This window comes from Haemaphysalis longicornis, unplaced genomic scaffold (genome assembly GCF_048455015.1).
Source record: "Haemaphysalis longicornis isolate Haplotype H1 unplaced genomic scaffold, Haemaphysalis longicornis Haplotype H1 scaffold_5, whole genome shotgun sequence".
In the NCBI taxonomy this organism is placed as follows: domain Eukaryota; kingdom Metazoa; phylum Arthropoda; class Arachnida; order Ixodida; family Ixodidae; genus Haemaphysalis; species Haemaphysalis longicornis.
In genome coordinates, this window is record NW_027526385.1 from 178,718,175 (window position 1) to 178,790,263 (window position 72,089).

The window sequence follows — 72,089 nt, forward strand, 5'->3', positions numbered from 1 at the left end:
TGCTGCACCAACACCTGAAGCCTGCGATTCACCCAAGGATACTTCTGCTGTTCCCTGTCCTGGGGGCTTGACTTCTGCTTGGATGTGTTCTAAATTTGTATCACCCTATATGGAGAGTGTATGGTATGAGCCTCACGGTTTCAACGCTTGCTCAAACGAAGTAAATAGTGGTGTAGTGCGTGCCATGTAAAGGGAGAGGTGATAACACACAAAGAAAAGCTGGATATAGGGAGGGAAACTTCGATCAGGAAAATATTCAGATGATATGTGTACGTGTATTTTCTTATGCCCTGCTGTGGATGTACAGTCTGTTGGTGGTGATTCCGCCGGTGATTCGTTACTGCTACTATCATTTTGATTGTTGGTGGTACAAGTAGTAGCGTAGTAGTTGTAGTAGTAGTAATAGTAGTAGTACTATTGCAGGGACAATGATTTTTCTCCCCCCAGATAATTTCTGATGTCTAGATATGGCATGTCAAAAAATGCATGTGTGAATGCGAGTCCTTTTGTGCCTTAGCCAGCAACAGCAAAAAAAAAAAAAGAAAATAGAGTGGAAAGAACGCGCGAGTTAGCCTCCTTCCAGAGTCTAGAGAGTGGCGTTGCCGGAGACGCCAGACAATGCACGTCTCCAGTTGTTCATTCCTCCCATCGTCAGTAGCTAGCCTTTCGGCATGACCAGACAGTGCCTTCAGAACAGGGCGGTTTCAAGAAAAGAAAGGCTTGCACGGTCACCTAGCGGCACGTCCACCGTTGCGCGCCACACCGCCGATGGGCGGCCGAGCTAGGCGTCCCTGTAGTTGCCATCGGGACGGGTTTGATGCGACAGGCAGTGTCGCACCGGCGGCGCTGCTCGAATTAACCAGAGGTCCAGGTATCTGAGGAAGCATTCGAGCATGTGCTTACGCACCTTGTCGCCGTTTGCGTGCATAGGGAAGCTGCTCACGAATTCTAATGACACGACAATAGCCTTTTAGTTAATTTTTTCACTACCCGAGCAGAGGTTTCAAACAAAAAGGTTGGCGGCCAAGTAGAGCTTTGACGCCTGAAATAGGCCCTTCTTAATTTCCTGCAGGTTCCCAAGGACGAGGATTTGGAAAATAAAGACAACACAGCGACTAAACCAGGATCGGACGCAGCACCACCTAAGGATGATGCCACGGCCGGCACCAAGGCAACGTCACCATCGTCGGACCGAAAGGGAAACACGAAGCCGTCACCTTCCACGCAGTTCATCAGTGATGGCAACGTTGCCGAAAAGCCGGGGAGGGAGAAGAAAGACCCCGAAGCCGTTGTGAAAGAAGCACCGAGAGCAGCAGACGCTGCTGAGAAGGAGAAGCAGGGGCTGTCGGGTGGCGACGACCCTGGCGAGCTCCAGGCGACGACAGCGACCCCTGCATCTCCCTCGTCCGGTGGGAGGGGGACAGAGGAGCAGGTGTCCAAGGAGCCCACGAAGTCAAAGGGCAAGAAGCGCAAGAAGGGCAGTGCTCCCGGTTCCTCTTGCACCAGCCCATCGCTCGAGAAGCCTGACGTGCAGCAAGAAACGAGTGAGTGTCTGTCTAACTAGACCTTGAGTTTGAGCTGGTTTGTTGCGTGACATATCGGTGAAAACAGCGTAGGGATGGGGACGGAAGGAATGCCGGGCACTGCAGGCGTGTCTAACAACTCGGCATATAGTTACTGCGGTCTGAAATATATAGAAAAACGCTGCATGTGGTTGATTCATCTGTAATAGGTACCAGTAAAGCACGAAATAGAAATGTGCAGCGAAATGTCCAGCTGAGCATGATTTGGGGGGTCAGCGGCTGTCTTGTGGGTGTGCTTGGCGAGTGACGTGCTGCTGGCGGGTCGCTTCGGCAAAGGTGTACTGGCGTCATTTCCGTGACGGATATGACGTCAGTGAAATCTTAGGGTATCGCGGGATAAAACACTTGCGTGTAAAATGAACCCGAAAACAAACAACCCTAGTTATAACGTACTGATGATGATGATTGCTATTGGTTTCTTCTTTGTAGCGTGGTGATGACATGTCGTCTTACAAAAAATGACTAATATACCTATGTTTTATAGTCTTGGTTTAATACTAGCGCTGCTTAGGGCAGGCGCAAAAAACTTATTAGGCACAAAATATTTTTTGTTACACGTGGTAACGGTCTTAGACAATTTTCCCCTCTCTGCTTTTCGTCCACCATCATTCTAATCTTCTTTTTGTCCCCTCGAGAGCCTTGAAGTTAACCCCCTCAAATCCTAGGGCTTCTGGAAGCCGAATAGTTCCCTCATGTAGATTTGGATGGATGCCGTCGCATTCTAACACTATGTGCCGCATAGTTTGCTTCTTTTCCGCAAACCACTCATACCCCATCATTTTGTGAATACTTCCCCACAAAGCTCTTAGTTCGCAAGCAACCTGCTCTATCCTCAAAAAGCAAAGCACTGTCCTGGGAATTATCGTAGGAATTTTCCTTTCTGATGTCCAATGTCTCAACCCTGTACATCTCTGACGACGTTTTAGCTTCCAGTTTTTTCTCTCCATTTATTCGTTTCAATCTACCTTGCCTCTTTTTTGGTTACCTTGGCTGTATTGGATTCTCCACTGTTCTTTCCGTATTTCATCGTTCGCCTTCTAGTCTTCCTTAACCACTGCGTGTCCAGGCTTTTAAAGTATAGGTACCTAAAAACCTTAGCTGCCCACCTTCGTTGATCCATTGCTCTCAACCCCATCTCAAAATATATTTTACTCTGTGCTTCTCGAACTCAAAATGACGCCCAGCCCATATCTCCCTGTACTGTTTCGTTAGTTGTGTTTCCATGCGTGCCTAAGGCCAAACGGCCTACCGTTCTCTGGTTCACTTCAAGGCCTGATAGAACGCCTGATTTTAAGCAGAGCACAGCACTCGCAATTGTGAAACCAGGAACCATTACTCCTTTCCACATTTGTGTCACTACTTCATATTTGGTATACCCCCACAGAGCTCAAAACTTCATTACAGCTGCGTTTCGCTTTCCCTTACCCTTAAGTTGCTCCTGGTGAGTTCTTAAGTAGTTATCCCCTTCGTTTATCCACACTCCCAAATATTTATATTCCTTCACTCTGGGTAATTCGCCTTGCTGGATAGAGACTGCGTCAGTGGTAGCATCATTGAAAACCATTATTCCTGATTTTTCTGCGGCAAAATTTAACCCGAGGTTGGCGGCTTCTTTAGTAGTAAAGGTTGCTTCCCCGCAAGAAAACCATGTGTGCAGGGGTGCACCCTTTACAGGCCGCTTGCTTCGTTGTACTTGCGTCACTTGCGTGGCGGATATGACGTGACCGAAATCTTGGTGTATCCGGGAACAAAACACTTTCGTGTTTAAAAAACACGAACGACGTCACAACCCTAAGATAAAATGAAAATGGTGAATGCGGCAAAGACAACATTATTTAAAAGTGAAAACTGTGCAAAGTTGGGAGGCGTCGCAACAACAGCAAATTAAAATGACCTAAACAGAATTTAGGGAAGCTTGCCCTCATCCGCAAGACTTGAATGGCGAAACTCTTGTAGGTGATCATTGACGGCCGCAAACTTAATCACGGCGCGAAAGACGGGACAGACAGAAAGACCTGTCCAGTGGTTGATCTTTCTGTCTGTCCCGTCCTTCGCGCTGTGATTAAGTATGCACACGTACCAACTCGCCCAACTTGCAACTGTCCGACGGACACAAGGTTGAGTTTTAGCATCGTTGTGGTGTCGTGGTTGACGTCGCCGCCATGGCATTTCAATGACCTTACCTATGTTGAGCAAGGCCACAGTGAGCTTGTCGTTTTGGCAGACGTTTCCGTACGCCACCCTGCAAGCGTGACTTAACATCCCAACGGATGTTTTGCACGCCGAGCCTCTCCAGGGGTGGCTGGCCTCTTCCTCGGCCGTGTGAACTATCCGCGGCCGGGTCATGTGGAGTCAGTGATCACCTACAGCAGCTTCGACATTCAAGTCTCGTCTCTTCTACGGTACAGGGCGCATCCGCACGACAACACGAGGACGAACGAACGAAGGGCGTACGCTATGACGTGTCTTTCTCATTCAGAGCAGGGGCTGCCACGATACGACAATCGCTGGAGTTTGTGCGTGTGCGTGCGTGCGTGTGTGTGCCTGTATGTGTGTGTGTGCGCGCGTATGTGTGCGTGCGTGCGTGTGTGTGTGTGCGTGTGTGTGCAATTTCTTTAGGTCGGTATGCTTAGCTTGATGAATGTGCGCTAGAGGCACGCGTGTACGAGCGCTGGGGATTTTCTTGCTATTTTTAACTGCCGACACCATACACAGACGCTCCGCTTAAGAGCTTCGCTGTTAGGAAAACTGAAAAGAAAGGAAGAAAAAGACCGAAAGGGCATACGTGTGTACAGAAAACTATGTTCGCGACGCTGTAGGTAACACCACTCCGATACTGTTATCACTGCCACGCGCCATGAATGTATTCGAGTTCTTCTGCAACAGTGCCATAGAAGGGAGACTTAACAAAATTTTCAGCATTCTTCGCTATCGTGCGAGTGTTTGCCTTCTGTGCACTTTGGCTATATTTTTGTTTTCTACATCTTTGCCACCTCTCTTAGTTTTCTAACAATTCGAGTGCTGCTTTCTGATCAACGTTGAGCGTAAAAAGAAAACGTTGTAATACCTAGGTTCTGTATTCAACGCCAGATCACTCATCTGCTTGACGAATATTTTATAGCATTCGGGACCAGTACTTTAGCTCATAAATTTGTCAGAAGTCGAGTTTGATTAATTTAAGGTTGCACGGATTCCATGAGAATCCCTGCATTTTTGCATTGCTTTCTTCAAAATCGCCGCACGAACGACCTGTTTGACGTGTGTCGGCTGCCAGGATACTCCAACTTAGACTGGAATTGCAAGCAAAATGGGCACGACAGTAAGTTCAAATTGTGTATATTTTCACTGTATTTTTTTTATCTTTGGAATAAGTTTATTTACTCCCTGAGATGTTCTCCGTATTAAGAGCAGCGTAGTGACATGCTTGGGCGTGTCACCGCCACAATGAGGCCATGAGTTACCATTTTTTTTTGTGCACGTATGGACACTTCCAGGTATGTTCCTCTTGCGAATTTGCGCGGATGTTGTCAGGAAAAAAATGGCGATCAGAGGCGCCATAAACCTTCGATGCTGACTCATCCGCGTTGTTGTCTGCCTGCTTTGAAAGCACAGGTTTCCAGTTTCATCTGAGAATCCTAAAAGCTTGCTGCGAAGATGTCCGTCCTTTACAAATATCCTAACGTTCAGCATCAGCATCAAACCGTCAAACTGCCCACCTGACAGCGTAAACTACCGTATTTTCGCGCGTATAACCCGCACCAAGAATGCGAAAATTTCGGTGGCTAAGCAGGGGTGCGGATAGTATGCGGGTTTTTTCCTATTAGTGCCGCGTCACGGCGATGCGCGTTGTGCCGTGAAGCTCCTACGCAGCAACACTAAGGCTTCCTTGGCAGCGATTGCGCAAGTCATACAAGGACAAGGAAGAAAAAACAAGGGCGAGCGCACTCTAAGAATGGAATTTTATAAGTGAATTATGACTTTCGCCTTGAGGGTCAGCGAATTCTACTTGCTAAATATACGTTTTTTCTGCCTACATAGCATGCGATGTGTTGCTTGAGCAGTAGCTTTGGTGCAGCCTTTCCGGTATCAAATTTGCAGGCAATACGCGAGAATTTTTTTTTCTTTTCCGGCGGGCTCAAAGTGGGGATGCGGATTATACGCAGGGGCGGTTATACGCGCGAAAATACGGCAAGTCCCATGACAATGTGTATGCCCCAATGAAAACTCGTGTCCTTTCCTTCTTTCCGTGTCTTGCCTTGCGAGCGATGTCTCAGGTAAAACTAACTCGCTCTACCTCCCACAACAGGTGTAACGCACACGAAGCGAAAGCACAAGCGAAACCCCGACGTGTCGGCCAAGTCGCCGACTGAGACCTCTGGCAAAGACACGTCGTCCGCAGATGCTGAACAGTCGTCGGCCGCCGCGCTTCCTTCTACGCATGCGTAGCGCCGGCCCTCCACTGCTTCGAAGGGGTCGTGCACGTCCTCTTGCGCAATGGCCGTAAGTGAGACTTTATCGCGGGCCAATGCATCTATCTCTTTTCGGTGTAGAGGTGGCGGTCGGTCACAGTGTAGAGGTTGACTGTGTGGGGGCGAGTGAATCACGGAGTGCTACTCACTGCTGGCATTAACTCTAGGTCGTATTCAGTGAAAAGTTCAGCTGCCAATTTCTTCGCTTGGCAACACTGGAAACGGCCACGGACATGAACGATGCGCCACGGGCATGGCGCGGCTTGATTGATTGATTGATTGATTGTGGGGTTTAACGCGCCGACGCAATGCAGGCGATGAGGCGCGCCGTAGTGGAGGGCTCCGGATTAATTTTGACCACCTGGGGATCTTTAACGTGCGCCGAAATCTCGTACACACGGGCGTTTTTCCTTTTCGCCTCCATCAGAAAAGCGGCCGCCGCGGCCGGGAATCGAACCCGCGACCTCGTGCTCAGCAGCGCAACGCCCTAGCCACTGAGCCACCGCGGCGGGTTGGCGCGGCTTGAGCCACTGCGCCCGCACGCAGAACAAAAAAGAACACCGGCGCGCGTCGCATGCTCCGTTTGAACCCGATTCTCAACGGTGGTGTCAACATAGATGTTATTAATCGCACTCACATTGGAGTCGAGGCACTAGTTCGCGTTGGGTGGGGTTGAGTTTGGAACGCCCAACGCACATCATGTGCTTAGCACGAACAAGTACCGCCATAGCATGTTATTGGGCTAGTTGGTTTATATTCATACTTAAAACTGCGCATTCGGGCGGGACAAGGAAAAGAAGACACAGGACGAGCGCAGACTCACAACTAGTTTATTGAAAAATGGAGCATGCTTATATACCCACACCAGCACATGCGCACACATGTCACCACATTTATCACATGATATAACGGTTTAGAAATTCATATTCATTCCCATACAAAGATATAGATGGTTCACTTACACACTGTTCACCATGCTTTCGAATGAAGAAGGCCGCGATTAATTCCCTTGCCACCTGTTCTCTACCTTTGCTCAGTACTTTCGTCTGAGTCAAAACTGGCTCGCATGGCTTGTTTTCACAAGCCATGCAATGGTGTGGAAGGTGGGACCCCGTTTTAGGGACCCCGTATTATTACGCATATTCAGCTGGTGTTCCCTTAAACGGTCGTTAAGACAGCGGCCCGTTTCTCCGATGTACACCCGCCCGCATGTGAGCGGGATCATGTACACCACGCCGGTTGCGAACTTCACGTATGGAGTCGCATGTCTTTTTAGGCAACCTGGTGTCTGTTCCATTCCTTTCAGAATCTTGGGGCACATGCTAGCCAACTTGTTAGGCGCCTTTTTTTTCTGCGCCTAACAAAGTTGGCTAGCCTACTCCAAAAGCCTACTCCTTCCTCATCGGGAAGGCCAGTAGTGCGTACTGCGACGCCTGCAAGGTTGAACAGACAGTCGAACATATGTTTTGTCATTGGCCCCAGTATTCGTCGGAAAGACGCGTTGTGGCCCCGGGGCTCAGCCGATTGGACAATAAACCATTCTCAGTAGAGACTATTCTAGGACATTTACCACTACAATCGACTTCGCAGAAGGCTACATGAAGGACACAGGCTTAGCTGAAATACTATAGTGCCTCCAAAGGGACTAAAGTGTGTGCACGGCTCCGCTCCTATCCCCTCTTTTTCGCCTAGCTGCCCTCTCTTTCATCCCCTGCGCACCCCTTACCCAGTGTCGAGTAGCAATCCGGGCTAAAGCCTGGATAACCTCTCAGCCTTTCATAACTTGCGACCTGCCCACACGACAGCTCAATTTACTCCACAGTCCACATGCTGAGTGATTGAGTTCAAAGCTTAACCTGCATGTCAGATTCTGAAAGCACTTAGGGCATGTACAACCTTTGTCAAAATTTTCTAGGCCACGTTAGGCCGCGACAAATTCGAAGTACAAGCATAGACCTCGAACGAGGCCAAAACAACTCGCGCTAGAAATCTAGACAAAATACCTTCCTTACTCTCGTAAAATAATTTCGTCACAGTTTCACAGTTTAGGTAAACTCTGTGGAACCTGCCAGTCTTGCTGCTTTTTCCCCACTGATTTCAAATATGGCATTATTTTTTGAGTAAGTCAAATTGTTACCAAGATAATTAGACATAATTGGCCATTTTTGGAGGAACAATAGATAAACAGTGCTAGTCACAGAACTGTAATCAGTATATTTTCCAATACTATGAACCTGGTGAGTGCAATAAGAGAATCGTTTTTTTGATGCACCACTTGGAACTAACTTTACAGCTCATTAAACCTTTGTGGCACCAGTGGCAAGGAACTATTTCGAACACCCATTTCAAGCACTAAGGTTTAATGAGCTGTAACGTTAGTTCCAAGCGGTGCATCAAAAAACCTATTCTCTTATTGCATTCGCCAGTGTTCATAGTATTGGAAAATGTAAGAATTGCAGCAATTGCAGTGCTATGACCAACACAGTTGTGTGTTGTTCCTCCAAAAATGACTAATTATCTATAACTATCTTGGCAAGTAATTGACTTACTGAAAAAATAATGGCATATTTGAAATTAGTGGGGGAAAAGCAGCAAGACTGACAAGTTTCACGGTTTACTTAAAAATTAAAGGAAATTGTTTTAAGAGCCACCCTTTTACTTGGGATTTGCATTCCCGAAACCTCGGGCGTGGCCTAGAAAGTTTTGACGAAGACTATACATTGCCACGTGCTTACAACTTTGATGAGCCCCAGGTATTTTCTCCTGGGATAAATAGTGGTTTCCTTCATTGTGCAGTATGGCGGCTGGCACGAGGATGTCGCACCTCCTTCTAGCTGGGCTACCGGGACGGGCGGCCCCAAGCTTGGCGCTTCGCAGCGGGATACTTGTACGCAGGAATGCTCCCCGTCGGCCCTGAAGAACCCGGATCCGCCGATGCTTCCGGTACCAAACCTGGACATCTTCGCCAGGGAACATTCTACAGGCAACTAAGCCCCTGTGCCCAAAGTCGGGCCACCTGATTGAGATGCCCGCACCAGAGTCCCGTGGATAATGAGATGGTTATTTATTTCGTTCAAATGCACAGTTGGCTACTTCAGCCATAAGAATGCTAATAAAAAATGGTGTTGATATAGTGGTGTCAGATTGTGAAAACAAGTTGTGGAATTTGAATAAATGCCGCCATGAAATGCTGTGTGAAGTGCTGCCAGAATCGGAATCTCTGCGCAGGCGTATTCGGTAGCAAGAGATGTGCACATGTGCGCCGTACATGATCTGCTACTTTCCTGTAGCGTATTTGACCTGGCCGCCTAGACGCACCGTTCCCCGTAAGGTGCTCGGCGAATGCCAACGAACCGATACCCATGTTATATGAACCATACCCCTCATTTTCGATCCTATGTAATGCTTGACGTTTGGAGAGGAAATCTCTGACGTACGCGAAGGCTTTCCGAGTCCGACCACAATCCGTAACACTCCTCTTAAAGCAATTTCTTTTAATTTTAAGTAAACTCTGTGAAACTTGTCAGTCTTGCTGCTTTTGTACCAGTGATTTAAAAAATTTCATTTTTTGAGTAAGTCATTCAGTTCCCTACGTAATCGGAGGTAATTAGTAATTTTTGGAGGAACAATAAACAAAACAGTGTTAGTCATAAAACTGTAATGTTCATATTTTCCAATGCCATGAACCCTGGCGAATGCAATAAGAGAATCGGTTTTTGATGCACCGTTTGGAGGTAATTTTACAGCTTATTAAACTGTGGTGTTTGAAATGGGCATTCGAAATAGTTTCAATTGCCACTCGTGCCACCAAAGTTTAATGAGCTGTAAAATTAGTTACAAGTGGTGCATCAAAAAACCCATTCTCTCATTGCATTCACCACGGTTCATAGCATTTGAAAACATGCGGATTACAGTTTTATGGCTAACACTATTTTGCCTATTGTCCCTAAAAATGACTAATTATCTTGAATTATGTAGGGAACTAATTGACTTACTCAAGAAATAATGGCATTTTTGAAATCAGTGGCAAACAAAAGCAGCAAGACTGGCAAGTTTCACAGTTTAACAAACCATTAAAGGAAGCTGTTTCAAGAGCTGTGTCCCCCTCCAGTTTACCAGTATGCTGCTGTGCTGGATGTTGTCCAATGCTCCCTTTAGATCTAGGGCAAGGATGGCTTTATCATTCCCTTTTTCCCTAATTGTGTCGCTTATTTGAGCCAAGTTTACGTTAAAAGTGGTGTCAGCGTGATTCTAACGAGGCAATCTGTTGAATGAACCAAACTTGTGTTTTGTCTTCATGGCTCCTTTAATGGCACCAGAAAATGTAGCGGAAGAACGACAGAAGAGAGATAGGGGACATGGCTGCCCTTAGCGGCGATGTCAGATTTAAGGACACGGCGAGTTTGTTGATGATGATAATCGGCCCATACCCAACGGGAGATTTAACAGCTTGGAGGAAGAAATGAACGCCTCCACTGCCCGCACACTGCTCCTGCGACCGCTGCGCAACAAGAGAAAAAGAGACGCCATTAAAGAAAGGGGGAAAGCGATTGTGCAGAGAAGCGGGCCGCTACTGGAGGGTAGAGATATGGAAGATGGGACGGAGATGAAAGCTATGCCGGACAGATTTGAGTGGGCTCAAGGTCCGTCAAAGAGGCCCACGGCACTTCCATTTCATCCGAAGGTTGGTCGTGCGCATTGCGTGGCTTGTCCGTTCTTACACCATGGTCGTTAGATAACCGGGGTCAAAAATAAAATCGCGTTGGATAACCGGGGTTCTTAATGCACAATTTCTATGGGAACTTCATCGGGACTCGACTAGTCCATTGTAAAAACCCGGGGTGCCGCAAAACCCGGGGACATATAATCAGGGTTCCACTGTATTTGGTATGGCGACAACCGTCATCTCACATGGCACCCTCCACCAAAAGTGTTACAGTACTACAGTACTAGTGTAATGAGAGTATATAACTAAATGCTGACGCCATTTACATTCGTTCTTTTTTGTAAGACGTTATCATTGATACATTTCTCTTAAAAAGAATGTGAACGGCAGTTTTCTGAACTTTCCCATCAGTTCTAGAAAGGAAACTTAGTCAGTGCAAGGCATGAACAATTAGCCTAATTTTTAAACCATGCTTTTAAGTCTCGGTGGCTCAGTGATGCCGTCCCCACTTGGCAACTCTCAGCTGATGGGTCTCTTTCCCGGTACAACTAACAACCCATAAATCTTATTTTAAATGCAGAGCATTTCAGTAACTCACGATGTCACCCGCGTTGACGTCCGTAGTCGTAGTCCGCACCCCTCCCCCTACACTATATAAAAAAAAATACTATCCGGCGCCTGGTTTCGATCCCTCGACCCTGCGGGCGGAACGCAATGTACATGGTGCTCTACCCACTGCGCCACAAAGCCGACACAGAATGGGAGGCTACGAACGCGCCTTATATCCTTGACTCAGTCAAACTATGTCAAGAAGCTGCTGATACAACGCATTCACTACCACCAACTCCCCAAACACTAAATGTTAACGCAATACACCCACCCCCTATGCGACGCATTTACTCGAGTCCCCCTCGCGGGGAGATGCGCCCAATTTTTTTTTAAAAAGCACTTGCACCCCAAATGACTGTATCCTGCATGCATGCACGTGACTTCCGCACAAGGCATTTTCCTGCCTAGTATAAACGCACAAAGTGGGTTGAGGCCAAAATTGGTGCAAGTGGGTGACAACAAGCATGAAGAGTCAATTAGTCCTCAAACTTCTGAAGTGTCCCAGTGTCATCACCCTCCTGTCAAGGAATGACGAAAACTTGCGCTGTGCATAGTGGAAGGTGTTACGGCCACTAGCCAGTGGGAGGACTTCTTAGTCCAGGAATCCTTGCGCTCTAGCTGCCACACCGCCCTGGAGACCACAGGCTCCTCTGACATTCAATTAAGCCTCGGACTGGTCTGGTCAGCAGGTTCTACCACTACTCTGAGGTAGAATGCATTACCTCCCTGCCTGCAGCACAAAGCTTAACGAGGTCATCGCTCTTTTTAAAAATAAAAAAATGAAGGAAGCTCACACAAACGCACAAGTCTCGAACCATCACAAAGGGTTACGTCCACGACTGCAGCCACTTTGCTGCCGCAACCAACTTTACTCCATCATTGTTGCTACAAGTGTGAGCTCCCTTCATTTTTTTGGAAGGGATAATAATTGGGCCTCACCTTCGAAGGGCATACGCTATGATGTGTCTTTCTCCTTCCGAGCAAGTGTTGCCGCGACTACAGCAAACGTTGGAGTCTTTCTCGTTCCTCTGAGCAAGTGTTTCCACAGTTACGGCGAACGCTGGAGTTTTTTATTTTTCATGGCCAATCTAGGCCAATCTCCCTCAGTGGCTATGCCTGGCTTGACGAATGTGCACAGGGTACGCTGGGCAGTTGTCGCGAGGCACGCACACACGAACGCTAGGCATTTTCTTGGCTGTGTCAACTGCCGGGTGATTGCCGCATGGCCCGCACTTACGTGAACGTGCTTGGCAATTTATTTGTGTTTTATGCTGTGGACACGAAGAATTACGATTGGCTAAACAGCTTTGCTTTGCTCTTAAAAAAATAAGAACATTGCAGGTTAAAAAAAAACATCACTTCTGCCCCCATCAGGTCAGTTAAACAGGGGGGAATATGTCAGAATGCAGCTAGGCTTTGGGTGTGTCGGTGGGGGGCAGCTTCAGCACGACTACGTTATCACGACGCCAGAAGCAGGAGGGTGAAGTTGGCCCAATGGCAAGGAGATAAGAGCGGCTAGCACCTCCTTCCTGCACCTTTGCGGCACGATATCGGTGCAGTGCAGGAAAGCCTGTCATCCCTAGTGGAGGAAGCCGGTGCACGTTTGGAGCAGCCGACCAGAGGCACTCAAAGTGCAATAGTATGACCCACGCTTAGCTGGTTAAAACTTGTAGTTTCTCTTTTTCAACAAGACATAATTTTATGTATGGTCCAAGTTAACTGAAACAAGTGTCTGTTGGTGTTTTCGAACTTTGAAACACTTCAAAAAAATATTCGGAATATTTTATTAGTGCCAGTACCTGATTCAAAGAAACAATGACAACCAGGAGAAACAAGCTTGACAGCGCTCCGTCCCATTGTATTTGTTCCTCCTGGTTGTCATCGTTTCTTCGCGCTGCCTTTCACCATGAGCCCCCTTACCAACTTGCCCAGCTTTCGTTGTTACTCCATCGTGGCAAGGTTTGTTATTAAAGGTAAGCGCTTAGCGACTCCAGTGTTTGTCTCATAGGCGCTGTGCCATTACACTGGCCCCTCAGGTTCAATGAGAAACTCCGCTTCGGAATGGTGCAACGCTGATTCTGAAGCGGAGTTTCGCAATGGGTGTACGTTGAACAGGTGTATATTGAAGAGTAAACTGAACCCCCCCGTGGTGGTGCAGTGGCTAAGGCATTGTGCTGGTGTGCCTAAGGATGTGGTTCCCATCCCAATTGCAGTGGCCACGTTTCACACCCAGCCGATGAAGCGAAAACACTTGCACTTAGATTTCAGTGCATGTTAAGGATCCTCATGTGTCTAACTTACTCCAGAGAACTCTGCTATGCAACACCTCACAGACAAGGTGCAACTTTGGGGTGTTGAAGCTCCCACACTAAAACAAAAGACAGTAGACCGCAGCTACGGTATCCTACCCAATCAACTGTGTGTGCAGCCGAAATAAGTTCAATATAACTGCATGAGGGAGAGTGGTCTTTTAGTGGTCTTGTCAGGATTGAGCACCATGTTTCTCTGCTACTTGATTAATTTTTGACACAAATGTAGTTCTTCACGATCAAATAAGCGAGAAGCTACCATATTTGCTAACCGACAGCTTGTAGCCACTTCAGCTTCTTTGGCTACAAAAATGCATTAGTTTTCATTCTGAAGAAGCTCCCTTCAGTGCCCTTGGCAAAGCACTAAGGCACAGCACAGCAATATTTGTGATGAAAAACTACGTATATTTACACTATAACACAAGAAACCTTGCATGAAATATAAAAACAATGGCGTGTGGTCAGTCATCCGGGACTCTTTGGCAGGTACTCGCTCTCTTGACCCGGTTAAGATATCTCCTGCTGTTCTCGCCACAAACTCCACGCTTCAGAGGCAGGGCCTAATGGCCTCAATATAGCGGGTTTTAAAACCACCACCTGAAAAGAAAGAAGATAAAGAAGAAAGTTAGCACCTGAAAACAAAGAACATAAAGAAGAAAGTTAGGTCCCTAATTTGCTTGAATGAAACAGCTTGCTTTGTTGCAAGTGTCGTTGAAAGACGGCCTTCTGCCACTTACTACACATAACTTGCCTTTCAAACACTAAAACTCTCCCCGTACCCTCTCACTCCTCCCTTGATGAGTGCAAAGATAGCCTGCTCAATTCAATTCAATTTTCCCACATTTGCACTGCTCGCATGGCATCTGTTGGGACAGCAGGTACATTTTTCTTTAATTTTTATTTTTGCTCTACTTGGCGCAGCTCGAGCCAACACCTTTTGCTTTTCTGTTTGCTTTTACCTCGTCTCTCTTCTATACAGCCCCTGTACTGCTGTTTTTTTTTTTTTTTTTCATTCGCTATTGCAAAAACCATTCCAACTGGTATGCTTAATTAAAAGAATTCTACACAGTAAAATCTCCGTAATATGAATTTCACGAGGTCATGTGAAATATGTGTATATTTGTATCATCCAAAATTAATATCAAAAACATACACAAAATGAAAGATAAATAAGTTGATTTGCGGGAGAGAAAATTCCTTATATCCGCCTGCATTTTCTTCTTCCGAGATCTTGAATGATCGACGCGTAAAGGAAGGCGTAAAATTGTGTGCAAGTGGTTTCACGAATGTTTTGCCCACCACTGCATGCCTCAGCATGTCGAGCACCAGGTGCATCTCAGCCGTCGTCGGTGGCCATCATGGCTGCTGCCGTGGTCGTTGACGGAGCTAAACCTAACCCCTTGGCGAGGTCAGTGCATTTGTTTTTTGGGTCTTGGTCCACCTTATGAAGGATATCCAGCTTTTCCATAAGTGTGGTCATGTGGTTATCAGTTGGTGCCAAATTACATCAACATAAAGGCTGCGTCTAATCTCACGGCAGCCGTGAGAATTACCTCCGGGAAATTATCACGGCAGTTTCCATAAAAGCTGGCTGGCCGGTAATTTGCTGAATATTATTATGTCCCAACGTAACGTAACGTAACATAACCTGACCAAACCTTATGTAACCTAGTTGAACGCGTCATAACCTACCCAAATCCTGCCAAACTGCAACAAACCTAATCTAACCCAGCCAAACGACACAGAACACAACCTGTAATGAACATAATTCAACCAATTGTAGAAGTCCTGTGCGTCGATCTCTTGACATAGTAAAAACCAGAGTAAAATAAAAACAGCACTAACAAAATCATGATGACAAAAAATTCCAAAAGCTTAAAAAAAAAAAAACAACGTCGGACTCGAACCTAAGCTTTCTCGTTTAATACCGAGCGCTACAGGGGCAGCTGCAGACAAGGCATTTTAGGGAGATATTTATCAGGTTGAATCTCCGCATAGCGTGCTTAGCCAATGAGAAGTGACTGCCGTGAGAAATTTCTGACGGTAATTCTACCGGTTGACAGGATAATAGACACTACCAAAATTTAGACCACTGCACAGGCCCGGGCAGAGTTGAACCCCGGCCCACGGGCCGGGCAAAGCAACCCGAAGCGTATTATGCAGGCCCGGGTAGGGATCGGGCTTGACGCCATGAGCGCTGGCCGGGATCAGGCTTAAAGTGACGGGCTCTGGCCGTTAATATTTCCAATGTGAAGTGTGACTAAGAGCATTGCAAAGAATGTTCAGAGTTTACTTTCACGTGTTTCTTGATGTTAGTTGTATGTATTGTTTCAAAAACCTCTTTTTTTTGCAGGAACTGACAGTAACTGAACTCTTTATTTTAATGGAATTTTATGCACTGCATCATGATTTCATCTTTCGAGGTATATAACATATCAAGGATACGATACAAGGAACGTGGAAGTAGACAAAAAACAGCGCAAAGAAACGACGCGTAAGACGAGAAAAAGACAAACACGAGCACCCGTGCTTGTCTTTTTCTCGTCTTCCGCGTCGTTTCTTTGCGCTGTTTTTTGCCTTCAGTATGAACCAACTAGCCCGTCTTCACACTTTCGTGGAAGTAGAGAACGGATTAATTCAGACGACCTGCAGTGCTGCACCTATGTCTGTGCACACGTGTGTTTTACACGTCGCACTTAGTGAAATGAGGCTGCCATGGCCGAGACTCAAACTCGCGTGCTAGAGAAGCAGTACTGCTGAGCAACCACTGCACAAGGTTGCTTTTTTCTCAGCATACCAACTTATGCCTGAGACAACCCCGTGATGTTGCAAAAAATCTGGTGAACAAGGCGATGGTGGTTCAGAATTAAAAATACGACCTATCATTACACCAATGTGACGAGAACTGAATACGGTGAAGTAGAAAGTACGTGCACTACTTTACCTTAAATTTTCGCATTTCAATTTCTTAGTGGTGCGCATCACTCTAGATGCTCCATCTGATTTCCTGCTCTGAAGGGCACCCAACCAAATATACCGTATTTACACGATCGCAAGTTGACTCAAATGTAGGTCGACCGCCCCAAAATCGCATCTCTCTCTCTCTCTCTCTCTCTCTCTCTCTCTCTCTCTCTCTCTCTCTCTCTCTCTCTCTCTCTCTCTCTCTCTCTCTCTCAAAAAAAAAAAAGCGGCTGCAGAAAGCAGCCCGTTTAAAGCTGCTGTGAATGAGCACCGAGAGAGTTCTTCGGGCCCAGGGCACTCATGACAGGCGGGAAGATTCAGCACAACACAGAAGTCGCACAAGCACGTGGAAACACGGCTGCCTAGAACATTATACAGTCGAACACGGATATATCGAACTCCAAGGGGATCGTGAAAGAATTCGATATATCGATGATTCGATATATAAAATAGGCCTATCTGAAGATTATCTGACAACCCCGCACATCACTGAGAGTTTTCTGAAGTCGTGGTAAACGGTAATTTACCGCTTTGACCGTCAAAGCACGGAAAATTCGAACCGCAGCATGATGACCACCGCACTTTAATTATCATTGAAATGTCTTTGAGCTTCGCTTCTTTTTTCTTCTGCGTCGTAGAGTTCGCCAAATTGTCTTCAAGATTACAAACACACACAAATGAGAAAATCAACGCTGTACACTGTGCCACAACAGAGGCGAATAACGCTGACGTAACCTTGGCTGCAGTAGGTGGTTGGGAACGTTGTCAGGCACTGCGTGCCGTTATCTTCAGTATCCGAACCGAACACCTCCCCCATCTGGAGGCGTGCAACGAAGTCGCTTTGCACCCGACACGCTCCGGAATAGCCGGGGCGGGTTGTGCTGCATTCGCCTCGTTGATGGGTGCATCGCCCTCAAAACTACTGCGAGGAATTCCGAACGCCTTTTCAACCAACATCTTTTCGCAGCCTGCACCCAACGAATTCCCGCCTTCGTTGCTCCGAAATAAATGCCTTGTACAAAACAAACATACAACGCCGCATCGGTCCCCCTGCACGAGCCACCAAACAGCTCAGTCACAGAAAAAGAGTGCCTCCAGTCAATTTCTTTTGCTCCTTTATGTCCTTTCGCCCCAACCACTATCTGCGTTCTAGCTATCATGGAGCTGCCCCTCGTGCTAGCGTGAAAACAGCTGTTGAAGGCCATTGAAGCGACATAATGCCGCGGACGCCGCCTCTGTCTCACCAAGCCAGGCAGCGCCTGCGATGAGTCAACATTATCATCAACTCCACCCCATCAGAGGACGCAAACTTTCAGGGGAGCCTTCGGCGCGGAATTCGATATATCGAATTTGCCCGTGATCAGGAGTTCGATACACGCGCACAACAGCCCTATACTTTTGCATGGGATTTTCAAGGGGGTGTTTGCACTGTTCGATATAGACAATAATTCGATATATCCGTGTTCGATATATCCGTGTTCAACTGTATCACAAAGAGGAGCTCTTCCGTCAACTACCCATACCCCCGCTACGGCGGCTCTTCCATCAAGTATCAATGCTCCCACAAGAGCCGTACGCTCGTAGTAGATGTTAAAAAAGAAAAGCTTTTGTATAAGCACACGGAATAAGCATGCGCTGTGGGGTGAGTGGGAAACTTTATTTCCAATCATGAGAATACATTCGCTGCGAGAAGACAACCATCGTAGCCACCGACAGCGGCCACTGCCGCGCGATATCAAAACAAACAACATGGCGACTGACAGAAGCGGCCGCTCGCAATGTCCTTTGATTCGTAAGTACGTTACTCGCATTCAAGAAGCCTTTTGTTTGCCTCTAATAAATAAAATAAACTGAATCCCTTGAATTAATGCACAGCACTGACGTAGGCACAATCATACCATGTTCAATACACTTCCGAACGCGCTGGTACAAGGTTAGCCGCTCTAGGTATGGTGGACCAAGTGCACAGATCGGGAACGCCAAATTTCAAACTCGGCCAGTATGTGTGCAATGCTAAACGCTACACTTCAACCGTAACCATAGAAACGAGGGTGCTACGCTTTCCCCAGCTCATAGCACCGCTGATTTCTCATTTCTCTTGCCGTTACAAGCGGCACAAAGTTTTATTTCAATTCTAAGTCGACCCCCAAACATTGGATTGTCAAACTTGAAGAAAGGGGTCGACCCACAATCGTGAAAATACATAATACACAAATTTTCTTCAGCGTTGAGGCCCACGCCTGGTCACGCACACATGGGCTCTCCATACGCTACAAATTAAAAAATAAAAATACTATAAATAATAAAAACACATAAGAGGAACCATGCAAACATAAGTAAACATACCTAATTTACGGCTTTCTGATTTTCAAAGCAACCTTTATTTTTATATTAAGTTGCGTTCTTAATGGAGCCATGAAGAGAAAATACAACTTTGTTTAATTTGAAAGAACTAGGATTCAGTATCTCACTCAGCTCCATCACAGCCGCAAAAGATGTTTTTTTAATGAAAAAAAAAGCAAGAAGTATTTAAAAACTTTCAAATTTTGCGCCACAGCGACGTGTTATGAGCAAGAATGACGTCATAGGGGCCAACAATAAAACATAATTTTCAGTGTGTTAACTGCACGTTAGCATTCAAGTGATGCGGTCAAATGGAACTAGAGGCCCCATTACAGACGTCCAGTCATGTGTCGTCGTGACAGGTCAGTTAGGCGGCCGCCAATCGCACAGACAAGGTTCCGTGACGTCATAGAAAAGTTGCGGGAAATTGGCTAGGGGGTCGCCACTGCTTCACACGTTTTCTTTAATATCTCCGTTATTTGTTCGAAGATTGCGATTATATTGGTATCATTGTTATTGGGACTAAGCAATCTTTCTAGCAAACCCAACTTGTATTTTGTCTTCATGGCTCCTTTCAAGTACATGTTTTTCAGAGTTTGGTTCATGTCCTCTAGGTCTTGCCCCTCAACCTCAACAAAGCAGGGGTGCTCATACTGCCTCAATTCTGAAGGAGAGTTTCACAACTGGTGTACACTGAAGAGCTCTGACACCAACTGCCTGTTAGTTTCCAGGTTTGGGTGAGCACTCGGCTCTTCGAATACAAATCCTTGAATGTAAGCGAAACCACGACTTTTGCATCCCACTTTTAAAAAAATACTACCGGATTAGAATCGAGTAAAAACGGTATCGTTTAGATTGCTTTAGATGTGTGGCATAGCTTTGTAGCCACATTTGCATGTGCATCGTGCAAGAATTGCTGGCTCTGCGTCAATGGTGGAAGAGAGTGTTACCACTACAGTAATTCCTGAGAGTAATTCTTCCCTCCCATACCTTACAAATATTCTAGCCTCTGCACCGCATGGCGTACTTACAGATTACATGAGCACGCGAGTAAAAATTCATCAGCTCCCTGTTCAGCGCTTCTTTAAAAAAGACCAGGGGCAGAATAGTGAGCTGTGTCCATTTCATAAGTATCAGCGTTGTGCCGACGCAGGAAAAGCAACTCTCTGGTGTGGTCCTGCTGATTCCGCTGACTGTTTTGTTTCAGCCATGCACCAGCTTCCAAATATAGTGGAACTCCGATAATACCGTATTTATTCGAATCTAAGCCGATAGTTATTTTTGAAATACTGATATATCAAACTCCAGGGTTGGCTTGGATTCGAGGATTTTGAAATTTGCGCCAGTTTCCAAGTGAAATTGAGGGAAGTGGCGCGCAGCTAGCGCCACCCAGAAAAGAAAGTATTGTAGCCATTACTAGACGAGCCAAGAGCCAGTAGCCCCTTAAGGGGCCATAGCTGGGGGCGATGCCGCCATTTTAAACTGTGCAGATAGTGGCCTGCGTGCAGTGTGGCGTTTGGTTTTGACAGCGCAATGGCACAAAACAAGCGGTGCCATTATAGTGCCGCTTTTAAAAGAAAAGTTGTTTTAGCCGCGGAGTTGTCGTTGAACATTCAAGCCGGGCGGAACTTCGGCGTGGATGAAAAAAATGTCCGTCGTAGGAGGACGCAATGGGAGAGGATATTTGCGTGCGCTGCAACGAGGATGGCATTCAGAGGCTAGCAGCGATGATGACTCAGAATGAGCACCACATCTTCATGTTCAATAAATGTGTTTTCTTTTTGTGAACGCTGACCTCGCCTTTTGTTCGGTCTACATTCGAGGTAAGTTTTTTTTTTTTTTTTTTGTGGCTTCGGACTTTCGGGGGTTGGCTTATAATCGGGGCCGGCCTAGATTCGAATAAATACGGTCTGACTTTCGAGGGACCCTGAGAAAGCGTTATATGACCGGGGTGTCGTATGACTGGAGTTGGGGTAAATGCCGGCCTAGTAGATGGTCTCACGTGATTTACGAACATATAGCTAAAATCCTATGTTAAGAAAAAAAAAAAAAACCTATTTTGTGCCCTTCTACCCACCATGGCTCTGAAATAGCCTGCCAGCGCCACGCCTTGTGCTCGCAAGATAAGGCCGAAATTGGTCGAGAAAATTGAGAGGGGAAAAGGCGACAGTGAAACTGCCAAGGTCAAACGAAACGACAACAGTATGAGACGCTGATGGAAAAAAAAAAGCAGCAAAGAAAGGAGCGGAGTGACAACGCCAATATGAAAGACACCAATTAGCAGAAAGCAGAGAAAGAGGGAGAGAGAGCGTCGTAAACGGAAGAAACTCGGACCGAGCGGGCGAAGAAAGCGGGCGTTCCATCATGGCCGTGGGGTTGCGTTGTATGTGCTTTCACGTTTGTCGGAGACCTGTGCCCTCTGCTGAGAGGCAAAACTCCGCCATGTAAATAGTCTCCTTTCAATAAACACTTTCTCTCATGTTCGGCGGCGGCGGCTCGATGGGTGCTTCAAGTTTACGGTCCGCCAGCCACCTGAACTTCAACTTCTTGCGGTTGGCGCGCAGGAGTACTGATGCCGCGTGGGGCCGTCGCAGGTTAAATCCCACTCACGAGTACCCGCCTGCTTGCTTGCGTCTGTTCAGTAAGTGGTGTGACCCGCATGCGGGCCTTCGCACATCAAGCAGCGTCAAGCCGGGGTTAGGAATAAAGAAGAAGGGTTGAGACGAGGCAGCGAAGCGGTGTGAAAAAAGGGAAAAATGCCGGTTTATCCGCACCAGGGTCCATCGTATGGAGCGGACCGTGTGCACCCAAGCATCATATCATCGGGGTTTCTAATGCATTGTTTCTATGGGGAGTTTGCTTGGACAGCGGTGAACCGTCGTAAGAGGCGAATTGTCGTAAGTCTGAGGGACATATCAGTGGGGTTCCACTGTATAAAAATGGGATACCATAGGGTTTCATAATGTAATATCCTAGAGGGTGATCTGTCGCTGCAATCGCCTGCCATTGTGGGCGCTGCCACAGGAGCTGGCAATGCTCCTCTTGTACGTGGCTTGGCTAGAATCATGGCTTCTTTGCGCTCCTGAAGCCAAAACCAACCAAAATGGGTCACATTTTTCTTTCTAGTTCACACTGCATGAAGCCTCCAAATAACCCCCAACAAAATTTTTGGAGCTGCGCTATTCTATTACTAAAGCAACTTTAAACAATCCTTCACAGTAATACCTTTTTTTCGCAGCCCGAGACAACTTTTCAGCCATGCCAAAGAGAAGTGGGATCTTTTTCCTACCTGGTAGATGACGGCACACTCACTTAAGCAGGGCACACTGGTGCCATATTTACTTCTAGTAAATATTAACGTAAAACTCTACGGCAGCTATGACTAGGAATCACAACCCTGGTCCTCCCCTATGCCTGCACACGCTGCCTGTGGTCTTTGCTGGCGCATTAAAACGAGTGCGTCGCACAGTCTGAACACCAGGGGGAAACGTACCCGGCTTGGTGGACCAGTCGCAGATCACCTGGCAGCCACCACTTTGTCTACGACGTCCTTGAAGGCCAGGGCGGCAGCCGAGTCCGCAAACTGGTCCACGAAGTTGGTCCCCCGTTCCATGCACTCGGCCAGCCTGGGCTCCAGGGGAATGCGGCCTGCAAGCGGAACAGTGCCATTGGTCAGCTTTGTCTCTCAATGAGGCCCACGCAGAGCTTTTCGCGGCTGAAAGCAGCCACAAAGACTACATATAAGTTTGGTTCATTCAAAAGACCACATTGTCCCGATCACAACGTTACCAATACAATCACACGCTTCAAACAAATGATGGAGGTTGTAAGGGTCGTGTGTTCCCGTCATTACTGTCATGATTGCATGCCCAGGCAGGCAACGGGGCAACGGCTTCGCAGGTGCAGAGGGTCCCTCTTGTGTGCCGTGTTTCGGCCCTGAGTGCAAGACGGAGGCAATCGCGCGAGCTGCTGGGAAGGTGACCGCGCTTTGTTGAACGAAGTTGCGCGCGGCGGCCGCAATGCGCCGGCATGTCGAAGCAAGCGCTAGGTTGAGGCGGCGCGTATTGTTGGGCGCGCTTGCACATGAAGCCTACAACAGGCAGCTGCGTGGGCAGCACAGTCGGAAGGAGCGCGCCCTCCTCTCCCGATTACGAGGTTTGCTTTGATTGCAAGGGCGCGCGGTTCGGGCAATCCGGGTGGGCAAATAGCGACCGACGGGCTCGAAGTATCCTCTTTGTAAACAACTGCAAAGAGTGTAAATACAAAAGTTTCCGTTTTGTCTCAACGGGTCGTCGCCTTCATCACTGCCACAGGAACTCCAAGGGTCACCACCGCCCGCCTCGCAAGGAGGCGAATTGGAGGGGAAGGGAACCTTACTGAGGTAATTAGGGATGGGCGAATATTCGGTGTCGTCGAATATTCGATCGAATCGCTCTGTATTTGTTATTCACCTGCACCCGAATGCAAGTATTCGACATTTTTGAGTTATTTGGGGTTCCTGAATAGGCAGCCAAAAGCCAAGCGTCTCGGTCAGGCCTTTCGAGACGTCATCCTAGGCTTGTCACAAGACCTCGCCAATGTGGACGTTTCTATCATCAGTGCCACGTTGTTGCCTTGCCTAGAGGTTCGACAACTTCTCGGCCGCCACCCCACTTTCCATTCAAAGGCTGCACTGAAACGACAGCGCTGGCGACACAGCGGCACCAAGCCGGCACACTTGTACTGCCGATTCGTAGCGGAATTAGCGGAACAATGTTCAAAATGGCAGCCTGTAACTTGCAATTTGGTTGGCTATGGCCACGGATACTAATGGCTACAGTGCTTTTTTTTTAGCTGAGCTTCTTGGTGGTGGTAAAAACTCTGGAACCAACTGCATGCCACTTTTATTTTTTAGTGGCTACTTATTTTTGTATTGGTGTCTTTGCCGTTGCATGGTGGCACGAAAGTACCTTTCGATTCCTGCCACGCAAGCAAGGAGTGAGGCTGTTCTTGACAGTAGGAAATTTTGCCAGCAGCTGGCGGGAGCTCCTTCTCCCGGCGCGTGTCGGGCTCCTAGCATTTCTTCACGAAAACTTGTGAATACAGTAAAGGAAAGCTGTGCATGGAATTTCTGAATAACACTCAACTGGCAATAGTTTCACAAAATGCTGTGCTTACGGCAGTTCTAATTCTTAGTCGGGTCACAATTTGCTCATTTTGTCATTGCAATTTGTGATGTGCACTATTCAAACTACTCGATTCGAAATTATTTGACCACATCACTATTCACTTCGAGCCTCAAATTCACTATTCGCCCATCCCTAGAGATAATAAGGAAAACAGACGAGCCAATGGTGACCCCCCCAGCCACCTTTTGGCAAGATCTCCCAAACATCACAGAATCTAGTTTGGGCAGTCGCCGCCCAAAGCCCCCGCGAAAAAACATGATGGGGCGATTATGGTGGGGCCTTTAGTTCCACTTTATTGTATCCCTTGAACACTAACATGATGGCAATATACTGACAACTATGGCATTATTGACCCCCTTTATTGCGACCCTGTTGCCCGTATTGCACCACTGTAGCTGAGAATTTGGAAGTTTTTCAATATTTCTTTCTTTTTGAAAGCCCGCAAACTGGAAGAGGACTCAGCCACTCGCTTCGCATTCTATGCCGACAATATCGTCGTATGGACTGAAGCAGCGGATTATGACAGCCAAGACGTTATGCAAACCGAACCGCAAGCTGCAGTCTTCAGCCTTGAAACGTCCCTTTTGAACTTCAACAACTTGAATCTTTTCCCAAACAAGACTGAGTTTCTCAGCATTGATGGCAAACGCTCAACAAATCCAGCGCAAGTCATCCTACTCCAAATTGGCCACATAAGTATCGACTTCAAGAATGGTACCATTAGACTGCTGGGCCTACAAGTGAGCAGTTGCAATAGCCCTAATGCGTGGATACGACATCTACGTACCTCATGGAGATCCACCATGCATCTAATATCAAGAATCTCTAGTAAGTATGGCGGTTCTTTGCAAAACTCTTGCCTCATGTTGTAGCGCACCGCAGGATGATGTATGGTTTCCCCGTCTATGAGTTCAAGTCAAGACAAATCCAAGAACTCAGCATTCTGAACGGGACACTAATCAGGACGGTTACTGAACTTCCAAGGCATACAAGAACGGACAGCCTCGAGCAAGCTGTCTCTCTACCACCTGTTACTAACTTGTCGAAGAAACACAACTCCGATTTCTAAACCATCTCGAGCATACTCCTCAGAGACGTGCCATAGAAAGGTGGGATCTTCTAAAAAGTGATTTTGACCCCCGGACTGTCGAGAAAACGCTTCCACCATGGGAGAGACCCTTCCTTGGCATCATTCGTTGGCGTCCCATTTTTCGCCGACACCCCCAGGCCAGGGAAAGATACGTGCAAAAGCTGACACACGACAAGGAAGAAGGCAAAGTTTATCTTTTTACCGATGCTGCCGTTACTGACACTGCTGCAGCCACCGCATGGAAGTGCCCAAAACTTCCTCAGCTGGATGGGTCTCGCACTATTACTAACACGTGTGGACTGACTGACGAAGCGGAATTATTTGGAATATTGGGCGCTCTACAAAGCATTCAGAATCACTCAGAACAACTACAAACAAGGAAATTCAGTCATAACGGACTCTTACGTGGCACTCCGGGAGCTTAGCAAAGCCTCCACGCAAAACTTTACAGCCAATTCCATACTAAAAACGGTACAAGAACTCAGTTTTGAAGGCATAAAAGTCCGCATGGCTTGGGCACCAGCACACACACCAGGAGTGCAGGGTAACCAACTGGTACATAATGCTGCCCGAGAGTGTGTACTTTATGCACCCTTGATCCCCCCCGTCGTCACTGAGTCCGCCGCATCCGCCCAGACAGACGTACCCAGTACCAATTGGCAACAGGAGTATTGACGATTCAAACGACTCAGCAGACAACAATTGGCTGAAGCTTCCCCGCCTGGTTTTTGACACCTTTAAAGACGCTATCGAGACGAGAAGAAGTATTCACCATTAAGGTGTATGCGGATGCGGCTTACACACCAGACATCATTTCTAAATGGACAAGAAATCAGGCTTCAGCATCGAAATGTACCTTCCGTGCGGCTCATACTATCCCCTACCTCTTTCATTTTGGTGGGGCAGAGAGCAACTCCTAGACTCTCAGGCAGCCCCGCATACACTAATAGCACACTTGCAGCTTATTAGAGGCAATCCACGCACCCTTGAAAGGGTAGCAAACTTTGCAGTACAAAATGGTCTGTACAGAGTTGTATAATGGCTGACTGACTCCCACCCTTTTTCAAGTGTTCGTGCACGCGACTGTACTCGTGTGACCTTTCCTGACAGTGCTCCCCATACCAACGACCAGTGCCTATGTGAACACTCAAACCATGACTGCAGCTAACCGGAACAGAAACTCTAAACGATTGCAACGTCATGTGAACATTAGTTGTAATATGGTTCTTCCCCTTTCCTTTTCCCCTAACCCCCACCAGGGCCTCAGGCCTCTTCCTAAATAAAGGTCATTCTTCTTTTTCTTCTTCTTTCGCTTTTTTTTTTCGTTCAGAAACTTCTCTTGTGGCCAGAATAGAGTCGAGTAACTTACCAAAGACTAGTTCTGTCAAATTGGATTAGGCTGTTTTTTGTCTTTACATCCCCCATAAAGCAGTCATGAATACAACCTAAGGCTCTATTCCATTCCAAAGAATGCACATCTAAAAGTAACTTCATCGCTTGTCTGGCAGCAAATGACGCCTTATTCATGGAGAAATTTACCAATTCCAGCAAACACTTCAATTCTCTAGCAGCATTGCAAGAACTGTGACATCAGCCATTACATATGAGAAGCAGGTGCCTAAAATTGAGCTGGTATGTTGACTGTGCGAAGCATCCAATCACTACAATCAAACAGGAACTGGAAGTGAGCTTTCCTCTATACAGGAAGCCATACCAAAACGTGCTTAGTTCCTGTTAGCCTTCCTAGAAGACACAATGCCACTCAGCATCAGCTACTGCCCACTTTTCCTACTGACAGTACCTTTACACGCTGCATTCTGTTACTGTTCATAATAATCGTTTCGTGAAATGTTCGGCAGGACTTGACAAACAGGGTCACGTAAGTGGCAGTGTTGCCTATGCGAGTCGACTGGTGCTTTATCAGGAAATGATCTGCACGCCGATGTTGTTTCACATTGTTGGCGGGTGGCAATGTGTACATGTTAACGTGCTTGTTCAAAACTTCTAATGTCTACCCCGTCATCTCTACTGCTACAAAAGGAATCTGAACTAATTTTAAGAGCATATACCTCATTTTACAACTCTGAATTCCCCGTTTATTCCACACTTGATTTTGTTGGCCTCATCCAATCACACACGCATGCTGTATTGTGTCATAGCTCTAGTGTGAGTCATTAGCCAATGAGTTGCCTGTTTTTCTCATTATACGGCTTATTTTAGCGAAGTATACGTGTAACACGGCAATCTTTCGAATAAACCAAACTTGTTCTTTGTCTTCATGGCTCTTTCGAGGAAGTGGTTCTGAACCATAACTGCATCGGGAACACTACTAGCTGCAGCACCCATTTATAAATAGATCTGGCTTTCGCGCACAGCTCCAAAGCATGGGAGAAAAGTCGCCTTGATGGACGACGATGATACTGTTTAGTCACAATGGATGTCAAACCATGTATGGGCTTTGCTGTACAGCCAAATGAGCTGTATTGTGTTCAGTCAGATCTATAAAGATGCTGGGAGCAGTCCTCACTAGAGACCAGCATGTCACAGCCATGGAAATGTCTTTGTGACTCACCGCCAACTTAAATTTCTGTACTGACTTTCATTTCAGCACCACAAAGAATCCAAAACAGCCAGACTTTCTGCTGGCTAGAGCCTGCACGAAAACTTTGCTTCCTCCAAGGTCTGAAGCGCCAACACGAATCAAAGACAACCTTGACACCAATAAATGTCCCACATCATGGAACAGGTGTAAAAAGGAAAAGGACCACTGTAGCTCACCCAGGAATGGCACGTCGACCATCTTAGCCAGCGCCTCCCCGCCACCACTTGAAAAGATGTTGCTGCACTCCTGGAGGTGGAATGACAACAAAAACACTGGTTCAGACTTGGAGACGCAAAAGTCAGCACTCTTACTGCACTAGGGATCGTCATCCATGCTGCCAGTAAGAGTGTCGATTAAACATCCACTGCGACGCTAAGCCCAAAGCTTTCCATGCTAATTGGAAAAAGAGGGTCCCATTTGATACAAGTCCTGTGAAATTGGCACTATAAATGCGCCCTTCCCTATTTGCACAAAAACCAAGCCCCGCCAACACGGTGTACTTTTATGCGAGAAACACAAACATGTAGTTTCTGCAGTTCATGTTTCTACGCTGCCGGGGCTGAGGTGGGTATGCTGACTCTCCTTTTTGCTTTTGTTTCCTGAGTGATATTTTATTAACGGTATGCACTGAGAATACATCATCAGCCTGTCTATGCCCACTGCAGGGCAAAGGCATCTCCCATAGATCTCCAATTATACCGGACCTGTGCTAACTGTGACCAATTTATCCCCGCAAACTTTCTGCCCATTTAACTTTCTGCCGCCCCCTGCCATGCTTGCCTTCTCTAGGGATACCCCTGCCTTGACAGGCAGTTATCCTTGCCAGTCACAGCAAGGGTAACTGCCTGCTTACCCTCAATTCAACTTTCTAAACTTTATTGCCTCTTGCACCTTCCAAACACTCTGACATACTCCAAGCACGTTTCCTCCATCATTACTCGCAAAACATCTATCGTTTTTGGTTTATATGAAGAGTTGCCTACAACATAGAATCCCCGCAACAGAAACGGAAACTGCAAATAAATGCTTGCTACATTTGAAAGTTTGCCGCGGCTGGTAGGGTCATAAATGGGTTACAGCGTATACAAAGTATGGCAAAATAAAACAACGCTCAAAATAAACTGGAACTTCACACGGCGTGTCCACCACGCAAAGGGACACAAGCAGGAAAAGCGAACAGCAACACCGTGCTCACCGAGCAGTTTGGGCAGATGAAGCCGCTCATGTTCTCCACGATGCCCAGAACAGGCAGCCCCGTCTTGCGGCAGAAGGTCACCTCGCGGAGCACGTCTCCGACAGAGAGGGCCTGCACCACCAAACACACGCATTGACTGGTTCACGCAAGACATGGCGCATATAAGGAGAAGAAAAAGAGGGCGCTTTTAAGGGCCCTTTTAAAGGCACCTGAACTAAAAGAAACACTGGGAGACAAAAACAAAAATATTTCACGGTTAGTTCTGCCTTTTCAGAGCACGGAGTATGTTGATAGTTTATGTGTGCATGCCGACACGCACGCAATCACTACTCGCTTCAATCTGCTTCTGCCTTGAAGGGACACTGAAGTGACTTAGAAACATTGTGACATTACTTGCACAAATTGAAGTCTGGAATACCTAGGTCATGTTTCGACCACTCTCGGTGCGTTTGTGCAACCTTACTTAGTATAAAAATCAATTTGAAAGCTGTGGGCTTACTGGGTCTGGCTACGGGACAACAAACGACCCCGGCTAGCCTCGTTAGAGACGTTGAGCGACGATGTCAGCTCGACGCCCGGAAATGACCCATCCAAAATGCCCCAGAGAGGTACGCGGCGTCCACAAGGGAGACGCCGCGACGGGTTCGACTCACCGACACAGGCGACGACAGGCTCCAAGGGGCCGGGACGAACCAAGGGGGTTTATTGGCCGAGTCGTACAGTGCATAATAACGCCAAGACCGGGTTAAGAACTACACTGTACCGACACGCGTCCGATCGGGGCCAAACAGCGCCCGACCGGCCGGCGCGGCGGGGAGGAGACGAGCCGGCCGGGGGCATGGAGCGCCCCGGTATCCGACTCCCTTCTCCTGGACGTGGGGCGGCGAGGGTGCGATACGATCCGCGGCCCCTCGCGTTCCCTATACCCTATCCTCCATCTCCTCTCTGTGTCCCTGGAGCCAGAGAGGCATCCAGAGAGCTAGCGAGAGAGCCGACCGAGACCCGAGAGCAGAGAGAGTCCTGAGAGAGAGAGAGCGAAACGGGCGCGTCCGGTTTTAAGGCGCGAAGGAGAGGAGGCAGGTTCCCGGGCGAGGAGGAGCGACAGCGGCGGCGGGACAGTCGGTGCCCGCCGGCGCGTCGGCCCGCGAGGTGACGTCACGAGCGCGGGAAAGCGCGCTCGTTCGAACATCGCGCTCGCGGGAGGAGGAAAGGGGATCAAGCGGATCCCCACATCCCCCCCTCCTCAAGACCGAGCCCGGTCTGAAGGACCGGCTCGACCACTGCAGGCACAGCACATACCCTACGAGCTTACAACGGGTCCCCAGCCCAAGAAGTCCGCGAATGTCCGCAGAAAACCGGGCTGGGGACCGAGCCAGGTACGGTGCTGCAAAAGGGAGACGAAAGGCGAAACCCAAAACTACCTGCCGGGAACAGCGATAGGGGCGTGCAAAGGCTCGGGCCGAAAAAGCGGCCGTAACGCCGGTGCCGCGAGAAACTGGGGAGAGCTAACGGCTGCGTAGTGCGTAACAGCGGTCGCACGGAAGGTAGCCGGCATTCCCCGTTTCGCTTCGTCGGCGGCCATCCTCCCCCCCTTCCAAACCGTCGCTATCGGCGACGAAGGCATGGAGGGAAGAATACTGGAACGAAGGGCGTGAGGCCCGCGTCGTTCCCTAGGCCGCCGATTGAGTGGCGTGCCCTCTCCCGCGGTGTCTCTCCAACGTCCGCCATGAGAGAGGGTCTACCTGCCGTGTCACGTGGGCTTATTGGGCCAGTTGGTTGCCATCGCCTGACGTGATGCGCTTCCGCCCGCCACGGAGAAGAGGGGGCAAACTCGCTGCCCAGCCGGGCGTCGCGAAGAAACCTCTCCGTGGCTGCGGCGTTGGCGCTCGCTGGCGCTCGGTAGGGTTGGTCATGGGGCGGAAACGTCGCCCCGCGCCAACGCTCCGCTCGGACGTGAGGACGCATGATCAGGCCCGCGGAAAAAGCCAAACGGGTGAATATCGCGGTCCTTTGTCCTCATCGCGCATGCCTAGCGCTTCCGCAGGGCGAAAATGTCGCCTATCCGCGAAGCAAACAGCGGCAGCCCGAAAGGAACCGACGACTACGGCTACCGGGGTGGAGTCCCCAAGTGTACGCCGCATTTTGCCGTGGTTGCTCCTCTCGATTGGGTGCATGAAGTGGGATAACTTGCGTGATCCGGACTTCGCGCTGTGGCATGCGCGGCACGAGCGAGAAGAGAAAAGCCTCCTCGCTGTGTGCGCGGCCGGACTATTTCGCAGAGTGACTCAACTTCGTAAAAGTCTTACGGTCGCTCGCTTATCCGGCCTGTCGCGAGTCGGGGAAGCCCAACGCGGCCTCCATAGACTGCGGCAAATCGTCACCCTAGATGCGCCTCGCGGGGCATTATCGGGTGAGATTTTATCGGCAGAACTCCCATCCGCTCCTTGCAAGCACGGGTCCGAGGCAAAAAATAAAAAACGCGCTTGCAGCAGCCTGGCTGCATAGCGCACGGGACCTACCGCAACACCAGCGGTCATCAGCCTCCGGCGACAGCGTCGCCCGCTCCCTCTCGGAGCGCGACTCACACAGAGCCAAACGACGTACTATTTACATATTTACAAATCGGACCTTCCTGCTGCGTTCGGAGGAGGTTTGTTCTGCCAAAGGCGATGCCGGCGGACAACATGTGGTCCCCGGGTGCGCCTCTCGTCTGGGGATTGCCATATTCCTGGCTGCGTTCCCTTCGACGATCGCACCGACGAACACATTCGAGCACGTGGTCGTATGTTCCGTCAGGTGCGGCGCGCGTCAGGAACTCCGGGTTGGCGACGGGGGCTAATATCCGCCGCCACGTTCGCGTTTCCCTTCCTTTAGCGCAACGGCAAGAGCGAGGATAGTGGAGATCAACTCGCTACATGCTTGGCCAGGTCGTGGAGCGGCACAACTTCGTAAAGTCTTGCGGCCACTCGCCCCGCCGCCCGCGAGTCACGGAAGTATCGTACACCTTCCTCAAACTGCGGGTGCTCACCACCGTGAAACTCTCAGGGGGAATTTCCTTCGGTGGGATAAACTTCAGCGAGAGACATTGAGCATGTAGCAGATACGAATCCGAGAAATAAAAAAAAACGCGCCTGCAGCAGTACGAGCTGCAAAGCGCTCGAGGCTGACCACAATACCAGCGGTTAGTAGCCTCCGGCGACCGCGTCGCCCGCTCACACAGAGCACGACTCACACAGAGCCAGTTAAAATCATATTTACAACACGGATCGTTCTGATCACCGGGCACCTGCTCGTCTCTGCTGAATGCAATACCGGCTGACAATGGGTCTGCTCGGTATGCGATATCGCCCGGGAATTGCAACGTTTGCACGCTTAATGCATTCCCTTCGGGGCTCGCACCAACTGGCCGACGTTCAGCGCGTGGCTACGGGGTCAGTCGGGCGCTAGGCGCGTTAGGAACATTCAAGCGGCCACGGGGGCTCACGTAATGTGTCCGCCACCACGTGGTGCTACCGCTCCCATTGCGCACGGTGACGTTTTCACGGGCGCAGCTTATACGCCTCGAGCGCGGCCTGTAGGGGCGCCACTGAAATCCCCCTAGCGGCCCGTTTCGAAAGCAGGCGCGGGAGTCCCCGGCCCGTTCCGCCCTGTCGCCGTTGCTTTTTGGCTCGTTCAAGACAGCGATTTACCGTTTGTCCGCGTCCGAAATACCGAATAACGTGGAGCAGGCACTCTGTTTGCAAGCGTAGTGTGTTCACGAGAGTATAAACTTTTATGACGCGTTCTTAGTGAGATCTATATGAGCGCCGGGCGTGTGTCACAGGCCGGCGTCCCGAAGCCAGCATTTGCATGCAGCTGATTGCAATTCCGCTGCCCTGAAGTTTAGTGGCAGCGTCTCCGTATGCGGCCGTATACACACTATGATGTAAATCGACTTTGTGCCCTTACAAAATCCAGCAGAGCACTCATACCTGACAGCACGTAAGTTACGCCTGCCAATGTCACATATCAGATATTGATCAGTACCATGAACAAGCCAATGCGGCATAAATTTCACAAACACTGTACCAAAGAAGTACGATGGATAATGCAAAATTACACCCCGGAGTCAGCACACGACGACAAATATAATGATGGGTCGTCTTGTCCCGATGTGAGCGCTCGCAAAGATTCATCTGTTACATTTATCCTCCACGAGAAGCGCGAAGATGGGCTTATAGAGTAATCCGCGTCCGTGACCAAACTCTTCGAAACATCGTCATATGACACAGGGAGACTGCAGAATCTAGCATAAACCGAAATCAGAGACCCTTATCAGATACGACACTCTTCCAACAAGCCCGTGTGTACGAGATCTCGGCGCACGTTAAGGATCTCCAGGTGGCCAAAATTAATCCGGAGCCCTCCACTACGGCGTGCCTCATCGTCTCCGTTGCTTCAGCGCGTTAAACACTGTAATCAATCAATCAACTCTTCCAACGACATCTCGTATCGCTTGTGAACTGCCTACCCTGTATTCTTCAAAAAATGCGTTCGCCGAGTGATCAGCGGTTCGTTGAAGGCAAAAAACAAACGAAAAGTGAACACGCAGCTTGTGTGTGTGATTACTCAAACGTTAAGTCGTTGATTTCGCTCCGCATTTGTAAACAAGAATAGTTGATCGTCCTCCTCCTCCTCCCCCCCCCCCCCCCCATGTCTAGCGAAATATCAGTGCATTTCGCATCTAGTTGGTCTGGTCAATACTACCTTGCTCAAACAAACGTCTTTAGCATTTCAGAAGCTGCACTGGGTTTTTTTTTTTCATTCCCGTACGACTATTATATTTATTCCTGACTTGCCGACCATTCATTATCCCGTGGTTTCATTAACATATACCTTGGTTCTTACTATAAGGCATGAGTGGGAACATATCTGACAATGCACAGCCTTTTAGTGTACTTAACATTTTCGCGTGGCTTATATTCCCATAAAAGGCACAAGTTTTTGTCAGCTGTTGGATTATCACATCCCCGAAACATATTTTTCTACGACGTACATATTCGAAGCAAAGCCGCATTTGTTGTCTGCGCTGCAAAACGAACCAAACACTTTCATTGCCAATATCAGGACTAAACGAGGCGACAATAAATAGAATTCACTTGTGCAGACGTGTTCGAAGGTGACAGCGGTGATATGCTGCTGCCGTCGCCGACGCCCGAAAGAGCGGCCAAGACGCGCGCAAAACCGCCTCCCCGGGTAGCTCTTGTTGGCGTTAGAGCGCTCTACCAAGACGCAGCTGTTTTTTTAAGTGCCCTAAACATGCAGTTAGCTTACAGACGTCACCATAACAAGTTGTTTAGTGCGCGGAAAGGCAAAGAGATGCGAAAGAGAACCAAAACACTGCATAACCACCTATCAGCCACGCAGCGGTAATCCCGCTAACGCCGCGGAGAAGCGGCGGCAGGCGGCGCAGCGATCGCGAATCTCGAGGCGTATATGGCCAGCACGCGTGGTTCGCGTATCCGCTTAAGCCAGCTGAATTCCACGTGGTCCGTCTCCACTACGAACGAACTTTTGTCGACGAAACGGTCAAACTCGTTCGGAACGTGTGGCCCGATCTCTAAGTAGTCCGTAGCACTACGCGGCGAGCGGGCCGCCGTGCTTTGGAAACACGAGATCGTAAGGCGAGCTATGCCTGGGAAACAGAGTGCTCCCCAGTGGGCCTAGCTGTGGACTCAGCGCACTGCATCTCACGCGCGCCGGGCAAGATCGACAACAAAGCGTCGTACAATGCCTGCGCGGGGATGTGCTATGCGGTCCCGGCCGTGTCGTGGAGGCAAAATGCGCTCTTTTGCGACAGGGCCTTGGCGTCCGCGCGTGCGATGATGCACTCGGTAGGACGAATGCGCGTTATCGTCGTCGGAGCAGGATGCTCCCCGACGAGGCGCAAGGGGCTCCTTGGCGAAACGCAAACTTGGCCACAAAAGCCGTTTGTCGTCTGCACGTGGAGATACATTGGCCGCAGGCTAACGTCGTCCGAGCAAAAGGTGTTCTCGTTTCCGACGTAGCGAGCGTATGGCTCTGCTCCAGGTTCATATCGTACGTCAAGTTCGCAGGCTCGGGATCGCCACTACGTTGAGTCGTACAGAACACAGGAGATGCTGGCGCGGGTCGGGCGATAATCGCCTCGGTTCCCGGGCAGCGGTGAGCGGCGGGAGCACGTGACGACGAAAAGCGTCGTGCTCCCAAAAGCCATGCTGGCGCGGGTTGGGCGATAACTGCCTCGATCCGCGGACAGCGGTGAGCGGTGGGAGCACGTTACGCCGAAGCGTCGTGCTCGGAAGCCGAACCGCTCACCTCACAGTAAATCGCACAGGGACTAAGGCCAAGGGCCTGCTCCGTCGCGCAGTGTCGATACCGTGTTGGGCGCCAATGTGGGCTTACTGGGTCTGGCTACGGGACAACAAACGACCCCGGCTAGCCTCGTTAGAGACGTTGAGCGACGATGTCAGCTCGACGCCCGGAAATGACCCATCCAAAATGCCCCAGAGAGGTACGCGGCGTCCACAAGGGAGACGCCGCGACGGGTTCGACTCACCGACACAGGCGACGACAGGCTCCAAGGGGCCGGGACGAACCAAGGGGGTTTATTGGCCGAGTCGTACAGTGCATAATAACGCCAAGACCGGGTTAAGAACTACACTGTACCGACACGCGTCCGATCGGGGCCAAACAGCGCCCGACCGGCCGGCGCGGCGGGGAGGAGACGAGCCGGCCGGGGGCATGGAGCGCCCCGGTATCCGACTCCCTTCTCCTGGACGTGGGGCGGCGAGGGTGCGATACGATCCGCGGCCCCTCGCGTTCCCTATACCCTATCCTCCATCTCCTCTCTGTGTCCCTGGAGCCAGAGAGGCATCCAGAGAGCTAGCGAGAGAGCCGACCGAGACCCGAGAGCAGAGAGAGTCCTGAGAGAGAGAGAGCGAAACGGGCGCGTCCGGTTTTAAGGCGCGAAGGAGAGGAGGCAGGTTCCCGGGCGAGGAGGAGCGACAGCGGCGGCGGGACAGTCGGTGCCCGCCGGCGCGTCGGCCCGCGAGGTGACGTCACGAGCGCGGGAAAGCGCGCTCGTTCGAACATCGCGCTCGCGGGAGGAGGAAAGGGGATCAAGCGGATCCCCACAAAGCGCTGTCCTCCCTTCAGCACCCTCCTTCCCGATTGCCCATGAAGGTTCCTACGATGCGAACTCGTCTTGCGATGTGATTGGACAATGCCCAAGATTTTAAACGTCATGCATACGCTCTTGCGTTTGTGTCAATGCTATCACTTTCATTAGGAAAAACTTAAGTGCTATTTGCAACAAGTACATGTTGGAATGTAGTTATTGTGATTTATTTTACTTAAGTGCTATTTGCCACAAGTACGCGTTGGAATGTAGTTATTGTGATTTATTTTTGGGACAGTTGTTCCAACCAGTCTTGGTTTTGGTTCTGTGCAACATGTCCATGCGTTTCAACGCTATCAGTAATCGCACGTTACAGATACTTCAGGAATCACTAAGACCTGCCCCGCCATTCACGTGTTTTTGACTGCAGTGATTGTTCGGATAAACCTTCTAGCACTGCCTCTAGTAAGAAAGTATCGTTCCATACAGTGACTGAATGCCAGTGCTCTGTGCTGTCGGAGACACTCAAGTGGGGCGGGCGTGCTTCTCACACATTTTTGGAGCTCAGCTACCTCCTTTCCATAGTACTCGCTGGGTCGTAAAATGCACCTTGACACAAGACACAGTCAGGCAACTCGATAGTAAGAGTAAAAAATATTCAGTATGCCACTGGGCGTACTCTACAGGACCTTTCAATCATTTCACCCACTTCTGTTATTGTTTTTCCAACGACATTGCAAAACGGCTGAACATCAGGTAAGAGCAGACATAGAAGCGCGGGAAGGCTGCTGTGTGCCTTGCAGCAGAAATTTAATAATCAACAGCCGTAGTGTAATAAAATGCAAAGTTAATGGTCTTGCATAACCCTTTCGGAAGCTAAAAACATTTCGAGGAGGGGGGGGGGGGGGTCTGTGGATGCCAGTGATGTAGGTAGCCCAACAATAGATCTGCTAGGTGGAATTGATACCATTGCCATGAGCATTTTGGTTCAATTGATTAACACAATCTGCTGCTGGTATTCACAACTTTCCTCTTAAAAAAAAAAAAAAAAAAAAACAAACCAAAGACAGTACCATGTTTGGTCACACCAGTTAGCCTGACTCACAGCATGATTCATACAACCTCCTCTGCATGCCTTCATGATGTGGTGGTATTGCGTTAACAATGAACTCGCTCACGGGCCTTTTCCCTGTACAACAACACACGAATTTTATTTTTAAAAAGCACTTGCATCGTAAATGTCGGCACACGTGCACAAGAACCTCAGATATGGGTTTCATCGAGGGGTGGGTCATGCCTAAAACAAACTTGCAAAACAGTTGAGACAAAAATCAAGGCAAGCAACAAACTGGAAGTGCATGAGTGTCAATGCCTGTTTGTCAAGAAGGCTGTATATATTGGTGTATAGAAACACAAAGCTTGTGAAATTCATTTTGTTTTTTTTCGCCGTAAAAAAGGGAAAGGGGGGCACATTACAGGTTAAAAAAAATTGATTACCGCATTGTTTAATAAAAAAAACCAAGGGCTCCAAGACTGTACCCAGCTAAGCCTTCTTATCTAGATAATGTTCACCGGGAAAGGTTCAGCCAAATTATCTTATCAGGACGCCAAAACAGAAGCAGGACGGCAGAGTTGGCCCAAAGCACCTTTTGTTTGCCGCTTACCAGCACGTCACCGGATCAGTGCGGGAAAGCCCTTCACCATTAGCGGAGACTGCATGTTTCCAAACTTTACTTCAAAAATTTTTTCAAAATTTTCTAACAGAGCCATTCAAACCAAAGCCAAAGTTTCTGACTGCGTTATCTTCTTCGTTTCGAATATTCGCAATCGTTTCGAACATTTGAATATTCGCATGAATATTCGAATATTTGCACAAGTATTTACAGTCCATTAACAGTGTATCCAAACACTTTTGTAGAGAACAAAAACACACTTCAACAGTCATAGTTCCATTCTTCCCCCCTTCCCATGGTTGCATTGTCTTCAAAGCGTCCAATCACAGCCTGTGTGCACCAGTCACACGTTGCATACACAGCCTTCCCATGTAGTCACACACATTTGGGACGCCCTTTCTACTCCACTTTGCTGTGCAAAGCTCTTCCTGGAAATTTTGAGGGGTGGGCAGTTGGTTATTGGAGAGTAAGAGGGGGGGGGGGAAGAAATTCAATAACATTGTTTGTGCCCTCTTCTTCTTTTTGTCTCGTGCTCTTTTCGCTCTTGCTAGAAATAAAGTTATTAATCGCCCAATTGTCTGTAACGCAGCCGAACCTTGTTATAAGAGACATGGATGTAAGAGGCAGCCAAGTATAAGAGAGACTACTCATCCACATGGGTGGCCGCCCCATCTTCCCCAATACTTTGACCACTTTTATGACACACGTTGGATGTAGAAGATACGCAGTTGTTTATAAAGGAGAAGTTATCCTTGAATTCTGGTAAACAATCTCACTTGTAACGGATATTTTAAGTTTAGATGTGGAGCTAAGTGCAGCAGCGCCCGTTGTGGAAACACAGGGGGACGACAGACGCCTGCAGTCGTTGTTTGTTATAACTTTAACAAATGCAGAGTGGTACATTCAGCTATGAAACGACGATGAGAAGCTCTGTCAATAGAAATGCAGTGTACGCAAGTGCTTAAAGCCTGCCACCAAGCGCACAAGCACGACCGCACATGCGGGGTTCTGCGAGTTTCTGAGCGCATTCTGCGGGGTTCCCAATCAAGAAGCATTGTAGACGTTGAGAACTGCAAGCCTGATGAATAGCCAGAGCACACATCGGAAGAAGCTGTGCGCTCTGGCTATTCATCAGGCTTGTGAACTCGACATCTACAATGCTTTTTCTGCAGACAGTGAAAGAAGATAAAGCTAGAAGAAGGTGTTGTAGAAAACAGTGTAAGTACAGTCATGAAGCAAACAAAGATTCAGAACTACAGTCAAACCTCGATGTAATGAAACCCCCGATGTAATGAACCACATAATTTTTTCTAACCTCAAGTGTTTGCACACCATGCATTTTTAACCACTGCGTAACGAAGTCCCGATTGCCGAAATTTCAATGTAACGAAGTTTCATGGACAATAAGGCACAAAATTTTGGTTGTAGAAGTATAACTGGTGAGGCGCAAGCGCTGGAACGGGGTCTCAATAAACCGCGAACGGCTACACAGGCCGCCCAATGCCGCGAGTCACGGAGTCCGTGAGCGAGCGTAGTGCCTACAAGCTCCTTGCCTACAAACTGTGTAAGGTGCCGCCGCCACTTTGTCCTTCATTCGTGTTCGCTTGTGGTTGTTGTGTTTCATCATTCCAGCAAGAGCGTGGATCGCATTTGTGGATCGCAACGAGCCTTGTGCGCGAGTTTTTTTCACGCCCATGACCGTGATTACGCACCGATGGCGGTTTCTGCCTCAGCTGAAAAAACTACTAGCGCTGCGCACGGCAGTGGGAGCAGCCTGACGACTTGCACCAATGGGGAGGCATGCACCACATGGCGGGAAATTCGAAGCACTTAGGCACGGCCGGCTCGGGGATGCCAGAGACGATTAGGCCTCACACTGCAGACAATATTTGATGGGCCCTTTCCTAAGTGGGGCGTACGATGTTTTGCAGTTCAGTTTTCACCCACATTATCAGCTTCTTTCCCTCATGAACAACGTCGTTTACCCCTCTTATTGCGTTTTAGCGAGCGGTTAGAAGCGGTCGCTGGAGCTACTTGCACCGCGCAGGTAGTCGCCGCAGCTGCGTGTCAGCGCGCCTGTGGCTTGCGTGGTGCGTTTTTGCGTGCAGAAAACGTGCCATAAAGTTCACGCTGACGCCCGTGTAGACGATTAAGCTCCGACGGCGCGTTGCCCTTTTTTTTTTTTAAGCGAAGAGGTCCATTCTGGCAATCGTAAGTAGTTTGAGCTACCTGCACCTGCTTCGCTTCACGGCTGCCACATCGTGCAGGTGGTCCTCGCGGCGATGTCAGTGCGCCAGCCGTGTATGCGTGTCACGTTTTTGCTTGCAGGTACTGCTTTACGTGGCTAATCTTTCATTATAACCGCGAATTTCAATGTAGCGAAATTTCAATGTAACGAAGTGAATTGCGAATTTTACCGACTTCGTTACATCGAGGTTTGACTGTATATCATGAATTCTGGGGCTAAACATACATTGGATAGAACCTTTTGCAGCATGCTATAGCATTCTTTAAAGCTTATTTTAGTCATACTGTGCCCACATTGAACTAGGGGTTGATCAGTTAGTGAAAGCATGGTTCCCTGCTTATAAGAGACGTCTCATATAAGAGACAGAAACTGCTCCCCCGTACGTGCCTCTAGTAAACGGGTTCAACCGTAACTAAATTTTCATTACAAACATTAAACAACTATGCTCAAATGTTAGGTACTGTGGTGCCACAGCGTGGTTAGAGTCGAAGCTCCTCAACAAAACAAGAATGCAACAAGCACAAGTATTGATTTGCACGCAGCTGGCAATCTGAAGTTGCAAAGCGACTATTTAAGACTCCTTTTCAGATGTGCAGGGGCGGCCTTGAGCTGCTGGCCCAGTGGCTGTTTTTTGGTTCCCCAGGCGCGCATTTCCAGTGGGTCAGTTGGAGATGTGAAGGAGGGGAGGGGGGGGGGGGGTGCTATTGTAAGCACTGGGCAGTGGAGTGGAGCAGTGGGTGGCATTTCCACCTCTGCCCACCGTGGGGAGGACTCTGTTCCAGTGGTTTCACCAACAGCTTTGAGACCTGATGTCGTGGGAACGTGGCATATGGTGGTTGCAGAAATGCTGGAGTGGACTGTGAGTCATTCCTTGACCCCTGCTACACAAATAATGGCTCACCGCAAAAGCTGCCTTTTCCTCCTTTATACAGCAATTGCGTGTGCGTGCGTGTGATTTTGTGCCTATGTACAATGCAGAAGCCTCGTGAAAGCTTTGTTACTTGTAGTTAGTCCTAGGAGTACGACAAAAAATTGGCGAAGCTTTGACTAAGTTGGTTAAGGTTTGAACTATAGTGGAGCTGGAGGATTTATTTCTATGTAAGCACTGAATTGGAAACACCATCCTGCACTGCTTTAGGTTTTACCCGCCGCGGTGGCTCAGTGGCTAAGTCGTTGCGCTGCTGAGCACGAGGTCACGGGCTCAATTCCCGGCCACGGCGGCCGCTTTTCTGATAGAGGCGAAAAGCAAAAACGCCCATGTGTACGAGATTTCGGCGCACGTTAAAGAACCCCAGGTGGTCACAGTTAATCCGGAGCCCTCAACTACGGCGCACCTCATCGCCTGCGTTGCGTTGGCGCGTTAAACCCTACAATTAATCAATCAGGTTTGAAACTCTTCATTTACATGTTCCGTCGTCGCTTTCTGCTGTGGTAGTACAGTCAAGTCCACTTGTAACGATACCGTTTATAACAATATATCAGATATAACGATGAACAGCTATGGTACCGTCACCTTTTGTATTCTTCCCATGGTAAAATAAACCGCTTATTACAATGCTCCAGTGCCACGATATCGGTTATAACGATTGAATCTGGTTGTATTGTGCACCAAAAATGCAACAGTGGCGACTCTAATGACGCGGTTGCACAGCCAACTCAGGTAGTGTCTTCGTAGGAGGCCCAATGCGCAACACAGTCCTTCGGGGACTTTGTTTCCACCAAGGACATTTACCTCAGCTAGGTGAAGCACCTATAGATGCTCTTGGAAAAAAATTGTGCTAGCTTTACACGCGGCAAACAAAGGTGACCGACTGTGGCTTCTTTTCCGCAAATTAGCAGTAGTACGACCTTGCTGGCATGCGAATAAAATGTTTTAAGCTCTGTTTCGTCGTTTCATTTTGCAACATGCTTATAACAATTATTGGTTATAACGATGGAATTTCCTTGGCACTTGGATATTGTTATAAGTGGACTAGACTGTAGTAGTAATCGTCCTATCCATCTATATCGTCGTCTGCCTCATGCGTGACTGGCAGGCCCGGATCGCTTTGTCCACACGCCTTCACATTTTTTCCGTGAGTGGAACACGTCAGCACGGACTAGAACCAGCAATAACTGTCTTCGCGAACTGGGCATCTGTAGTGGGAGCTGAGTTGTGCTCCCTTTTTGAGGCATGGACGCGCATGAACTGTTTTCTTGACATTCTTTGTGAGTGCCACACGCAAGCCTGGACAACACCAGGCGCTCCTCTTTAAGGGGGGCAGACTGGTCTTAGAGCTATTTTTTTTATTTACCAGCCAATTTTAATGAAACTGCACTGCATTATAGAGTTTTTTGTGCTGATTTCAAATCTGCCATTAGAGTTTTTGTAAGTTGATTATATTTTGAGTTAATTATGAATTAATTGACATTATTTTGGGTCACAGTTACAAAATAACCACTCCATACATAATGGCAATTACCATGTGGCTAGGCAGACAAATGACTAAAGAATACAACATAGGAAGAACTTTTTTGATTCAGCTATTTTTGGTTGTTTTACACCACAGGGAACTTCGCTTCTCCTGCGCTCTGCCAGAAATGGCTCGCAGGTGGTGCCAATTGAACCCAATAATAATTTTCCAAAGCCTCCATTTGAAAAATTTGTTTCCAACATTGTATTCTCCACACATTTCGGTATCAGAAGCAAAAAGAATTAAAGTTGTACCTGCTCTGGGTACCAAGATATCTGAGGATGAAATGCTAGCTTTGCATTGCAAGAAAAGTGCCATTTCACCATCGAATTCTGCGCTGAGCTGAGCTGTAGAGTGCACTTTAAAATGCTATTATAATATAGTAACAACAAAATATGGTGCCTTTTGGTGAGGAAATTTAGACTGATGGAAAAATGGCCGTGGAGGCCAAAAATGCCATTTTTGAGAAAACGCTTTTTTTGACTGTTTTTCGGCCCCAAAGACCCAACTGCCCCCTTAAACGCGTGCTCGCGAGTGTGGCAAATGCGAGGAGTGACTATGACCCGGAGTTCTTTGATAACGCTGGACACATTACAGCCACCAAAAGCTCCACTGTTAAGAACTGTTTTCGCATGGGAGATGTGGATGGCAGCTCAATGGCAATGACACCAAAGCTGGTGCTATTAACAGCATCAACTAGCACTTTAAACCCAAGAATTTCATTTTTATTTGGCACTTGGTTAGCACATTTAACTTTCTTCCAGCAGTGCTTTAGGGGAGTACCAGTTGGGTTCCAAAGTGAAGTGGTAGCACTGGTTCTACCATTTGGGAAACAACAAAATTATACAATTTTGGTTCCCCACAAGAAATTGCATAATTCGTCTAACTTCACTGTAACACCCCACTCCTGCTTCGGCCCATTTGTGGCCCACAGTATTGCATAACTAATCAAATAAATAAATGAATGAGTGAATGAATAAATACATAAGGTGTTGGCAACACTGCATGCCGAATTGGGCCGCACCATGAATTAGTCATCACAACTTTTGTGATTCTGGCAGCCACCCAGGTAGCAGCAGTACCTAATTCTCTTACTCTGTTCAGGAGCTGTCGGTATGCCACTACTGGTACTGGTATACCCACCTGTGGCGTGGTGACCAGGAGTGCGCCGTCCGGGTTCAGGCCGCGTAGCGCCTCCACCGTGGACATGTGTTCGTCAGACGTCCCAGGAGGTGTGTCCACCACCAGGTAGTCCAACTCACCCCAGCACACATCGGCGAGGAACTGCCGAATCATGGCTGCACACACAGACAGACACAGACAGGACATCGACATCTTCACTTTGAAAGCCCTCCCCTCACAAACGATGCCTCTTAAAGGGACAGATGACCCATTTTTTGTGGAGTATACACTTTCTAATCAAAAGGAAAGCCTATCACCTGAAACACTTAAACAGAAACAGCTTCCCCGATACGGCCCTACAGAGGTTTGAAAGTGGAATTTTTAGAAGTACCAGCCTTGAGTATGCTGCCAGACGGAATGCTGGAAACCGTGACAGCAAGACTTGCGGCAACATATGTTTAACAGGGTTTAAGGCAAAAAAGCGGTGTCTAAAAACTTTTCCTCTGATAAAACAATAAAATACAGTCTTTTCTATTTCTTTCTGCAGTTTTTGAACCACACATTGAAACAAAATGGAGCTGCTTGTGCTACTACTAGTACATGGAGCCACCTTTGAGATATCATAAAGCTTACTGCCAAATTAAAATTCCACCAGTTCATTTAGGGACACCTTGTGGTTATCACTCTATATAAACTACTCTATATAAAACCTCTATGTATACTGCCGGTGTATGTCCCTTTAAATGCCCAGTCCATAGCACAGAGAGTTATGTTCACACCTCAAGAGTTTCATGCGCAGTCTACGCACGTTAATGCGGAAAAAAAAAAAAAACGTCTGCTGTAGCTGAATTACCGTATTTGCACGATTCTAACGCACCACCGATTGTAACGCACAGGTATGTTTACATAGGAAAATTCGGAAAAAATTACTTCCCCCTGATTCTACCGCCACATAAACCTAGAATCAGATTTCGGGAGCACTTTGTGTCCATGGCAAAGCTGCTGGCCTCTTTGGAGCCGATTTAGGTTTTTAGCCTGATTCTAACGCGCACACAAATATGAAAGCTAATTTTAGCCAAAAAGGGTGCTTGTTAGAATCGTGCAAATACGGTATGCAGTATCCGACCCGGGGGGGGAGGGGGTATATGAGCGCAAAAGTGGGTACTCTGACCGATAATGCATATACATACAATAGACACTTTGTTCTTTCTACATGCCTGCAGCACCTCTGCACAGTGTTCGCGCAAGGGCAAAGAACTGCTTATTAACCAGCTACCAAAATCAGTCGTGGCCATCAGAATTAGCAAGGCTCTTTTAAATCCCTCCGTGACGAGGCAGAACTCCCCGAAACCATTCGTCAAACAAATCGGATCGCTGCTTGACGTTCCCCCAAGGCAGCTTCCACATTTTTTTATGATTTTAGTCTGGTCATTAAAAAAACTGTTATGAAATAATCTGATGAAAGACAGCTGTGAAATCGAAAGTTATACCAGTTGGACTGCGCACGGTTACCGGCAGAATGCACACAATGGATGGGAAACAACCCCCCTACTTGAGGCATTTCCTACCTTTTTCACCGAATGGAACGGGAACGATGCATGCGTGGGAATAATAAAGACCGAACTTCACTGAACCTGAGTTCTTTATTGAGGGCAGACTCGACTCCAGGTGCACCACTTTGCACATTCGATAGCGCTGTTCAATCTCACCGGAGTCGTGTTTATTGGCAGCGGCCTGGTTCTTGACAATTGAGAGGACCGTCCACTTAGACAGGCCTCTACTTCTGGCAATGTCAGCCTGTCTTACCCCATGCTGGACAGCGTTAATTACGCTTAATTTATCCGACAGTGAAATCAGCTACCCCTCCGCTCATGCCGCTGGTCACACACACACACACAAAACAAGGCCACTGACACTGGCTTGGCTTGGCTGAGCCATAGCCTGCTGTATAACGACTTCTCGCCTGCTCAGTGCCAGAAATTCCGCCGATATCTCTGGTGGCACCCAAATCCCAGGTTCTGCTGCGATTAGGGCACCGATCCTGGGGTCATGGTACCAGGATTGACTTTCGGAAATTCGGTTCTGTGCATGAAGTCAGAGACCCAAGCAGGCTTGGAGGTAAATCAGAGGGTGGTAGGTAGGCTGGACTAGCAAAGCTATGAATGAAGTGGTACAGGGGGATATGGGCTGGTCGTCCTTTGAGGCAAGGGAGGTGCAAAGCAAGATAAAATTTCAGGAGAGACTACGGGACATGGAGGAGGAAAAATGGGCCGCGAGAGTGTTTGGGTACCTGTATACGAGGAGCATGGACACGTGGTGGAGACGGAGGACCAGACAGCTGACCAAGCAGTACGGAAATTCAGTAGGGGAAAGTGGGGTTTACACAACAGGTAAAAAGCAGGTAAAAGCTGCAGAGATGGCAAATTGGGTGCAGAGAATGGAAGGGGGAAAAAAAACCCTGAAGACTTATAGAACAGCGAAACTATAAATCAGGAAGGAAGGTTTCTATGGCAATACGTGATGCAGTGCATTGCTCTTTGAAGCACGGGCGGGGTGTCTGAGAACACGGGCATACACGGCTAACTGCAGGCAACAGGACGAAACTTGTGTATGATGCGGCAGAGATAGGGAAACCGTACGGCACATTGTCATAGACTGCACAGAGATACCACCTTGGCAGGACGATGGGGAAGGGACGCTGGCGGAGGCTTTGGGATTTGGGGCGAGGGGGAACCTCAACATCAGGGCCATAGAGGTGATGAAGAGGCGGCTGGAGTGGTGGTGGAAGAAAAGTAGGGAAGAGAGTGGAACGTAGAATGAGTAATATACTGAAATAGATAGAATTTAGAACAGAAGGGGGGGGGGGGGGGGGGGGTAAACAACAGGGGTGCAAAGGCAGGAAGGCGGGGAAGAGGGGAGTTGTTTAAAACCGCAGGGGGGGAGGGGGGTAACCAATTAGGTTAGTGAAGGGTGCGGCAAATAAGTAGAACAGGGGTGAGACAGCTGAATCAGATTTGGGAGCAGTTTTTGGAGCACCGAAATCTTAATTTTGGAGCAGAAGAACCTTGGACTGGAGCATAAGAACGATATTTATTGTATCACCTTAGGAGCCTAAAAAAATCATATTTCTGGCAACTCACGACGGAAAAGTGCACTTTTTAATCATTAATCAGTTTTGAATGCACATGACACTGCAGCCTCTCAATAAAGTTTTTTTTTCTACCAGAGTATCACAAGGTACGAACTGCACTACCTTTTTACAAACCATTTTAAATTCTTAGGTTCTATGCATAGATAGGGGAGCGCCGTTGAAAATATCGAATTTAAGAACTAAGCAATTTTAGGGCATTTTATTATCACGTGAACGCGGAAATCGTTATTTTTGTAATTCCATACTCGGCCTTATGCACAATTGTAGAGCCATGGCAAAAGTTGCGCAAAGCGAGGTGACCGTTGTCGCACCCCACCAGCTTTCCCATTTCAAACCCCAAGGTGCACATTCACTACGTTCATACTTTGAGTAAGGTTGGTATGTTTAGCCACCTCCCTCTTGGCATTAAATTTCACTTCAGATAAATGAACCGTTATTACTGGCTTGAAATAATAGCCCGTCCCGCTATCGGACACTGCTTGAACACTTTGCGGTGATGTAGCCTGCGCCGCTGCTTCTGCAGCGTCGATCGTCCCATTCACGCCACTCGCAAGCTCGTTGTGAAAGGCAGCAATAACTCAGTGTTTTATAGCACCGCAATGAGTCCGAAATTTCCCTTCAAGCACGCGCTGGCCTCACACTCAAAGCCGAAACACGATGAATTCGCGGGTGCCACGTTGTTTTTGATGAACTCCCGTCTTTGGAGTCCCGCAACAGATGAAACGACTAAATGTAAACCCAGCTACCCCCATAACCAAAACCACAGCAGAAATCCACGAAGAGCACTCTGCCTAAACCACGAGCAACTTCTTTGCCCAAGTAGTTTCACGCCTCAGTACACAAGTATTTTTTCTACAGGACTTTGCAATGGTTTTCGATGGGAAAACTGTAAAAATGCACAGAACAGAACATGTGCAACCCGACATTGTGACTTTCGAAAAAACCATCTCGGGGACAATTTTACGGCCGTTTTTTATTGAATGATCAATCAATTGAATCTTTACAAACATCATCACCTTGGGGAGGCTGGAAAATAATGCCATCAGCAAGCATTTTGCCTCACTGACACTGACGGGAGCGTTAAAATCCTTGGCTCTCAGACTGTTTTGGAGCAATTTGGCACAATTTTTGCAATTTTCAAGCTTTTGGAGCAACCTGGCGCAGGAAAACAAATTTGTATCAAATCTGTGCAATATGCGCAGCTGTCTCACCCCTGGTAGAATAACACAGGCAAGTCGGTTGGTGACAACCGACGCCCCGATACAAAGGGAGCGCCTCTATCGTCATAATCACCACCATCATCATCATCTCCTGTGTGGCGAGGGCATGGACAATGTTTGTTTTCACACCTGGCAACAGTGGGTGGTTTTAAAAAAGTTGTCAAGGCCCTCTGCAAATGTAAAACACGTGCTGTATAAAGGAGACTCTGGCACTAGCATGTAGAAAGGAAGTAATGAAAACAAGCACTGACGGGCAATTCCTGTTTGGACAAAACACGCATAAAAAGCAACGAGGCCAGAAATAAAACGAACTAGAACTTGAGAGTGGTTACTACAAAACAGGTGGTCTTTCTTGGGCTACGTTGTTCGTTTGCAAATAATTTAACGCGAAAGTTTTTTGTCTGCATGTCACTCGATTCAGCCAGAAATGCTACCGGCGAGTTCACTGGTGGGTTTGCGACCCGCTGGGAATTGGCCGGTTATTTGGTATGTGATTAGTGAGGGAACACTGAGTGTAGTGGGGCGAAGTAGAAAGAGAAGTGAGCTAAGTACATGCTGAATGTTTACTGTAAATTTATATAGGGGCCCTCAAATGCCGAGTATTGCCTTGAGCTAAAGCTTGAAGTCGTCATTCTTTGTTCAGCAGCCAGGCATTGGTGATGCCTGGCTGCTGCACAAGACCTAGCTTATTCTTAAGTCGACAAAGTTTACACGCGGTTACACTTCGAGACTCAGTTAAGCTTTCTGTGTGGTGTGGTCGTTATCCCGCAAAGGGCGCTGAACACTCGGTCATTAAAATATGTACAATGTACGCGTGCCCACCGACTTTGCGGTGAAGCTCCAAAAGTAGCGTAGGGCGCAGCGGGATGAACGTTTGCTCAAAATGTTTCAACTCGTTCAGTGGCCACCGTTTGGCTTGCGTGGTCTGGCGTTCAGGTTGACTAACGGTATCGCTTCTTGGCCTTTTGGCTTCTTTCACTTTGGCATTGATTCTTCTCTTCGCACCGTCAAAATCGCACCACTTGTTGCAACAAGTGATGTAGAGCGAGCCACCCTGCAACGCATTTACAACGCCACGCTTGTACCAGTTGTATCGCTCTTCCAACAGGTGGCGACACGAGTCGCATCTGAGTGCGGCGAGGCAAAGCTATGATAAAGATGCAGTCCCAGCGGGCCCAATGATGTGATTGCCCCGAGAGGTTTTCCTGGGCTTGTTCGCCGGCCCGACCACCAGCATAAAGGGACCCTGCAACACTCTTCGTGCAGTGCAAGTAAACCTGCGCGACGTTTAGATTAGACTTCCAGGAACACCCGAGCCAAATATTACACGTGCACGTGAAGCGGTAAGCGCGCAAATCGCCGTGAAAGACGTGGAAAAACCAACCGTGACCTCTTCAATTCTCCTCATTATGCACCCCTGGCATGGCCTCTGCGACGTCAATCGGGCCATGGCTGTCCTGGCTGTCCTATTGGCTGTCGCTGGTCAACTTCACGGCTAAATTCTGGCATTTCCTGTGACGATCAGCCGTCGTCGGCACTCTGTATGACCCTGTTCTATGTCTGAACCTGTTTGCATGCTTTTGATGTTTCTTTTGTTTTGAGTGCGTGCGGAGTTTGAGTGACGAACTAAATATTCCACTTTCAACGAGCCCACTCGACAACAAACATTTATTGCATCAAAAACGCCCTACCAGCCTGAGCGCTTGCTTGCGAGCAGGCCGCCATGCCTGCTTTTTTGTGGCACCAGACCAGAAATAGACCCGTCTACGTTGCGGGGAAAAGGACGAAACTCCCCGGCATGTGACATATCGAAGGCCACCGAACAAAACGCCACGCACCGCCCCCTTTTCCGGGAGAGAGCGCGCAGCTTTCGTCGCGTTTAGAGTTCCTGTATATCGCGTAGGGGAGCTGTATACAAGAACTCTAGTCGCGTTGTCCGCGGTTGAGTTAAGAGGGAACATTTATGCGCGATTTTTCATCGCGCGTACTTTCGGTGATAGTGAACGGATTTTCATGATTCTTGCGGGAGGAGATTGCTGGGACAATGGACTTTACCCCAAAATACATCCCCTGTAGTCGATGGTAAGTGTTGCAGGGTCCCTTTAACCAGCATCACTGTTAAAAGCCCGACTGAAAAGCCCTGGTCAGGGTGCATGATGCACGTGAGGGGTGACTGACCGTGCTTCTTGGGTCCCCTCCAGATCACCGGGTCATTCTTGTTCGGCAGCAGGAAGCCGATGGACATCACGGCCAGTCGCTGGCTGGCATCCGTGTACACAGGGACCCAGCTGCAGGCAACCGAGGGAGAAAAGGGCAGCCCAGCTATAACTCCCTCGTGATTTTATTCATGTATCTGTAACATACTGCGAGCCCATTGAAGGGCCCAACACACCAAGCTACAACTGGGCTACGAGGCGCACAGGCTCCAGATCAATCTTGAGGCCACCTGAATGACACAGGGTTCGTACGGGCTTCAAAAGCAAAAATTCAAGGGTTTTCAAGGACTTTCAAGGGCCAGAAAACACATTTTCAAGGTCTGCATCTTATGTTTTATCTGGGATTATTTAAAACTTTTTCAACACAATGCAAAGTTATTGCCCCATACCTAATAACATTAATGCACATTTAGATAGGCGCTATGGGTTCATGAATGCTCCCCCCAGCTTTATTTGTAATTTCATAGTTTGTATTTAGAGGTTTTCCTTTTTCTTGGTGTTTTGCTTAGGCTGTTTGATTTCAAAACTTAGTTAATGTTGCCTGCTTCTCCTGCTTTGTCAGCAAGAGTATCAGCTGAAATTAACTCAGCAAGTGTTGCTGCAAGGCAGGATGAACTATGTACACGTCCACCATTTGCACGTAAAAGCAACCCCAGATGGAGCGTATGAGGCACAGCAAACATGCAATGAAAGGCTGTCCACAGACTAGATGGAACGTGCAAGATAGAGAACAGAAGCCGGCTTACACGGGATTGTATCGTGACATGAATGAGTGACAAGGAGTGCTGCTCCCAATGTTGCCTCGTAATAATGAGAATCCACAACTCGTAATTTCACGCAATACACTGCAACCTGATTGTTACAATGTTTCTTTACATTTTTAACACCTAAAATTCACGACAAACACTTTAAATTCTTGTGAAAAATAGGGCCATTGGTTCTCCCCAGAAAAACCAAGGGTTTTCAAGCACCCTTTAAAAATTCCAGGACTTTCCAGGCCTTGAAATTGACACTTCTAAATTCAAGGGTTTTCAAGGTTTTCAAGGACCTGTGCGAACCCTGAATCATCATCATCATCATCATCCTGCTGCGGCTCACCGCAGGACGAAGGCCTCTCGCACTGACCTCCAACCGCTCTTGTCCTGCGCTGCTCGAGCCAACAGTTTATCCCCGGGAGTTCTCATTTCCTCCCCACATCGGATTAATGGCCTTCCCCTTCTCCTAGACCCATCTCTTGGTATCCCCTCTGTCACCCTAATCGTCCATCAGTTGTCGGTTCGTCTCACCCCATGGCCAGCCCAAGTCCATTTCATTTTCTTTTCTCAAACTATGATTCCGTCAACTCGAGTTTGTTCTCCGATCCACGTAGCTCATTTCCTGCCCCCGAGTTTTATTCCTAACATTATTTATTCCATAGCCCTTTGAGCCAACCCGGGTTTGCTTTCTAGTTGTTTAGTAAGGTGCCAAGTTTTAGATGCGACTGCATCTCATTCACTCGCCTTGTCCCTCCATATGGCGTTGTTGTTGTCCGTCCACACCCCTCCCCGGTTCTCCTCGCCGCGTGAGCTGCGCTCTCCGCCGCTTACCCCCTCTTCTCTCCGATAGCGAACACTCTCTCGCGAGGGGCATTGGATTGGATTCGATTGGGTTGGCTTGGCTTGGATTTGGATTGGATTAAAGTGGATTGTGTTGGATTGTGTTGCGTCATAGCCGCGGTCGTTCCAGCACCGGCGTTCCAATTTCGGGCACGTGCATAGACTTGATCTTCGCTACAAATTGCACGGTGGTCCCGTTACTTCACCATCCACTACCCGTACACCTCAGCGACCACAAGGCCATCATCGTTAACGTTACGCCGCGTGTCAAATAAAAAATACATCATACGCGTTGCTCACACGTTTCACGCAATTAGAGAATCAACCCAACGGGAACACCAAGTGATCCCCCAAGATGCGTCGCATCTCCACAGGGTTTCCCTCGCTGGAAGGTGGGGTAATTTTTTTAGCCATGTCATAGCCGGCAGTATGGACTGGTTGTAGATTTTTCTTTTGAGTGACAGAGGTAGCTTACTTTCATTATTTGGGAGTGCTTGCTGAGTGCTCACCAGCCCATACCTATTCGGCACCGCATTTCTTTCTCGTGGTTAGGGTCAGCACTAACCATCTGTCCGAGGTAGTTATATTCTGTTACCTCTTCTAGCGTTTCGTTTTCCTAAGCTGAAGAGGACATTTTTTTAGCCTGCTTATTCCTCATCACTCTGGATTTATTCATATTTACGTTTAGCTACACAGCCGTGCTTTCCGACTGCAGTTCCTCAAGCATTGTTTGCATGCGTTCTGCAGCCTCACTCCACAAGACTGTGTAGTCTGCCAACCTCAAATGGCTAAAGTATCCCCTGTTTATTCTTAATACCATGTTTTTAAGCCTCCAGACATGCTGTGAATAGTTTGGGCGAGATGGTATCTCCCTGTCTTACTCTTCTGGCCATGTAGTTAGGCGAAATGATAACCGATGGACAATTAGGGTGACGGAGTGGACACCGAGAGACAAGTCTAGAGGAAGGAGAAGGCCAATGACTCGACGCAGGGACAAAATAAGGAATTGCGGAGGCAAAGAATGGACTCAAGCAGCACAGGACAGGAGTGGGTGGAGGTCAATGTGAGGGGCCTTCGTCCTGCAGTGGACCTAGTGGGCTGTTGATGATGATAATGAGGGGGATCTTTATATGTGCCGAAATTTCTTAACACACAGGTGTTTTTTCTTTTCACCTCGATCTGCAAAGCAGCCACTGCGGCCAGGATAGAACCTGCAATGTCCTTCGGCTCAGCAGCACAACACCGTAGCCTTTGAGATACCGCAGCGGGTCTGAACAGTCCTAACCACCACCTCCTCTGCAACCCTGGCCAATGCCGAGGGCAGTTCCTTCCTTCCTTCCACTGTCACTGTCTGTTTTCTCTGCAACCCACCTACCAAAGATGTTGCCAGAGGGCTACAAGAGAACTCAGTCTAAGCATGACCCCAAGCTGACAGGCAGTGCTGGAAGGCTGGATGCCTGCGAGCCTGTTTAGGCTCATGAACGTTTATTAGTTCCTCGTACAACCTGTCCTATGGGCAACCCGCACACACTTCAAAATAAATAAAAAATGAGGGAAGCTCACACTAACACGTAAGATTTGAAGGTAGCGAAGCTGTACGCAACCTTCTAAACCATCACGAAGGTTTAAGTCCACCATTGCAGACGATTTGCTCCTTTGCTGCTTGCGCAAGGACCTTTACTCCATCAAGTGTTGCTATAAGTGTGAGCTCCTTTCATTTTTTGAGAGTGATAATTATTCGGCATCACCTTGGAGGGGCGTACGCTATGACCTGTCTTTCTCATTCAGAGCAAGTGTTGCCGCAATTACGGCGAACGCTGGAGGTGTTTTCTTGGGGGGGGGGGGGCCAATCTCGGCCATTGATTGATTGACTGCAGGGTTTAACGTGCCAACGCAATGCATGCAGGCGATGAGGCGTGCCGTAGTGGACGGCTCCAGATTAATTTTGACCACCCAGGGATCTTTTAACGTGTGCCGAAATCTCAAACACATGGCCGTCAATCTTGGCCAACCTCGCAAGTGGGTATGCTTGACTTGCTAAAGTGCACCGATGAGACTGGGCGGTCGCTGCAAGGCCCGCGCTCACGTGCGCAAGCTCAGCAACTTCTCGGTATTTTTAACTGCAGACACAAAAAATTACGATTTGCTAAAGAGCTTCACTCTTAACACGTGACTGCACACGTAAATGAATCTGCTCTCAGGCAACCCAGCCTCCCAGAAAGGCAGCACATTGTTCAGTCGGTAAAGTGGGTACAGTTTCCGTCCCTCCAAATCGCCACTGCAGTAAAGTCAATGCTAGCTGTGGAGCTGCTGCCTCAACAGCGTAGTTAAGGCCGCGGTCTTGGTTGGTGCCAAAAGGTGGTTTGGGAGCTGAACAAGTACAAGCGGGAACCGGACCTCAATTGGGGGGGGGAAGACATGGGCTGAGCTGTCTCCTATGACAACCAACACACCTGAGAGAGTACAGCAGGAAATCCACAGCCATGCTTCCCAATAGGCAGTAAGCCTACTGGAGAATGCCCGCTGACCGAGCCAAATAACCTGGGCTGCCCAAGTGGGCTTTTGCAGGTTCGCCACGAGATTGCAATGGGCTTGCAACCTAAGGCAAACGGGGGAGCTGATGGTACCTTCACCACTATCATCAGCAAGACTGCGACGCTGTGTGCCAAAACAGAGATGATAGGCATGGAAATACGTCTGGGGACGACTGCCAACAGTGAAAGATTAGGAGAAGGAATAAATACGGCCACCATTAGTGATGGCTGGCCATACAAGCAATTGATCTCGGTCAGTTGTATAGACGGTATTCGTTGAAAAGTTTAGCGGTGAATTTCTTCGCTTGGCAACACTGGAAACGGCCACAGACATGGCCGATGCGCCATGGACACGGCGCAGCCTGGGCCACTGCGGCCGCACGCCGAAGAAAAAAAAGACACCGGCGTGTGTCATCTGCTCCGTTCCAATCCGATTCTAAACTGTGGCGCCAACAGAGATGTTATTAATCGCACTCACAGTGAACTCGACGCAATTCTTTGTGTTCGGCGAAGAGTTTGTAACGTGAAACACAGTCATGTGTTTCACAGTCGTGCTTAGCTGGACAAGTGCCGCCATCCCGCGGAGCCCGACGTAACGAGTGACGGCGCACCGTGGCCTCTGCGATCGGCTGCCGGTGGCACGGAGGCCACGGGCGCACTCACGCGGTTGCATGGAGGAGAAGAGGGGTGCCTGATCTGCGGGCCGTGCGCACGTCGCCTAGCAACAGACGCTTGGCCACAGATATGGCGGCGCACACCTGGTTGCCTGCATGCATTCCACGCAATTGAATACCGAGGATAAGGAGTGGAAAGGGGGGCAGAATTGAATGGTGCAAATCAAAGCTCTTCCCACATGTGGGATTTATCCAACATGCCAGCACCAATAATGCCTGCACCTGTGCTTTCTTAAGCTTTATTCCAACATCTACATATTGCCGTCATTGTCAATTCTACTTGTCACCTCCCTCTCAGCGACACTCAGGCGATGAACCATCAGCGATCATCATCAGACCTTATCCTAGGGGATGAAAGGGAAGAAGGCAGGCGAAGCCCAATCGGCAAGCACGGCAGCCGTTCCTCACTTGGCTTCAGCTTTCCGATCAAATAAACATCACCCCATCTGTTCAGATTTCAGTGTTGTCTGTGACAGTACTAGTCGCAACAACATGTATATTAACATACGAACATGTACCCCCCTCTGACCAATCTTCGTAACTCTGGAAAGCACTCTAACAGTATTGCCACTTAGGTGTGAACTGCTACAGAGTTGCCCAGTTCCTCTTTGAAGCAAGGCTAGGAAATGGTATTTGTGAATGATGAAAGCTACTTGCGCTCTCCACTTTGTCAATACTTGGTACACTGGAATGCATCAGTACATGAACGGCCATGGAGCCGGCTCATAGCGTTTTCCTCCCCAGAGGTCCCTTCAGCACGCCAAACAACTTAAACAAGGACTTTATTTTTCTTTCGAAGGGCTATGCTAAGGAAATGTTTCTCCTCTGATGAACGCTGTTTGTCCTGGTCAATTTCTGTGGTACTGAAATTGGCTCTTCAAAAAATTCGAGCCCTGTTACAACAGAACGCCGACTTAGAGGTCCTCAACCCTTTATTTCTTCGTTTATTCTCCATTCCCCCTAAAAAACAATAAAAAGGTGGAGAACAAAACCTGCTCCATCAAGCTATGACAAGTTGAAGCCAATGAAAGTAAAGAAGGCAGGACGGAAGGGCCAAAAGTATTTTTGACTCAAAAACAGACAACCCCTCAGTAGGAACAACAACGAAGGGGGAATGTGAAGCTTTCCAAAGTTATTTACATCACCAAACAACCAAATGCGTGGACCCACACCCCACTACCTTATCATACACACAAAAAACTTCATATCTGGATGGTTTACTTGCTGGCACTGCAATGGTGCTTCCTACTGCTTTACTGACACGGGCACTACAGTTTATTTTGTAGTGCGCACAAACACCATCCGTGAGGCATAGAAATCTTGTTTTATTTTTAGATTAGTATCATGCTACAACAGAAAGCTGACTCAGAGATCCTAATGAACTACAAGAATCGTGACTCACTGCCCTGCAGCACAGTCGCATGTGTGGATTATGACTGCCAGCATGCTGCTTTGAAACATGGTCAATGTATGAAAAGCATTGGCGACAGTACGCACCCCTGCGGGCACTGGTGGATGCTGTGTCCGTCCAAGTTGAGCATCTTGGGGATGCTGGGCCCGCACAGGTCAACGTCTAGGAGCCCCACCTGAACACAGGAGACGAACAATCAATGAATCATTTGATTCTGACATAATATTGGAGGTTTTCTGGAGCAGAAGTGATCGACAGATTACTACCACAGAACAACACAGGGTGGTTGGCCTGCTAGGCCTGATTGGAGGCTGGCTCCATCTTTTGCCCAGTCTGACACTATCTGACAAACTGGTTGATGGAGAGAAGCGGACACTGGCATCTTTACGAGCCTTACAACAGCACAAAACCAAAACAGCCTTCGCAATTGGTAGGAAGTGTGGCAGCAGGCACTTCTGAGCCATTATTGCATGCACAGGGCAGCCCAGTCGTCGCAAACTCAGTTGTCGCCCACTGTGTACCCGCCATACCTTAAGTTCACAATACGCACACTTTCATCGCAGCAATAGTGTTCAATGTACCAGTTGCATCTCCCTTGTTCAAAAAGTGGAGCCGTTACAAGTGTGGCTGAGCTGCCCCCCCCCCAAGGCTTCGCTTCTCTTACAGAGAGACATTACGGCTCACTTGCTACAGCAAAGCTTCAGTACACGGCGCTGCTGCATGCGAAATTGCCGTGCCAGGCATAACCTCTCCCACTCAATTCAAAAAAAGGACATGGGCTGTGTGTATTCTATAAAATATCAGATGAAAGTCCTCGCTCAATGTAATGTGTGACACATTGATTTACGCCTCAAGATTACCAATCCTGAAAAATCATGTCAGCATGCACTGATTATTTGCAGCTGATTGGCCTGGATTCACAAATCCAGTATCTCCACACGAGTCAGACAATTGTCAGACGAGTCAGTTAGACAAGTCAGTATCTCCACACGAGTCAGGCTGCACTACACGCTAGCCCTTTTTTTTTGGGTGTAACCAACGCAATTTGTGAAGCAAGCAGTGATAAAATCTTTCCCGCACAATGTTGAACGCATTAAACATCACTACTACATGCTTGTAAAATTTCCCCCGAGTTTCCAGGTTTGCAGGACGTAAATGGATGTAGAGCGCATTCACTACTGTGCCCATTATATTTAGAGCTCGTCCAATAATCTAAATTATCATAGTCAATGTTGTACTATGCTGACTCTTTACATACAACAAAGAAAGACACACAGCGGACATTTGCAAGACAAGCGCAAACTATCAGCTGGATTAGTCCCACAAGTTCCAGACAATTATATAAAGGTATGGGTGAGGGTGAAAAGACAACACCAAAATACAGTAGAACCTTGTTGAAATGCTTTAAAAAAAAACGCGAGAGAGAAACGTACCATCTAGAAAAACGTACTATCCGGTAAGAAGCATACTACGGGGAATTTTTAGTGTTCACAACTGAGAGCGTACTAACAGGGAAATTGTATGAACCGAGAATGTATCAACGAGGTTCTTTGATTGATTGATTGATTGATTGATTGATTGATTGATTGATTGTAGGGTTTAACGCGCCGACGCAACGCAGGCGATGAGGCGCGCCGTAGTGGAGGGCTCCGGATTAATTTTGACCACCTGGGGATCTTTAACGTGCGCCGAAATCTCGCTCACACGGGCGTTTTTGCTTTTCGCCTCCATCAGAAAAGCGGCCGCCGCGGCCGGAGGTTCTGCTGTAAATCGTGTTCGCACGTGCGGTTCGTTATGCCACGCCGTTTTTGATAGCGTTATGCCTCCAGTGGATAATGCAGAGATTAATAATAGGATGGGTTAGCAACAGAATTTATTTTGTTCTGCTGTTGTCATGCTCACGTTCATATAATCGTGTGTACTTCGTGTGAATAAATCAGTTGGTAGTGTGCGCTTGTCTTCTAAATGTCCCCTCCGTAGTTTTCTTCGTCGCATGTAAAAAGTCAGCGCAATCCAACATGAACAAACACAAGCTACCCCCCCGAATCTTAGCGTACTGCAGTTAATCTCAACACGCAAGTATACCCTAGAATACAAAGTCGTGAATGGAAAAGCAACAGCGCACTTAGATTCGTAACGTCTGGTCGAGACCCCTAAATGCACTGCACCCAGGTCCGGCCTATACCTTCTTTCCCGAGGCGACCAGTGTGAGCGCCAACTCGACGGCCACCGTGCTTTTGCCGACGCCGCCTTTTCCCGACAGCACGAGGATGACGTGCTGTACGCCGGCCAGGATACGAGAGCCATCACCTGTAGGGCACGATCACCGTTCGTCTTGCACCACGCTTTGTTAGAGAGCGAATAGCCCAACAATGGACGAACACAACAGGGCTGACGATATGAAATTTCACTCTTCGATGCAGTTAAATCGACGAACCAAGAGACGGTCAAATGACACGAAACACAACAGTCCTCACAGGAGGGCTCGCGCAAAGACAACATTCATTTATCGCTTTCGTACGTGAAGAGTTACGAATAGGTCGAACCTTCGGTTGTTTTGAACTTATGCAACATGTGCAGTCACGCTAGAAACGGTTTCGGTTTCTGCCGGGTGGTTCTCTGGGTTAACGAATAAATGGCAGAACGTACAATGAGACAATACGTGCGGCACAGCTCAGACAGCGTTTAGAGGGTGCTTGTGATGCTTGTGAGCGATAAGCTAAATACTTCAGGACGGAACGTAAACTTTAACATCAAGTACATCAACTTACCTCCTGCTCCTGCCATGTTTGAGAACGTTATGGCTGTGGATTTGGATTCAAATGTCTCACGACGCGCTCGTGGTGTTCGCCCGCTTTTTGTCCTTTTTGCCGTTAGAAGAAGCAAAACCGTTAGTGTTATTACCTCACTGGCTAAAAATATCAACTTCATTAGCTATAATACCCAAAATGGCGTTAAAAGTACCAATCGTAAGTTTCTAGTATTTGTCGTTTTGTTAAGTTTCAACGCGCGAGTTTTGAATATACCTTTTAGCCACAGAACTCAAGGGCAAGATATTGCCCCATTAGCGCTAATTTATTTTACATGTTTCAGGTACGCGCGACCACATATAAAACGACTTATCTAAATTACCCTATTTTCAAACCTGGCACTGTTGGACAAAGTTGTCCAGTATATACAAGGCAAGAAACTCCGAATCTGAGATAGCAAGAAAAGCCTGTGATTTACTGACCTGCTCACTGTTAAATAATCCTTGGCCAGTTTTCATCGGGCCACGCTTGACCAGAGTCATGTGCGTGAGAAGCGAAAGCGCAGAGAATCAGTGCATCAAGGCGACATCAAGTTTGTCGCACTGTGACTTCCATACACAGTGCGACAAACGCAGTGGGGCTTAGGCCCGCCACATGATTTGCCAAGTGTACAACTACGGTTTGTCGTCATGAAATTAGACCATATTTTTCTGGTGCAACATATTATCAGCGAAAATTGGGAAGGTGTTTGGGAATTCGCGCCAAACTTCTTAACATCGGAGGTTCCATGTGTGTAATGCCTATGGTAAAACAGTACAAACACATTTTACTGCGCAAAACGTAAAAAAAAAAATACAATCATTTGCGCGCTATGAAGCCCCTATAACATTGACTGCTTTCTTACCATCTTGTACCATAAAAAATAAGTAAATTTTGTAGGAACACAACGATGCCGAGTTTTTAAATTGCGAGTTCTTATACAGGTAGTCCCAGCTATCATGCACCAAGATTTAAAAAAAAACAGTAATGGTGTAAGTCGAAGAAAACCTAGTGCATAATGTTTGCAGTACTGTGGAGAAGCGGGCAGCATTTTTTCGTTACTGAGGCTTAACTAGTTAATTGTAATTACTTATATAACTCGAGAAGTACTGTCCTAATCACGAAAGTGTCAATGATGCACTTGTAGGTACCCACGAGGAGCATCTAACTGCGGTATTTTCAGCGAAGAACTAATTGCGTACTCTTTTATTCTGACTATTAAAGAAAACCCGCGAAATATGAAAAATACCACGTGACTTCGCTTCCACGTGCATTGTAAAGCAGCGTCCCCAAATAAGCTGATTGAAAGCAACTGCTTCGCTTGTCACCCGCCCGAAGAGACAGCGCATCCCCTTGATAATGGCATGCATGGAAGGAGCAACAACAGCAAGGGCCCTATTCTCGACTGCACAAATTGCCGGCAATTCAGGCAATTTTCCGGAAGTCTTTTCTGATTGGCTTTCAATTTTGGTCACGTGCTTCCGGTTGACAAAGCGGTTGTGTGTGCTGTCGTCATTTTGACGTTTCATGTCGTCTACGAACACCAGTTCTAAAGTTTGCCTTATTTCTCGTTACTAAAGGCGCATAATTCTTGGCTGGCAATGAAAAACCAGACTAAATGCAGCGGACATGACAACGTAAGCCTGCCTTTGCTATTCAACAACAATACTGCTTGTAATACACACACCCTCTGTGATTGGCTGAGAAGGCGTGACGTAATTTAAACAGTTGGCGGGAACGATTACGTCATGCATTGGCAACTTCAGCCTGCGTAAAAGTGACGCAACGCTACGTAACAGCTTGAAAATGGCGGCTGTTTTTGTCGCAAAATACAAGCAAAATAGGGCACAATATTGCCCCGGCTTACGGCGCCGCGAAATGTGCGGCAATTTGCAGCAGGCGCAGTTTCGCATGCGCGCTGTTTAAGACATGTTTCCTACCGAAACAAATTATAGTTTCAACTGCTTCCAAGTCAGCGATCATGGAACATACAAATAACATGCAGTATTTTGCTTTTATGTTTGGCAATGAAATAAAAATTAGTTGTTTGGCGTAACCGCAACATAAGAGGGCAGTACAAGGGCACTGTAGTACAAGCCTCTCCTATACACGGCGGGCAGCATCAAAGCCAAAGACACGAAAAACGCTGAAGAAATGGCCATCGCCTTGGCTTTCACTAATCCGAAATGCTCCACGGTGTTAAGTGACTCTCGCTCAGCGATCACCAGTTATGCCACAAACAGTGTGACCCCCAGTGTTGTGAGGGTGTGCGGTACCCTACCCCCCCGGTCGACACCAGTGACTATAAGATGGTTCCCGGCACACGTGGGCCCATTGAACTCACGAGAAGGGCACAGCAACCGCAACGAGGAGGCGGACCGGGCTGCACATGCGCTTACCAGCCGCGAAGCGTCCGACAGTCCGAGCCTCCCACCAGGGTTGCAGGTGCCTGAAGAAACGACACCACTCACCACATACAGGGAGATCCTGGAGTGGTACCGACATAGCCGCAGGACCTTTCCCCCATCCCATCCCAAATTAACAAGGAAAGAGTCAGTGGTATATAGACAATTGCAGACGAACTCTCTACTGACCCCAGTGATAGCTAAGCATATATGTCCAGAAGTGTATACCAGTGATCTGTGCAAACTGTGTAATAGAGACAGAGCCACGGAGGCCCATGTCTTATGGGACTGCCGAACTCATCCAGAAGAAGCGAAAGGCACCACGCTCCCGCCGCAGCTTACAGCAGCAGCGAGAGATGTCAATTACAACTCGCAACTCCAGGCCGTCCAGCTGGTGATGGCTGCCCTGAACCGTCAACGGCCTGAAAGTGCTCCTCCAACAGAGGACGCGCAAGTAAGCCTTGACAGGGGCCGAGCTATCACGACGTCCTAGGCCGCGTCCCCGCAGCAGGTGTTTTCCCAATAAAGTTGTTTCCTCCTCCTCCATGACAAAGAGAGCCTAATGCATGGCATTTGTCCATACTTGTCCTAGTAAGCTGTTGGGTCACATGATCGAACTCAAGAGAAAAATAACAATGAAAAGTGACTATTTAGTTCGTTACAGCGCTGATTGCAGTCGAGCTTGACGAATGAGTGGATCGGCGACATCGGTGCGCTCCACGGTTATCAGGCGTGGCGCTTCGCTGCTCTTATGTGTCATAGAAGCGATGGTCGCGGCCGTCTTTTTCTGTGATCACGCCATAAACTTGTAACATAGCAGCAGACGATGGCGTGGCGGCGGTGGCGGCAGGGAAGGTGATAACGCAACAAAGCTTGCATTGAAGCAGAGAGCCCAGCTATGTTAATAAAAGCGATTGAAAGAAATAAATAGATACGGTAAAAAAATTGTGTGATGTTCTTTAGCTCGACATCCGCCTTTCGCTCGCTTTTGGATCAACGTTACTCGATCGCCTTGTGGTGTTGGCGTCAAATTTGACATCCAGAAATCTGTTTTTCTTGTCAGCCTCAGCTACCGTCTTAATTTTTATAGTACATGCCAAGTGTTTTTATATCTTTCTTGCACAATATTTGATGCCTTGGTAGCGATCTTTATGAGTGACTCGTCAAATTACACTGCATGTCGTCATAGCTATAGGTGCAGCACGTCACTGATTGCTTACGTCGTGCTTACGCAAAAAAACATGGGCGAAATGCCGGCAATTTGTGCAGTCGAGAATAGGGCCCCAAGATTCGCGGGGCGCGTGTGCAGATAAGGCACAAACTCGGTCGCGATTTCTTCTTTCTTTCTTTTGTTTATTTCATTGTGGCTAACTCAGAGGCAGCCTGTTTGAGGGCATTGCTTTACGATGCGCGCGGAGGCGCTGTCACGTGGTATTTTTCATACTTCGTGGGTTTTCTTTATCAGTCAGAATAAACGTGTACGCAATCAGTTCGTCGCTGAAAATACCGCAGTTAGATGCCCCTCGTGGGTACCTACAAGTGCCTCATTAACACTTGAATGATTAGGACAGTACTTCTCGAGTTAGATAATTAATTACAATTAATTAGTCAAGCCTCATTAACGAAAAAAATGCTGCCCGCTTCTCCACAGTACTGCGAACATTATGCACTAGATTTTATTCGACTTACCATTATTCTTTTTTTAAAATCTTGGTGCACGATAGCTGGGACACCCTGTATAAGAACACGGCGCTCGCGGAAGGGATATTAATGCGAGTTGCAATACTAATTTTTTTTCAAGTAACGACGCCACCTTTGTCAGGTAAAGTGCAAGTATAATGCTAAAAAGCGCATATACTGCAATAAACTTCGGGGTATGCTAAATTGGTCTTGAAACTTGCCCGACAATTTCTACCCCGTCTTCAGCTTAGGGTTGTCAGGAAATAAAATCTTCTGGAGCCAGCGCCCCCTCTAAAACTCCTGAAGTCTTATTAAAGTCTTAGATAAACCAGTCATGGGCACATTCTCAGGAAAAAAGTAATAGTGTTACAGTTACAGTTACCTAAGCCAAAAAAGTAGCTCTGTTACAGTCACAGTTACAGTTTCCAAAAGAGACTTGTTGCAGTTGCAGTTACTGTGAAGAAGTGCCATCGTATTACTTTTTTTTGTTACTGTATAAAACTAATAGATACACCAAATGACCGTTTATTTAGTAGAAACCAATGAAAGCGTGCGGGAAGTCAAAAGTGCAGGCGGTAGAACCCTAGACGAAGGGAATATAAAAGGGAGCACATTCAAGCCCGACACCAAGAATCGTTGTGTACGCCCCATTTTGTCCCATCAACGTTCTTGTTGATGCACCCTGGGTGGCCTTATGGGTGCCGCGTTCTCAGTAGGCCCCTCTGCCGTGGTCTTTCTTTACAAGGGTAGGCCAGCTTCCCCATCGGCTGGAATCCAATTGCCGGTTTGATTTTATTTTGTTGTTGTTGCCGTTCGACTCAAGGTGGCGGGGAAATTTTAAGAAATCACCTTAAGGACCGACCTCCGACGCTGGTCTTCTGCAGGAAAGCAAATCTTCTTAGCGGCCTTCTCCCATAAACTGTGAGGGAAGGGTGCTGTGGAAAGGTGGGGAGAGGGAAAAATAAGCAAGTCCGAAAAAGTGGAAAGCGCAAACTGCACGTCGGCCTTTAACGAGTCTGCATGCTGTTTTTTGTTTATTGCACCATTTTGCCAGGGCATAAGTAACAGGGAAACAATTGTCAAAACACGACAGAGGTGCGACACAGAAGGAAGAAAAAAAAAACACAATGATGCGGGTGCACTACGGGAAACTATAGAATCCAGTTCTGGAAATGTATTCCAGCAGTTTCTTGTAAAGGGGGCCATGCATCAACCAATGAATATAAGGGGGGCGGCCTGGGCGATGTCCTGTGGCCTCCATGTGTAGAGCACGGCATGGTTGGAGCCTTGGACACGTCCCTAGGAAGTGTTCCAATGTCGCCTCGGCAACAGGGGCAGGGCAGTAGGGGCAGGTCGGGGAGGGATCCGCAAGGATAGAAGTCCACGTCACTGATCTCCACTTAGTTGCTGGATGGCGCTTCGCCGCTGTCGCGGCCGGGCGCGCGCACGGCCACCGGAAGTTCGACGGCTCGTCCCGGAAGTCAGGCGTCTGCTACGCTTCTCAACCGCTGATAAGCGTCCCCATTGGCGCATTTTGGCATTTTGTTCTCACTTTATTGCATTTTGGCTATACACATTGCGTTCAGATAGCAACTTATGCTATACCGAAATATGCGACGTTAATATGAAGCAGAATTTAATTGCAAAGGAGAACGAAAATGTCACTTGGGTCTTGGTTTGAGAGACGACGCAGCTCTAACGATATTTATTAGAAATTTATGCTAGAAAGAAAACAACGTGGGCATGGCGTCAGGCTGTAGCCGAGTTCGTGCGCCCGTTCTGTCAAAACAGTTGTCAGTAAAGTGGTCACTGCAGAGCCTGCTGCCTGGGGATGGAGCCCATTTGTCCCTGGTTACACGGGCACAGTTAACCACGCTTAAGTGAACCGCGGTTATACAAAATCGCAGTTTGCTGCGTTGCACTACAGACGAAACTGCAGTTACGTCGCTAACCATGGTTAGCGCAAACTGAGCTTGGCCACCTAAGTTCGGTCACGCTAACCGCAGTTTCCGCAGCCTCAGTGCTCAAAATCGCACAATTCAGTTCGGACGCAAGTGGCGGCGCATCAGCTGAGGCGAAAAAAAAATCACCTGGCGTTCGGAAGAGACAAAGGTTCTCAAATAGCGGGCGCCCAAAAGCTGTCCCCAAGACGCGCTTGCGTTATTTGCATCGCTCTCGCAATCAGCGCGAATGCCTATCAGCAGCGGCTCGTTTCCCGATCCACCCGATCAACTACGACGAAAGCCGGGCTAAATTTGTAAATTCCGCGCGTCGTCCGCCAAAAATGGATATAGCAGGCAATCTTGAAGCGTTTTCAGCACTCGGAAACAATCGGCGCGCGCGTCGGCCGTGCCTGTAAACACGCCGGCGCGCCTGCCCGCACGGCACTGCTTGCCGCCCGAACCGGCCCAGACCACGGCAGCAACAGCTCATCGCATCGCCGCTCTTCGAAATCAATCTGATCGCGGAAAACAACTTCCGCATTCGAGAAAATGGATGTTAGTGCGGTGAAAAATTGTGCCATGGATTGTAATTTGCAGTTGTAGAAATAGCGGCGGTCAAATATCTATCGCGACGCTAAGCTGAAAGTTCCCAACACCGAACAGACCTAAGCAAACCAAGCCGGTTGCGAGGAAGCCCCTCTTCTCGCCGCGCACGAGTGCGTTGCGTGTCAGAAGCGAATGCTTATTATGCTTTAACGATATTTCTTTTTGTCTACACTGCTTCTCTTTTGTTTTTTATCGTGAAGTTAAAAGTGTGGTAATTTATTTTTGTTGCGCTCATAATCAAGTGACTGCGGTTACCAAACTTGCAATTTCGCGTGTAACATCCAAAACCGCAGTTGGCGATAACCGCGGTTAAAGTTCAGTAACCACGGTTAAACTTAACTGCAGTTACTTTCGCCGTGTAACTAGGCTATAAGTTTGCCACCCAACGCCGGTATAAATCCGGCTTAGAGCGAGGGAATCTGCGTAACGAGAGCCACTGATATGCAAGCGATATGAAAGCGACACTGATATGACATTTGCGTTTCGCTGCGTATCACGCACGTCGTGCAGAATATTGTAATACTTCCAAGTAGAACGTCTTCCCAGACGACTTCTCTGGTCTGCTTGTGCAGTTGACGGCGCAACAAGCAGGCATTTTTGGCGGAATGCGTGCGAAACCAGCCCATGCGTAGCATGCGCTATGCTGGAAGGCCCGACTTCCGGGACGAGCGCTCGAACTTTCGGCGGCCGTGCGCCGGAGAGCTCGAAGCGCCATCCAGCAACTCTAGTGGAGATCAGTGGTCCACGTTTCTCGCACAGCAGGCGACAGTGCGACGCCAAGGCTGTTTCTCAGGAGCACGACCTCTTCACAGGGGGCTAAGCCGCGAGGAAGGTCAGACCTACCCGGAGAAAGAAGGGCAGGCGTGGAGCTCCGAAGAATGTCTTTTTTGATGAGTAGGGTGTCCTCCAGTGACAGCTGCAGAAACGGGAGCGGGTACAGCACTGGCTGCGGATGAGCGGGCGACGAGTCCGCGAGAGCATGCGTGGTCGTGCTTCGACGGGTCTAAAGGACCTGAACAGGGTGTGTGAATGATTGGAGTATCTGGTGCACCTCGCATGCTGTTGGATGATCTTTCATAAAAGGGAGTAACTGTAAAGGCATTTCCTGTTACAGTTACTGCGTAAAAAAGTAACAGTGTTACTGTTACAAGTTCCTCTAACTTAGAAGTAACTATAGTTACAGTTACAAGTTAGTGAAAAATGTAACTAGTCACCGGTAACGCGTTATTAGTATGGCACAAGACTGAGATAAACCACCCAGCTCTACAGTCTTTTTCAAACACGACTCCCCATCCGGTATCCCTGTCCTCTGATGGTAGCTGTTCTGAGATGGAGACTGCTATTCCTTAGTCCAAATCCAGAAACATGAGGACTCGCGCCCTTATGCATGTAAAAATAGATAATGGGCTCAAATCAAAAACGAAAAAAAAAATTCACCATCTTTTTCCCGTATTCTTCCCGTAGGGGAACCCTGAGTAGTATGCGAAGCAGCCATGGGGTTGACTCAAGTTCCCATTAGTTTTCAGCTCGATCGTGGCGTTGCAGGAGGAGAATGAGGGAAGCGGAGCACACGCGCGCGTCATTTATACCTCGGAGTTACAGTGGCGCCCCCAGCGGAGTTTGCAGCGGCTACCGTCGCGCCTCTAACCCTAAGCTGCTTCGCATTATCGCGCGCGGAGCCGCAGGTGTTGCCATTCGTTGCGCAATCCCGGAGAGGAGAGGAGATGAGGGGGAGGAGGATACGCATGCGCAGTGAGGGTGTGGACGCCGCACAACGGCGGAGGGAACAGGCGCGACCATAAGCTGCTTCGCATCTAAAAAGCATGGTTCGGTCTTCTCCTTCTGGGGCATTTTCGAAACAGGCAGTCGCTTCTGCAGAGCTTGAGTCGCTGTAGGGCGGATCCTGTTTCTGGAGATAAACTGCCTTTGTGTGATCTTTGCATCTCGAAACCTGACCTTTCCTATCAAGTCTCTAAGATCTCCCCGGATATTTTTCTGTTTCGAGAAACACGGCCATCTCTCTAAAAATCTGTCGCCGTCCGCATTTTGCTGAAGGTCGTCTATTTCTTTTACGTTGTCGTCAAGTGAATGCGAAATTTTAGAAGTTGACCTCTGTCTTCCCTTCACTGTGATTAATGCAAATTTCCCACCTGGTTGCAACGAAACCATTATATGCTACTCTCGCCTCATGTACACAGCTTGGCGTCTTTGCGGAGTATTTTAAGCGGGTTATTTTCACCACGTATCTTGGGGATCCCGCACGGATGCATACGCTAGGCAATCAAGGGAATGGATTGTGGACTATAATCTTTAATGCCACAACTCCGATGCGACAACTTGCGTTAGGAGCCAATCACGTTAGGTCGTGGGCTTGACTCGATCTACTCATGCAACGGAGTGGGAAACGATTTCACGGCGCTGGGCGCAAAACCCCCCGCGACGCGGTCGCCGCCGTCGCCGATGCCGGAGACGCCGAAGGCCAAGCCATCACCCGCCAAGATCCGGAGAAGGGCCGCCGTGCTTGACTCCGACAACGAGGACGAAAGCCCCATGAACGTGACCAGTAACGAGGACGCCCGCCTGCCCGCGGACGACGGTATCAACTATGGAGTGCGAATCCGACAGATCAACAAACGATTAGACAAACACGACCGCGAAATTCGGTCCCTCAACGAGAAGGTCACCCGTCTCGACGAGAGGGTCGGCCGCCTCGAGGTCAGAATGGAGAAGGGCTTTGCCGAGCTCCGCCAAGAGATGTCCGAAATGAAACAATCATTTGAAGAATTGAAACAATTCATCATGGGCCAAGCCAAATTCGCAGGCCAGGGAGTCCAACAACAGCAGCAGGGAGCCAAGCCCAAACATGGATAAGCGACCCCAAGGTGACAGATTGATCGTGTGGCACTGGAATGCCAACGGCTACCGGTGCCGCAAGGCAGTGCTGCAGCAACACATGCGATCGCTAGAGCCGAAGGACTTACCCGACGTTATAGCGGTCCAGGAGACGCACGCAGAAGATCCCAAGATCACGACCCTGCCGGGCTACCGTGCATACGCCCGGCCGCCCAGCGCCCGGACCTGCGGGAAGGGCGCGGCCCAGGGCGTGTGCACGTTCGTCCGAAAGGGCATTACGAGCGTCGATCAAGACAAGATCCTGAATTTGCAAGGACTCCGCCGTCGAAGCGTGCGTGACGGAGCTGGTAATCGCGGGGAAGAAAGGACGAAACAAGAGGAAGAAGAGCTCGACCACGTTGTACATAGCCAATGTATATAGTAATCCGCAACACGGGAATCAGCGTTTCAAGGCACTATTGCACAAGGTCCGCGACGCCGCCCACGGCGTTAACGCCGCGGCGGTGATCTGCGGAGACTTTAATGCACCGCACGAAGAATTAGGCTACACTCGCACGACGGTAAAGGGTAGACGTTTGCTCGAAGACGCCGGCGACGCTGACTTTGAGCTGCTCACCGACCCCAAGCAACCGACGCGCATAGGCACGTCGACTGCCCGGGACACCACCCCCGATCTTGCCTTCGCGCTCCTGCCCCGCGGCGGGACCGCGCGGTGGCGCAACACGGGGTGGAACCTGGGCAGCGACCACTACATCGTCGAAGTGACGATCCCGCTCGGTCACGCACGGGCGGACGACGGGACAAATACTGAGCACGTTACTGTGTTCTTCGAAATGTTATGCCCCGTGCGAACCCCGAACCACAAAGTCCACTCATTCGTAAATATGACTCGTTTTGGTAAACAATTGCATAGTGATCTTTCTTCAATGGCCGAAGTTGGCGAAGAGCGTTTGGATACGGGGGTTTTAAATCCCTTTAGCGCTGCATCAGGGCAATTCAAATTCACAGCCTCGCCGGCTAGGCATGTTCCGTGCAGTCTCTGGTGGTACTGAGTGCACGCGAGAGTTCAAACGCAACGGTGTTGCTTGAAAGAGGATGCTTCGCAGCCACGTGCGGCAAGAATCGGAGTAGCTTTGAGTTCATTCGCACCATTTTCAAACAAACTTCTTTCGCTAACCGTTTTTGCCCTCTATAAGACCCACAAAGTTCCCTTCTTAAATTGTTACGCAGTTGGAAAGTGGCCCCTTCCGACCAAACGTTAATTTTTTTATCAGTTCCCCGGATGAAACCCTACATCTTCTCATCAAAACCGCTCAAGGGTTGAGCTTGCATGCGTTTTACATAGACGGTGCCATCCATCGTTACGGGATATAGGCAGGATAAATTTGAAAAAGTCACTCTGAATGAACTCGAGGGGGAATTGCGTCGTTCCCCGACGCGGCTCCAGGACCTGATGGCATTAAAGTCAATATGCTGAAACTTCTGTTCGGTGAATTCACCGCCACTCTACTAAGTTTGGTAACCACTCCTTAGGGCATTCTTGGGTCGCACCTGAGTTGCGGCTGGCTAAGACTGGTCTCCTCCTAAAAAAACAGGCTTGCGATTCCAGACATTTTTAGACCAATTGCACCATAGTGAAGTTTGGTAAAATTGGTAGAAAGATTTTTACTAAATAGATATGAAAACATCATTGGATGCGAGAACATGAGCTCAAAAGAGATACGGTTCACGCCGGGATGTTCAATATGGTCTGCCCCCATTCGTTTGGAAAGCCGCATTCCGTTGGCACGTTTACGAAAATGCAATCGCCGTGCTGGTCTGTTGCCGAAACTTACGATATATAGCGTTGAGTAGTAAGCGTTATCCTTTCCCAGGCTACATCATCTGATTGATTAGTCATTTTCTGTCTACGGACCTTTTTTGTTCGCAGCAAGGCCTACCCTCTCCGCCATACCGTCAAACCCGAGGTGTTGTGTTCCCCAGGGCTGTGATTTGTCTACCGTGCTTTTTAACATTTTCATGAGCTCCATGCACATAAATCCTGACGTTCAGTTGTACGTTTACGCTAACGACATTGCTTTTTGTCGTCCCAGCCAGAAATTCACCCGCTGTACCCATGTCTGCAGTCCTATTTATGCGCCTTAGAGGCTTGGGTGAATGGTCGGGTCTTGGCTACGCGTGCACTCCTTGTTTTTGCGGTGCATAGCGCAGTCTCCATTTCTTTCAGTTATCATGAAACATACCATTCCCCAGGTTAATTCCTTAAAATACATGGTAATAATACACGAATGGACTCGCGTACACAGATATATTACGTTACTACTATAAAGGAGCTTGGACTGTATACCGGTCTTCAGCAGCCTATGTCACACGAGATTTGGTGTGCGCCCTGACACCATATTAAATTAATGATTTACACAATGCACGTCCGGCCAGTTTGGATTGGACCCTTGTCATGAAGCCCGCAGTACAAACTTCGGCCGCTGGAAATGCTGGAACGGCAAGTGGTTCTCAGTTGGGGGCCCGCAAGGGCATTTCAGTGGTCCGCTAAGCCCTCCCCTAAACACTTCCTCCCCCATTCTTTTCTCATTTTTGCCAAACACTGCTCGCACTGAAAAATTGTGGCTTCGCTGCGTGACTCGTACGTTTAATTTCTTCGCATACCGCCTGTTTAAAGGGGGCCATGAAGACACAACACAACCTTGTTAAATTTGAGAGAAGTGGCTTTTGTTGACTGACTCAGCTCCATTGCAGCCACGAAATACGCTTATTTAACCGAAAAGCGAAACAAATATCAGGAAACTTTCAAATTTTGCGACACAGTGACGTAATATGGGAGAATAAAACAATTATTATCAGTATTTTGACGGCACGGTCGCGTTCGAGTGATATCATCAAACGGATCTAGAAGCCCAGCTACAATGGACCAGTCATGTTCCTTGGCTGCGGCTTATATGTCGGCGGCCGCCAATCACACCTGTAAGCAAGATTCCGTGACGTCACAGACAAATCGCCGGAAAATGGCTGGAATTTCTGTTGCAGGGAAAAGCGGCCCGCTCGATGCGCGCCTGGGCGTGTTTCCGACGTTAGTGCACCTTGCGATACCAGTGATTACGTGGAGGGGAGCGGCACATTCGCTCGTTGCGGAGCTTTGCGTCCTCTAGTACTTTCGGTATTGCAATGGCTCGGCGACGAGCGCAGCCGCTCACTGGTGAAGAACGAAGATGCGGAAACGCCAAGCGACAGCGATGGGGAAAAAACAACTGAAACAGGCACTATACGTGTCGCTACTAGTATACTCTGACGGAGCCAAAGAAAACAAAACGCGGTTTTGAATTGGCTTAACTCACACTTATGTTTTCGCATTTCAGTTCCGTCTATAG

The 72,089-nt window shown here is 48.4% G+C and overlaps 2 protein-coding genes across 2 annotated transcripts in view; one reads left to right on the forward strand and one right to left on the reverse strand.

Annotated features, from left to right (window-relative positions):
- Positions 1-6,069, forward strand: part of LOC144139530 (uncharacterized) — a 10,498-nt gene extending 4,429 nt beyond the window's left edge. Inside the window, exons 2-3 of the mRNA XM_077671843.1 lie at positions 1,073-1,544; positions 5,890-6,069. Coding sequence (XP_077527969.1) covers positions 1,073-1,544; positions 5,890-6,029 — 612 coding nt within the window. The 3' untranslated portion in view covers positions 6,030-6,069. The remainder of the gene's footprint in view (positions 1-1,072; positions 1,545-5,889) is intronic.
- Positions 6,070-14,038: 7,969 nt separating this feature from the next.
- LOC144138846 (cytosolic Fe-S cluster assembly factor NUBP2-like) lies at positions 14,039-59,276 on the reverse strand. The gene is made up of 9 exons (XM_077671340.1): positions 59,202-59,276; positions 58,616-58,740; positions 56,517-56,605; positions 50,179-50,288; positions 43,651-43,805; positions 28,996-29,106; positions 27,977-28,046; positions 22,434-22,588; positions 14,039-14,233 (listed from the first exon to the last, which is right to left on the reverse strand). Exons 1-8 carry the CDS (start codon positions 59,215-59,217, stop codon positions 22,458-22,460), a joined length of 807 nt encoding a protein of 268 aa, XP_077527466.1. The 5' UTR covers positions 59,218-59,276; the 3' UTR covers positions 14,039-14,233; positions 22,434-22,457.
- Positions 59,277-72,089: the final 12,813 nt, after the last annotated feature.

Coding starts and splice junctions, on each gene's coding strand:
- LOC144138846 (XM_077671340.1), bottom strand. Junction 43,806..50,178: donor GAGGGGACCCAAGAAGCACG/GTCAGTCACCCC, acceptor CTGTGTGTGCAG/CCATGATTCGGCAGTTCCTC. Junction 29,107..43,650: donor TCCTGGTCACCACGCCACAG/GTGGGTATACCA, acceptor TTGGTGGTGCAG/GCCCTCTCTGTCGGAGACGT.